Raw genomic sequence first — 72,089 nt, 5'->3', positions numbered from 1 at the left:
AATTCGGATGTGCAAATGAGATGAGAACACACGAGGTGAAAATTGGAAATGAATTGTGGCCAACGTGCGAATGCACATGCAACAAACCAAAGTTGCTTCACCTACCTTGCTCGCATGTACTTGCTGCTTGCGGGCTCATAGGTCTTGATGCAATCTCTTTTGTGTCTCCGTATTTTCTGAAAGAGGCTGTCCTCAATACTTGGACAGGTGAGTTGATAGGTTTCCGATCAATGGGTAACTTCAACACTGTTGAGCCTGCTCAAAGGCGATACATTAAACATCCTGCGCATATGCGTACAAGGAGAGGGAGGCGGCAGAGTCAGCGCATCCGGAATGACATGGATGAATCTGAGGCCGGCGGGCGCACCGTGCAATGCATTCTATGTAATGAATTTGGGCATAGGGATCCTGGTTGTCCCACCTTCGTCACTGCAAGGGGCACTAGGCGTGGACGAGGCAGCCGAGGAAGAAGAGGAGGAAGAGGGAGGGCAAGAGGAGGAGGAGGAAGAGTTTAAAATTTGTACTATCACTGTGTTTTAATTTTGGACTAGCACTATGTTTTAAGTTTGTACTATCACTATGTTTTAAGTTTGTACGAGCACTATGTTTTAAGTTTGAACTATCACTATGTTTTAAGTTTGTACTATCACTACGTTTTAATTTTATACTATGTGTTGCACTATGTTTTGTATTGTATAGCAATGGAGGGAATGTATCTTCTTAATCCGTACGTTGATAGTAAGCATCGTGCTTTGCTATTTACTGAGCAGAAGCTCGTACCACTAGTCACTCGTACTGCTAAGGTGGACTCGAGTATACATCCGTTGTGGGTTGAAAGGTAAAAATGTTTTTATTTTAAACTTTAATCATTGTATTAAATATGCATTGTAAGTAACATAGATTTTATGATTGGTGGATATGCAGACTCAAATGGGCCGGGCTTTTACCGTTCGCACGTCTAGTTGAGGCCACTGAGACGTCGCGGCACCTCAGCATTGACTCTTCTTTGCTCACTTGCTTAGTGGACCGATGGAGGCCTGAGACCCACACTTTCCACTTCAGATGGGGTGAGATGGCTCCTACTCTGGAAGATGTCTCAATGTTGCTCGGACTTCCGTTGGCGGGAAATGCAATAGGACCGTTGGCGGACCCGCCAGATTGGCAACAAACTTTCGCAGCACGTTTCTTCAATATATATGATGGGGCTCCAATACTGGCATCAGAGGCGCACAAACCTAAGTATGACTGGTTACAACATTTCAAGGTTAGTTCCTACCTCGCATATCTATCAAAGGTAAATGTTTCAAGTTGCAATATTTCTAGGTTATTCACAAGTCCCTTTGTCCTTACATGATTGCAGATCGAGAGATTTCCAGGTTATTCACAAGTCCCTTTGAGTGTTATACAGATTACTCGTAGCCTGGAGGCGTACCTATTGTGGCTTCTCGGGAAGGTGATGTTCACAGAGAACCATGTCACTACTTTGAGTGCGCGTTACGTCCCCATTGCACTGGAAATCGCGACTGCTGAGTCAGCTGAACAGATCACACTGAGGAGTTGGGGATCTGCGGTATTAGCTGCTACCTACCGAGGTATGTGCAACGGTTGCCAGCTTTCCACGGCCAAGTCGGCCATTCTTGGTTGCCCGCTGTTTTTACAACTATGGTCCTGGGAGAGGTTCTCTATTGGACGACCAAACATAGATGTGGACCACAGTTATCATGTGGGCAACATGCTTGATGGTGATGACATCGACTTGCCAACTTTCGGCTTGTGTTGGACGCGTCGCAAGGTATGTCCCCTGGTATAATGTTATCCACCTTCTTAGTTTACACTATTGTTGAAACTAACTTATGTCTTGCGCAGAGATGGTATGCTAGTGAACAGACTAGGCGAGCCTACACTGCACTAAATGAGCAGTTTGATACGTACACGGGAGTTATTTGGCAACCGTACACGGAAGCAACCAGAATTTCTAGATATCCCGGTGGTATTTCTGTGCTATGCACGAGAGGTCGGGGTTACTGGATGACAAAATCAAAGATTATCTTCGATGTCTTTGTTGAGGAGATGGCTCAACAGCGCATTATGAGACAGTTCGGTCTTCGACAGTTGACTCCCCCGCCCAACACAAAGAACCTGGTGTCAGTAGTAGTCCACAGGTATGTTATACTAACTATATATTACATTTTGTTTCTCTATGGCCTATGGTTAAACATCATCATAAATTACAGGATGACAAGGAAGGGAACCAATAGGACACGGGCTCAGTGGCTACAAAGGCTTGAAGAGTACGTTTTAGAATGGGAAACTGCCACTGAACGTAGGTGGCATCAACAACAAGCATTTGATCTCGCTGAATACAATGCATATTTGGAGGGGTACATGAGAGGAACACGATTACGCATTGTTCAACACTCCAATACAGATGAGATTCCGGACCCGCATACGTCTGATACGTGCCCGACGTATGATACTTCTGGCTCCAAGCAGTATGCGGTAATATGTATTCTCTTTACGTCATTTAAGTTGTTGTTACTTGCTTCATCATCGGTACTTATTATTCTTAATGACAATTTCAGGGTGAGTTGGCATACAGTCTTCATACTGACGTGATGAACTTTGATCGACAATTGTCATCTGCACCTCTTATGGTACCTCGGTCTCATATTCAACCATGGCTCAAGAGGCTCGAGCAGAGGATAAGAGATATCTATAAAGCTATCACGTGCACGCGCACTTCGGATGTTGTGCATCACCAGCCGCAGCCTACGCCGGTGCCGCGTCACTCCGTGCATCGACATCAGCCACGTCCATCTCTACAAGGAGTGGAACCGACACCACATCCACCCCCACCTGACTAGCCTGGCAGTTCAGCGTGGCATCAGCCAGAACACCAAGCTTCATCATCGAGCTTCATGTTTCAGCCAACTCCGCAACATCACAATCCTACTCCTGGTTTCATGTTTCATCCACATCCAACAGGTATGGTCCCTCCTACATATCATGATGTGTCGGCATCCGGATCCGGGTTAGGGAGTGAACCAGATGAGCCACCATCGTAGCAGAACATGTGGTTGGACATGTTTTCGACTCCTCCACCGTGGCCCACACAGGATACACAGTATGACCAGGGTGGATCCGAGATTCCTCCTCGTAACATTAGGCCCCCCACAGGTGGGTATGGAGTACACCCCCACACCCCCAGAGCGCCAACCGAGACGTCGTGAGTGAAGCAAACTCTTTGCCCTGCTATGTATCACTTCAGACTTATGTCTATTTTATGTAAGAAACTTATGTGTATTTTATGTATGAGACTTATGTGTATTTTATCTATGAGACTTATGTGTATTTTATCTATGAGACATATTCCTATCTATTTCTATGCTCAGTTGGTTCATCGTGGATAACACATATACTACCAATAACTTGAGATTACAAACAAACTAAGATTCCGGAGATACATAAAATAAGATACATGAAATAAGATACATAAAGTAAGATACATTAAGATCCAGAGTTCATACAAGAACTACATAAAGTCGTCGTCATCCTTCGATGATGCAGAGCTCTGGCCCTTTGACGAAGCGGTACTCTTGGCACTCGTTGATGCTGCCCTCTTGTCCTTGCTACTCGGCATGAAGATATCGTCTTCGTCCTCACTGTCGTCAATCCATAAAAAGGGATGTTTTACTCCACCTCCACCGTGTATCTGCTGGCCTTTATTCTTCCATCTTTCATTCAACCGCAGAAGTTCCTTCCGAATCTCCTCATATGTCCTTGCAGGCCACCCCTTCCTAGCTAATGCACGAGAAACCTCATTCAGTAGCGTGTCACTACTGATGAGTTCGTCCCATGAAACTATTCTATTGTCTATCTTAAAATTGCTAGCCAAGCGTAGAAGACACTCCGACATACCACTATGAAAACTATGATCGAAAGGATAATGAGACATTTTGAGCACACTCCTTACCAAACTTGTTGTGGAGAGGGTTTTATAGGTGCCGAAGAGAGGGAAATAAATGGCGGGAAAGCGAGGCGGGAACAAAATGGCGGGAAAGCAAGGCGGGAACAAAATGGCGGGAACAAAAATGCTCAGTTGGTTCTTCGTGGATAACACATATACTACCAGTAACTTGAGATTACAGACAAACTAAGATACACCTTGCCGGAATTAAAATACAATTTGCTGAAATTAAGATACAACATGCTGACACAACTTGCTGAAATTAAGATACAACTTGCTGAAATTAAGATACAACTTGCGGAAATTAAAATAAATCTATTGAGTCCAGCGTGGATATTTGCCTTTTCCATCACCGGCTTCTTCTGCTGCTTTGGCCGCACGAGCCCTTTCTCTCTTTCTCTCCCTCTCAGCTTCACGGGTCTGTTCCCGCTGTCTGTAAACCTCCTCCAACCGAAGTTTCTCTTCTTGGTTCTTCCTTATTATCTCATCAATAAAAGCCCTCTGCTCCACACAGTAATCTTCCCACTCTTTCTTCTGCTCTGCTTTCTCCTCTGCTTCAGCCTTCGTGCGGCACTCTTCCAAGTCCAAGCTAGCCCATGCACGGCGACCTCTTTCACGAATCTCGGTCACCGCCCAGTTCGGCATTTCCGTGTCAATCCAACGATAGTACATGCAGAGAGGAGGAGGAGACTACAAAAAATATATATAAATATCAAGTAAACAATAATATCAACAACATATTTACTCTGGATAACTTGAGCATACCGGAGGCCTGAGGTACGCAGAAATAGATTCAGGTGGATCAGATTCATAATTGGCGCACATGAAAAACTTCATGCCCAACCAATCAAAAAAATCCGCCACCTCCTTCACCTTGCAGAGATCACCGCACCAACATCGAACTGCTTCCACACCCCGAGGCAAACTCGCACTCTGCATTTTCTTAGGCCTGATGCTCTGATCCGAGCAAGGCAAACTCATATTCACTGGATGATGGAGGAAGGAAGGCAGTGCTAGTGTTCTCAAGTGAGGCTGGATGATGGAGGAAGGCAGTCCAATGCCTCCTTTTATAGATTTAGATGACCAGGAAGATGGCGGGAAAACGAGGAGGGAAATGAGGCGGGAAATATTTGGCGGGAAATAAGAGGGTAAATAGTTGGCGGGAAAGGTGGTGGGAAAAGAAACGGGCAAAATTTGGCGGGAAAGGTGGTGCGAAAAATTAGGCGGGAATGGAGACGTGGAAATATTTGCGGCAACGGGGGAGGGAACGAAATGGCGTGGCCGATTGGGGGAATATGGGCGGAAAATAGAGTAGGGAAAATAGCTAACGTTCAAAATACACATAAGTTTCTTACATAAAATATCATCGCAAGTGAGACGGATAGTTTGGATGCCCTCCTCCTGACACAACAAATGTATGGTTCAAAACGTGGAAATGGAATACTTTTTTTGTGGGGGGAGAAAGAAGGAGAAGAAATAGAGAAAGGAGATAAGGTAGAATGGGAGAAGGAGGGAGATAATAAATAGAGAAAGGACAAGGAAGGAGTAACAAGGAGAGGGGGAAGGGCAGGGGTGGGGCTGGCTCGTGGCCACTAGTCGGCCACGGCTAGGCCGAATGCCCTATCGACTTCCCCAAGGCCGAGTGGCAGTGGCCGGCCACTAGTCGGCTCCCACATGGCCGAGAGCCTCCTATCGGCTGCACCAAAGCCGACAGCCTCCAGTCGGCTACAGGGTGGCCGAGGCAGGTATACTTTTGGAAATTTTGAATTCGGTGCATTATTTTTCAAAAAGAATTAAAAAAATGCAATATTAAAAAAATTTAGCCCAAATACGTCCATGTTCTCGTGGAGGCCCACTAACTCGTTCACCTATGAGTGCCTTGCTCCCAAGTTTACACTCGTCAATCTAGCACTGTCGTACGGTGTTGCTCCATGATGTTGCGTGTTGGCCTATGAGAATGGCGTTTTGGCTTTTGGGAGTGCATCCTCCTCCATAAATAGTAAAGAAATGATAAATGTTATTAAAAATGGATTTTTTTAGATGTTTGTGTTTGGTGTTGCAAACATCCTTAAAAAAATTCATCCAAAATAGAGCAGCGGTGTTTCCCGCGTGAAAAAAATTAGGGCTTATTACTTCTGTGCCCCTTGTTCCTTAACCTTACTCAGTCATCCCCACGTTCTAAAATTTAGCTCAGTTTTCCTCGCTTGCTTGTTCGAAACCCTCACAAAAGCCCAAACTGATCATTTGCCGTGGAGTCAAGCTTTGACCATTAACTCTGACGAGTGGGGCCGGCCATTCACTAGTAGAAGATGGGTCTTTCGGTCGGAGCAGAAAAGACCATTAGTCCCGGTTCAAATTAAAATCGAGACCAATGCCAGACATTGGTCCCGGTTCAATTTGCCAGGGAATTTGCCCCGGTTCGGTTCATCTCATTAGTCCCGATTCGAGGCAAAAACCGGGACTAAAGATCCACCGACTGCCACGTGACATGTCGCGGAGCATTAGTCCCGGTTTGTGGTGAGAACCGGGACTAAATGGTAGGCCATTAGTCCTGGTTTTAGAAAAAACTGGAACTAAAGTGCTGCCTATATATACCCTTGCCCATGCCACCCTCTCCTCTGTTTTTTGGCTATTGAGGTGTGCATGCCATGCTCTTGCCAGCCTTCTAGTTTATGCACATGAGATGTTCGATGAAATTCCCGAGCCACACTACTTAAGCTTTCTCCTCTCCAAACTCGACCTCCAAGCTCCATTTTCCTCAATATTTTCTAGGTTTGGCCGTGCGCCAACTACACAAGTGTTCTAAAGAGTTAGCTACTTCATCCTTTCATCTCTCACTCCTAGTTTAACTCATTTCAAATGCTCTAGAAGTAGAGTGGTTTGCAGGTTTTAGTGTAGAAGTGTATGTGGGAGTTATTTTGTTTTAGATGCAAAATTTGAGCTCAAATTAACTTCTTAGAGTCTGCACATGTGTAGGGTGCCGTCCCGTGCCCGTCCTCACCGTTGTCGATTGCCCGCGCCGATCTCGTCGCGAGCACCACCGTGGTGAGCCTCTTGTTCTTGTCTTCTTTTTAAAAGAATTTTTTTCTTACTTGTATGATTTAGATAGATACTTGTATAAATTACTTACTTTCATTAATTTTTATTATTATATAGTGCGATGGTTTTGGTATCCGCCTCCGTCGGCCCTCGTCGTGTCTATGATTCGGATGTGGTATATATTATCTTGTATAACTATTTGTTTTATTTAGTGTTTATGACAATTATGATGACCAACGTGACATATACTTTTTAATCTAGGAGGTATGTGAACCGTAAATTCCAACCCACATATAAATTCTGGTCGAGAAGTTCAATTTGGTTGAAAAAGAAAACAATTACTTGAAGAAAAAATTAAAAATAATTGAGGAGAAGAATATGGAACTAGAGTTGCATGTTGCCGATGTCGTCGATGATCACAATATGAAGATGGATGCAATGCGCTTGAAGATGGATGAAATGCGCTTCAAAATTAGGAATATTAGAAAATATGCCATTGATAAAGAGGCTTGGTATCATTATGTTGTTGGGTCTATTGTTACCTTAGTTGCGATTTTGATCGCATTTGTTGTTGCATTTAAATGTTTTACATAGTTGTATGTTGTTTTATGAGAGAACTTTATGTATTTATTTTTGCAATAATAACATTTAATCACTACCGTGCTTTGGTTTTAATGTGATGATGAACTTGTATTAATTTGATCATTTCTCTATTCATGATGTTCTGCAATTGTTTTTTGATATACTTAATTTCATAATACAGATAAACCGCCAATGGATGTACGGTGACTAATGCCCGAGTCACACTTAAGTTCACACAAAATGGTATCCTCGACCGAGGTTAGCAACCTTATCCTTTTCATCTGTAATTGATACAAAAATATTGAATGTGTTAATGTACGGCGGTCATTTCACTATTAATGTATGATGCCAGATCGATGCACGGAAGCGATGGATGTACGGCGAACGACGCGGTTCCGAATTTATTGCAGGCCTGCATAAATTTATCGATGTGGCTGAGGCAAACAAAGTGGATAATTTTATGCCTTGTCCATGTGTTGGCTCTCGAAACGTGAAGGAGTACTTTAGCTCGAAAACCATTCATCTACACTTGCTTCAGAGACGTTTCATGCCCACATATTATTGTTGGACCATGCACGGAGAAAGAGGGGTTAGGATGGAAGACAATGAAGAAGAAGATGATGATGACAACTATCCTATGTTCACTTAAGAATAAGGTGATACTACAATGGAAGACAATGAAGAAGAAGGAGGTGAAGAACAACCGGCATCAAATGAGCCCTCTGATGGTCTTGGTCGGGTCATTTCTGATGCAAAGAGAGAATGCGATACAAAAAAGGAGAAGCTGAAGTTGGAGGCCATGCTAAAGGATCATAAAAAGTTGTTGTACCCAAATTGCGAAGATGACAACACAAAGCTCGATACCACACTGGAACTGTTGAAATGGAAGGTAGAAACTGGTTTATGTGACAAGGGATCTGAAAAGTTACTGAAAATATTGAAGTCGAAGCTTCCAAAGGATAACGAATTGCCCGAGACCACATACGAAGCAAAGAAGGCTATGTGCCCTCTTGATTTAGATGTGCAGAAGATACATGCATGCATTAATGACTGCATCGTGTACCGCGGTGAGAAGTACGAGAATATGGATAGATGACCGGTATGCACTACATGTCGGTACAAGATTAGACATGATGACCTTGGTGATGTTGAGGGCGATGACCAACCCCCCAGAAAGAAGGTTCCTGCTAAGGTTATCTGGTATGCTCCTATAATACCACGGTTGAAACGTGTGTTCAGAAACAGTGAGCATGCCAAGTTGATGTGATGGCACAAAGACAAGCGTAAGAAAGATGGGAAAAGTTGAGACACCTCGCAGATGGGTCGCAGTGGAGGAAAATCGAGAGGGAGTGGCCGGACTTTGCAGATGACCCAAGGAACTTATGGCTTGGTCTAAGTACAGACGACATGAATCCTTTTGGGGAGCAGACCTGCAGTCACAACACCTGGCCCGTGACTCTATGTATCTACAACCTTCGTCCTTGGTTGTGCATGAAGCGGAACTTCATTATGATGCCAGTGCTCATCCAAGGACTGAAGCAACCCGACAACGACATTGATGTGTACCTAAGGCCATTAGTTGATGAACTTTTGCAGTTGTGGGCCAAACCAGGTGTACGTGTGCGGGTTGAGCACAAACAACAGGAATTTGACCTACGAGCATTGTTGTTCGTAACCATCAATGATTGGCCTGCTCTTAGTAACATTTCAGGACAGTCAAACAAGGGATACAATGCATGCACACACTGTTTAGATAAGACAAAAGGTACATATTTGGAAAAATCTAAGAAGGTTGTCTACCTGGGGTGTCGCCAATTTCTTTCGACCAATCATCCCGTAAGAAAGAAAGGCAAGCATTTCAACGGTGAGGCAGATCATTGGAAGAAGCCTAACCACCCTACTGGTGATGCGTTATTGGCTATGGTCAAGGATTTGGATCAAATAGTAATCTTTGGAAAGGGTCCTGGCGGTCAATCTGTTCCAAAAGACGACGTTACCGGACATGTGCCCATGTGGAAAAAGAAATCTTTATTTTGGGAGCTACCCTATTGGAAACACCTAGAGGTCCGGTCTTCAATTGACGTGCTGCACGTGACGAAGAATCTTTGCGTGAATCTGCTAGGCTTCCTGGGTGTGTATGGGAATACAAAAGATACAACAGACGCATGAGAGGAGCAGCAACGTATGAACGACCCATACGACAAGAAGACTGATAAAAGGCATCAATACTTAAACAGATATGCTCTTACCAAAGCAGAGAAGGAAATCTTTTTTGAATGCCTGAGCAGTATGAAGGTCCCCGCTGGCTTCTCGTCTAATATAAAAGGAATAATAAATATGGCAGAGAAAAATTCCAGAACCTGAAGTCTCATGATTGCCACGTTATTATGACGAGTTGCTTCCGGTTGCATTGAGGGGGCTTCTACCGGAAAATGTTCGATTACCCATTGTGAAGCTATGTGCATTTCTCAATGCAATATCTCAGAAGGTAATCGATCGAGAACGTGTGGAAAGGCTACAGAAGGATGTGGTCCAATGTCTTGTCAGTTTTGAGTTGGTGTCCCCCCCTGTCCTTTTTCAATATTATGACGCATCTCCTGGTTCACCTTGTCGACGAGATTTCCATTGTCGGTCCTGTATTTTTACACAATATGTTCCCCTTCGAGAGGTTCATGGGAGTCTTGAAGAAATATGTTCATAACCGTGCTAGGCCAAAAGGAAGCATCTCCAAGGGCTATGGAAGAGAGGAGGTCATTGGTTTCGATGTAGACTTTCTTCCTGACCTTAAGACGATTGGTGTTCCTGAATCGCGACATGAGGGGAGACTGAGTAGAAAAGGCACACTAGGAAAGAAAGCAGTGATATGTAGGGACGGGCATTCTTTCACTCAAGCACACTACAGAGTTCTAAAAAGTTCCACCTTCGTGGCTTCGTATATCGAGGAGCACAAGAATTTTGTATGCTCTGAGTTCCCAGGGAAGGCTATCTCCTGGATTGAAGAAAAACACATGGATACTTTCGGCAGTTGGTTGCGAGCATGTCTCATGAATGACAACACTGTTGGAGATCAACTCTACTTGTTGGCCGCGTCACCTTCTTCGACTGTATTACATTTGCAAGAGTACGAGATAAACGGGAATACATTTTACACGACCGCCCAAGATAAAAAGGGCACCAACCAAAACAGTGGTGTCCGCTATGATGCGACAGACGAGAATGGGAAAAAGGACACATAATATGGTTACATAGAGGAGATATGGAAACTTGACTACGGACCTACTTTTAAGGTCCCTTTGTTTCGGTGTAGTTGGGTGAACATGAATGGAGAAGGGGTAAAGATAGACCAGTTGTACAGAATGACAAAAGTTGATCTCAAAAATCTTGGTTACAAAGACGAGCCATTCGTCCTAGCCAATGATGTGGCTCAGGTTTTCTACGTGAAAGACATGTCCTCCATACCGAAAAAAAGCAAATGAATTCATCGGACGATGAGCCAAAGCATCACATAGTTCTTTCATGGAAAAGAAACATCGTGGGGATCGAGGACAAGACACAAATGTGAGCAGATTACTATAAGTTTGATGAAATTCCGCCCTTCATAGTGAGAATTGACCCAAGCATCCCGTTAGATAATGAAGATGCTCCATGGTTACGGCCAAAGCGATCATAGGCAAGGGATCCAAATATAAATCTATGTAAGGTATAAAACTTTATGTGATGTGTACTAATGTATTAAACTTTATATGATGTGTACTAATGATACTTCGAAAGAGATTGTCCATTTTGTACACGAAGTGCATCCAGTTTTTGTCGTAACCCTATCAACTTATTAGCACATGCTATGTTGGTGAAATGATGATACCATGGCAACTTTTAACATTTTCAGAGTTTATTTGTAGTGCTTTTCAATTTCAGGGTCAATTAGCTCAAAAAAATACGTAAATCAACCAAAAATACCAAATGAAGTCAGAAATTGTTGAAAATTTGTGATGTGCCTTTGAATGGTGCATTTTGAAAATTCAAAAAGTATGGAGTTCAAATAAGTTGAAAAAAATGAAATCCCTTTGTAACAGATGAGTTCTCGTTCGAAACCCTCATACTTCGAGAGAGATTGTCCATTTTGTACACGAATTGCATTCAGTTTTTGTCGTAACCCTCTCAACTTTTTAGCACATGCTATGTGGGTGAAATGATGATGCCATGCCAACTTTCAACATTTTCACAGTTCATTTGTAGTGCTTTTCAATTTCAGGGTCAATTAGCTCAAAAAAATACGTAAATCAACCAAAAATACCAAATGAAGTCAGAAATTGTTGAAAATTTGTTATGTGCCTTTGAATGGTGCACTTTGAAAATTCAAAAAGTATGGAGTTCAAATAAGTTGAAAAAAATGAAATCCCTTTGTAACAGATGAGTTCTCGTTCGAAACCCTCATACTTCGAGAGAGATTGTCCGTTTTGTACACGAATTGCATTCAGTTTTTGTCGTAACCCTCTCAACTTTTTAGCACATGCTATGTGGGTGAAATGATGATGCCATGCCAACTTTCAACATTTTCACACTTCATTTGTAGTGCTTTTCAATTTCAGGGTCAATTAGCTAAAAAAAAGTAAATGCACGAAAAATACCAAATGAAATCAGAAATTGTTGAAAAATTGTGATGTGCCTTTGAATAGTGCATTTTGAACACACAAAAAGTATGGAGTTCAAATAAGTTCAAAAAATGAAATCCCTTTGTAACACATGAGTTCTCGTTCGAAACCCTGATACTTCGAGAGAGATTGTCTGTTTTGTACACGAAGTGCATCCAATTTTTGTCGTAACCCTCTCAACCTTTTAGCACATGCTATGTGGGTGAAATGATGATACCATACCAACTTTCAACATTTCCAGAGTTCATTTGTAGTGCTTTTCAATTTCAGGGTCAATTAGCTCAAAAAATAAGTAAATGCACGAAAAGTACCAAATGAAGTCAGAAATTGTTGAAAATTTGTGATGTGCCTTTGAATGGTGCATTTTGAACACACAAAAAGTATGGAGTTCAAATAAGTTTAAAAAATGAAATCCCTTTGTAACAGATGAGTTCTTGTTCGAAACCCTGATACTTCGAAAGAGATTGTTCGTTTTGTAAATGAAGTGCATCCAGTTTTTGTCGTAACACTCTCAACTTGTTATCACATCCTATGTGGGTGAAATGATGATACCATGCCAACTTTCAACATTTTCTGAGTTTATTTGTAGTGCTTTTCAATTTCAGGGTCAATTAGCTCAAAACAAATAAGTAAATGCAAGAAATATACCAAATGAAGTCAGAAATTGTTGAAAATTTGTGACGTGCCTTTTAATGGTGCATTTGGAGCACACAAAAAGTATAGAGTTCAAATAAGTTCAAAAAAATGAAATCCCTTTGTAACAAATGAGTTCTCGTTCAAAACCCTGATACTTCGAGAGAGATTGTCCATTTTGTACACGAAGTGCATCCAGTTTTTGTCGTAACCCTCTCACCTTTAGCACATGCTATGTGGGTGAAATAATTATACCATGCCAACTTTCAACATTTTCAGAGTTCATTTGTAGTGCTTTCCAATTTCAGGGTCAGTTAGCTCAAAAAAATAAATAAGTAAATGCACGAAAAATACCAAATGAAGTCAGAAATTGTTGAAAATTTGTGATGTGCATTTGAATGGTGGATTTTGAACACACAAAAAGTATAGAGTTCAATTTTTTTTAAATGAAATCCCTGTTGTAACAGATGATTTCTCATTCGAAACCCTGATACATCGAAAGAGATTGTCCGTTTTGTACACGAAGTGCATCCAGGTTTTGTCGTAACCCTCTCAACTTTTTAGCACATGCTATGTGGGTGAAATAATGATACCATGTCAACATTCAACATTTTCACAGTTCATTTGTAGTGATTTTCAATTTCAAGGTCAATTAGCTAAAAAAGGAGGATGTACGAAAATTATCAAATGAAGTCATAAATTATTGAAAATTTGTGATGTGCCTTTGAATGGTTCATTTTGATCACACAAAAAGTATGGAGTTCAAATAAGTTTTGAAAAATGAAATCCCTTTGTAACAGATGAGTTCTCGTTCGAAACCCTCATACTTCGAGATAGGTTGTCCGTTTTGTACACGAAGTGCATCTACTTTTTGTCGTAACCCTCTCAAATTTTTAGCAAATGCTATGTGGGTGAAATGATGATACCATGCCAACTTTTAACATTTTCAGAGTTCATTTGTTGTGAGTTTCAATTTCACGATCAATTAGCTAAAAAAAGTAAATTCGCGAAAAATACCAAATGAAGTGAGAAATTGTTGAATATTTATGATGTCAACTAAAAAGAATAAACTAAAACATTAACTAAAAATAATGAACTAAAATTATCAAAGTGTTTTATTTGTTTCAAAGAATCAAGGAAAACATTAACTAAAAAGAAACAAAAAAATATCAACTCAAACGAATCTTCATAAAGTTTTTTTTGCTAAAATATTAAATAGAAAACTAAAATAAAAGGGAAAAAAATATTTAACAGCATAGAATTAAAATATAAACTCGGACTAAAAATTATTAAAGTAAAAAAATGCCACCTATTGGGCCATCACGACCTCCTTATGAATAGAAACCCTACCCGACAACTGGGCCAGGATGCAGGCCCGGAGGCCTAGTAGGCCCAACAGGAAACGAGAGGAGAGTTAGGCCCATATGTCTGCAATAGAGAGGAGCTAAAACGAGCTAGAGCGACAATACTTATAAAGCACTGCCAGCGCTCCTCGCTCGGCGAGGTGGGACTAAAGATTGCCCTGCGTCGCGCCGGAGCCAGCCCAGGCCTTTATTCCCGGGTTGGGGCTAGAACCGGATCTAAAGACCCCCTTTAGTCTCGGGTCTATCCCCAACCCGGGACTAAAGGCCCGTGCTTCCCACCTTTTGGGCTGCCAAAAAAGGGTCTTTAGTCCCGGGTCGTGGCTCCACCCGGGACTAAAGGGGGGCTTTAGTCCCGGTTCGAGCCTCGATCCGGAACTAAAGCTCCACCTGTATAAGCGGGAGTTGGAAATTTCCAACCCAAATCGCCGTAGTTCGATCTTTCTTCGTCCCCGCGAGGGACGTACGCCTCGACGCTGCCAGACTGCACAACAAACGAACGCCCCAACGCCGTCGGCGCGCTCCTCCTTGTCGGCGCCCTCCTCCCCGTCGCCGGTGCCACGTTCCCCGCGCGCGCCCTCCTCCGTGTCACCGGTGTCGCGCGCTCCTCTGCCTCGTGCGCCCTCCTCCTCGTCGATCGCCGGTGTCGCGCTCCTCCCCGCCTCCGACTTCCTCCTCCCTGCCGCTGGTGAGCCTCTCTCCTCTCCTCTCGATGGATCGGTAAATATGCATGTTTAAGTGATATTTGTAGATTGTAGATTGTAGAATATTTGTAGTGTATATGCTTTAGTGATATTTACAAATATGCAGATGATTTAAAAAAATATTTGGGGAATTTTAAAAAGATGAAACAATGTAATAAAATGTTCACGGAATTTGGAAAACGAAACCTAACGAATAAAAAAGTTGAATATTTAAAAAACATAATAAAATGTTAAAAAAGTGCATAATTAAAAGTAAAGTTTAGTTACATTCATGTGATTTCTCAAAAAACTTTATACAATGTCATAATATGTCTACGTATATTTATACATCTTCAAAAATTTCAGCATGAACCAAAAAATGTTCCTTATATCTCCAAAAAAGTTACCATGTATATGACCTAAATAGACATGTATTTGAAAAGAAAAAAAGGAAAAAAGGAAAACTGAAAAAGGCCAATCCGGTCATAAACATTTTCATGAAAATCGCTTTTGCATATGCTTAAGTGTTATTCGTAGAATATTTGGTGAATTTTCTTTCAGATGTAGGTTAAACTAGAGGAAATAACATTGTTAGTGTTAATAATGGATTTATCAAGCATGACACATTATGTATGTGCATAAGTTGATTCAATTTTTTTTGGTCTCATCTATGTAACCTAGCTAGCTAGATTCTATATGTCACGTTGTTGTGTGTCAAAGTATTGAAAAAAATCCATGGCTTGGTCATTACCTGGTAGTAACAGACGCATGACGCTATCAAGCTCTCGAAAGTTGTTCTGGAACGGAGTTCCTGATTGAATAATTCGTTTTTTTGGTACGAAGTTCAGCAAAGTCCTTCCAAATAGCAATATTCGGATTGCTCTTTTTCAACTGCGTACCAAAAAGATAATTATCCTATTTGGGATTCCGTTATAAAACAACTTTGTAAAGCTTCATAGCATCATGTGCCTATTACTAATAGGTAATGATAAAGTCACGGTTTTCCTGAATCCTTTGACAGTAGACAATGTGACATATAGAAGGGTAGATGAGATCGGGAAAAATATGGATCATTTTATACACATCTAGAATGTCGTCATTTTGTTAAATTCCTTAAAGGTTAATAGAATCCCGATAGAGAGAACGACGAGCTCACGCGCGCCCTTGGGAATGATGAACACAAAGGGCGAGCACGAGGCTTACCAAGCTCTCCGTCGTGGATGCTTGCGTTTTCCGAGGGAAGGAAGAGATTTCCCGATAGGAGCCATCAGAGGAGAAAGGAAAAGGAGGCACGTGATAAAGAGGCTGAGGCAGACTGGCTGCATAATCTAGAAGAAGCTGTAAAGCGGCTGCAGAAGGATCAAATCGATAGACAGCAAGGTAGTGGCCAATTTCAGCGGCTCATGATAGAAGCTGCATCGAATCGGAAAAGCAGTGTCGCTTCCACGCAGCTCCAGGATGATGGTGATGATAAACTGACGACGAATCCTCCTCGTCGCTACCAAGTGGATGATATCACAGAGAGCACACCTTGTGAGCTAAAGGTGAAAGTTGCTAACTTAAGGTTGACGGTGGCGGTCGGCATGGCGATACCAATTGGACATAATCCAACTTGGCATTGCTCTCCGGTTCCAGAAGGGTACACTATCACCGCGGTGGATGTAAGTGATGAAAGATTATGAGGAGCTGAAGCTCGACCACCCTGCAGGTGAAGATAGGGATTTGACTCAACTTGGAGAAGTCAAGAAACAAACCGTTGTATGGCCAAAGGAGGACATCTTGCTTCCAAATTGGACGCCAAGGTCACCGAATCCTCATAGCAGCAATCCTTCTTCGCATCCACCTCACCAGTATCCAGCGCAACCGTCATCTTCGCCGCCTCACCAGTCTCCAGTGCAGCCTTCTCCACCGCCGCATCAGTCATCTCCACCGCCCCGTCAGCCGTCTCCGTCCATTGAGGATCAGAGGAAAAAGAGGAAACGTATCACCGCTAATAGTGGCGGCAGAAAGGGGTTCTGATCACCGAAACGGAAGTTGTCGTCCCTCCCAAAAGTACCCGATAAGGATATGGAGAAGAGACATTGGGACTATACTGGAGAGGACAATATTAAGAGGGCAAACGCCCATCATCAAAAGTGGAAGATTGACACGACTAACAAGAAGAAGCCGAAAGAGCTAGAGTTCCCGGTCACCCGAGAAGATCACGTCGCGTGCGTGAAAATGTTGAAAACAATTGCAGATCCCCTGCCATCATTGCCAGCAGACTATGAACGCTCTATTCTCAAGTCGGCTCAGGAAAAAAGCGGTGGTTGAAGAGTAGTACATCCAGCATGAAATTAGTTGCCCAGCAAGGACAACAGAAAAAACAATCGTGCCCCCCGCTCAAAGTGTATTCCGATACAAAGGTGTGCTCGAGCGGAGCTGCGGTCGAGCAGAGGAATGATGAAACAGCCGGTATCGATCCGGAGTTTGTTGCAATATACGGAGAAGCGTCCAAGGCTCAAGAGAAGTTTTCGTCGCGTTTTTGATACGGAGGCGCCACCACCACCTGTTCTTCATCCGGAGGGCAGATCCGGAGTCCGTCTTGGGCTCCGGAGAGGGGAAATCGTCGCCATCATCATCATCAACCTTCTTCCCTCTCCAATTCCATGAAGCTCTTCGTCGTTCGTGAGTAATCTATTCGTAGGCTCGTTGGGCGGTGATGAGTAGGATGAGATCTATCATGTAATCGAGTTATTTTTGATGGGGATTGATCCCTAGTATCCACTATGTTCTGAGATTTGATGTTGATACTACTTTGACATGCTTAATGCTTGTCCCTAGGGCCCGAGTGCCATGATTTCAGATCTGAAATTATTATGTTGTCACCAATATATGTGTGTTTTAGATCCGATCTTGCAAGTTGTAGTTACCTACTATGTGTTATGATCCGGCAACCCCGGAGTGACAATAACCGGAACCACTCCCGGTGATGATCATAGTTTGAGGAGTTCATGTGTTCACCAAGTGCTAATGCGTTGGTCCGGTTCTTTATTAAAAGGAGAACCTTAATATCCCGTAGTTTCCTTTTGGACCCCGCTGCAACGGGAGGGATGGACAATAGATGTCATGCAAGTTCTTTTCCCTAAGCACGTTTGATGACACACGGAATGCATGCCTACATCACATTGACGAACGGGAGCTAGCCACTTATCTCTCCGTGTTATAGCTGTCGCATGATGAATATCATCCAAACAAATCACCGACCCATTGCCTACGAGTTTGTCCTACTGCTGTTACTTGTCTTGCTTTGCTGCTGCTACTACTGTTGCTACTGCTGTTACTTGTCTTTCTCTGCTGCTGCTACTACTGTTTCTACTGCTGTTACTTGTCTTGTTCTGCTGCTGCTGCTACTACTGTTGCTACTACTGTCGCTTGCTACTGTTGCTCCTTGCTACTGCTGTCACTACTGTTGTTCCTTGCCACTGTTATTGCTCGTTACACTGTCGTTACTCGTTACTTTGTTGTTACTACTGTGCTTGCAGATACTAATCTTTCAGGTGTGGTTGAATCTGACACATTCAGCTGCTAATACTTGAGAGTATTCCCTTACCTCGTGTCGTGCGAATCAACAAATTTGGGTCGAATACTCTACCCTCGAAAACTGCTCCGAACCCACGCGCTGGTGGGCCATCAACAACATTCTTCCAGTTTCATTACCGGGGAGTGCTATCAGCATTCTTCTGGCGCCGTTACAGGAGAAGGTTCGTTGTCATAAGCATTCGTCTAGATAACACTAGAGCTTGCAGGATCATCACTTTTCTGGCACTATTGCTGGGGAAGCACAGCTGACGTCATGTATGTACCATCCAATTTAGTGCAAAAGAAGAATTAAAAAGTGCCAAAACAAATAAATGGGAAAATAGGGGGCAGCAAAATAGCCCAATCCAATTTAGTGCAAAACCCTAAACCCTAAAAGTGCTAAAAAAGGAGCGAAGAAATAGCCCTAGTTCGTAATACGAACCGGGACTAATACCCCTCCCCCTCGCTCCCAGCCCCGCCACGTGGAAGGTCATTAGCCTCGGTTTGGGGCCGAACCGGGGCTAGCATTAGTCCCGGTTCGTGAACCGGACTAATGGCCCAATCGAACCGGGGCTATAGGCCCCTTTTCTACTAGTGATTGGACCTGACACGTGTGGTCGCGTTGAAGGGTGCTTCTTTGACCGTTGGCTGGACGTTGAAACTGACAGGTGGGGTCGCGTCGATGGGTACTTCTTTGACCGTTGCTTTTTTTACTGTTGCTCGTGGCCCGTGTATCGTCGAGTGCCCATGAAGCCATGTCCTGAATGCACACGCACCACGCCATTATGACGGTGGACCTCGAAGGAGATCAAGAATGGCAACTATGGACATGGCTTCGTGAAATGTGAAATCAAGCGAGAGGGAAAGGTTAGATCTAATGATTTTGCTCTGATTTCCTTCATTCTAGATCTATATTGTTTTTGTTTTCCGTCTAATTTCGTTTCAGATCACGGAGAAATGCAATCATTTTGAATCGATAGATGAATACGTTATGAGGCTTCAACAGGAGGGCTTGCTTGATTTGAAGGGGGCGCAATAAGGAAGCTCAATCTACCGTCAACCGTGGACAATTTGGTCTCTCATAGTGTTGCTCCGATAGTGGTGGAGGCAGATCTGAAGGGGGAATTAAAGAACATGAACAATAATTTGAAGCAAATGATTGAATTGAAGAAGCAAGCCAATCTGATATCTTTAGGATTTTATTTTTTTCTAGTTGTTGTAGGACTTGCTTACTTGCTGGTCTTCTCTCGTTAAGAGATGTTATTACTGTGGTGATCTCTTGCTTAAATGCTTAATGGTGGTGTAAGCTTAAAATCTCTGAATCTCTGAATCTCTGTTGGGCTGATACCTAAACCAATATTTTGTTGGGCCATGGCAAGGGGACTGTGAAACCCCCAAACCCCCAAAGATAAAAGAGACCCACAACAAATAGTATACGTGATGGCTTAGTTTTTTTCCTGCTTCATTTATTTGAAATTTAATCTCCAATACAATGTTTCAAACATTAGGCACCAACATTTATTTGATTGCTCTTTCATGCATTATGGTGACCAAAATTTCAAAAATTAGGCACCAACATTTATTTGATTGCTCTTTCATGCATTATGGCGACCAACAATTCAAAAATTAGGCACCAACATATTTTTTTGACAGATTTGATTTTTTTTCTCTTTTTGCTATAGAATTTGTATCCTTTTTTGTAATATTTGGTTATGTTGTTTCTAATAAAATTCAAATATAACACAACATGAATAAAAGCTTCATCTTTTTTATTTTTGTTCTAGCTTTTGTATCCTTTTTTTGATAGATTTGATTATGTTGTTTTTAATAAAATCCACATATAACACAACATGAATAAAAGCTTCAAACATTTTATTTGCAAGGCATGCTCAACTTCTCGACAAGGGTTGGAATGGGTAAACAATAGACTAGACACTAGAAAATGTTCTAAGATGGGCTAGGAACTAATAGCAAATTTTGACACACACATATATCATAATATAACACAAGCATATAGCATAATATAACACGACATAAACAACAATAAAGATAAGTGCAGCTTAAAGATAAGGGATAAAGGGTACGTGATACGTCTCAAACGTATCTATAATTTTTAATGGTTTCACGTTGTTATCTTGTCTTCTTTGGTTGTTTTATGTACCTTTTATATCTTTTTTGGGACTAACTTATTAATTCAGTGCCAAGTGTCAGTTCCTGTTTTTTCCGTGTTTTTGACTCTTTGCAGATCTGATTTTGGAACGGAGTCCAAACGGAAGAAAAACCCCGAAATGATTTTTTCCCGAACGGAAGAAGACCAGGGGGCTATTGGACCTAGCCAGGTGGGCTCCAGGGATCCCACAAGCCCCCACTCCGCCACCCTAGCTGCCCCCTGACCTAGGTCTTTGGCCTATAAATTCCCAAATATTCCGCAAAAAATCAGGGGAGCCTCGAAAATACTTTTCCGCCGCCGCAATCTTCCGTTTCCGCGAGATCTCATCTGGAAACCCTTCTCGGCACCCTGCCGGAGGGGACTTTGGAGTTGGAGAGCTTCTTCATCATCATCATCGCCCCTCCAATGACTCGTGAGTAGTTCACTTCAGACCTACGGGTCCGTAGTTAGTAGCTAGATGGCTTCTTCTTTCTCTTGTATCTTCAATACAAAGTTCTCCATGATCTTCATGGAGATCTATCCGATGTAATCTTCTTTGGTGGTGTGTTTGTGGAGATCCGATGAATTGTGGATTTGTGATCAGATTATCTATGATATATATATTTGAGTCTTTGCTGATTTCTTATATGCATGATTTGATATCCTTGTAGGTCTCTTCGAGTCTTGGGTTTTGTGTGGCCAACTAGATCTATGATTCTTCCAATGGGAGAAGTGCTTGGTTTTGGGTTCTACCATGTGGTGACCTTTCCCAGTGACAGTAGGGGAAGCAAGGCACACATCAAGTAGTTGCCATCAAGGGTAAAAAGATGGGGTTTTTATCATTGGTTTTAGATTATCCCTCTACATCATGTCATCTTGCTTAAGGCGTTACTATGTTCTTATGGACTTAATACACTAGATGCATGCTGGATAGCGGTCGACGTGTGGAGTAATAGTAGTAGATGCATAAAGTATCGGTCTACTTGTTTCAGACGTGATGCCTATAGAAACAATCATTGCATAGATATCGTCACGACTTTGCGCGGTTCTATCAATTGCTCGACAGTAATTTGTTCACCCACCGTCTACTTGCTTTCATGAGAGAAGCCACTAGTAAACACTACGGCCCCCGGGTCTATTCACATCCATCGTTTACACCTCCGCTTTTACTTTGCTTTGTTACTTTGTTGCTTTCAGTTCTCACTTGGCAAACAATCTATAAGGGATTGACAACCCCTTCATAGCGTTGGGAGCAAGCTTTTGTGTTTGTGCAGGATCTTGAGATACTCCTCCACTGGATTGATACCTTGGTTCTCGAACTGAGGTAAATACTTACCACCGCTACGCTACATCACCCTTTCCCCTTCGAGGGAACACCAACGCAAGGATCCAAGGCCACGGGGGAAATCCTTTGCATACTTGCCTCGGAAGTCCCTTAAGGCGTAGCCGCAGTAGAAGGATCAAGCCAAGTATTCTCTCGTCGACGTGCCTATTTCTAGCGCCATTGGAAGGTCTTTTGTTGCAGTAGCAGAAGTATTTCTGGCGCCGTTGTTGGGGATACACAACAAACATCAGTACGTAAAGTTCATGGTCGAACATTAAAATGATACAATAATAGAAATTAAAATCCCTAACAAACTAGGGCAACATAAGAGCAACACCATCTCCATGACAAACTGGTCTGCCTTCAACGCCATCTTCAGTAGTCCTCCTCCATTCCGTTCTCGCTGATGTAGTAGGGGAGGCTATGCATAGCGTTGATGGTGGGGAAGATGCTCTCAACGTCGGTGAAGATGTTGTAGGTTGTGAATGCGATGAACTCGCAGCCACACCAAAACACCTTCCCGAGAAGATAGAAAGCGTAGAAGCGGTTGGTGAAGTTCGCAAGCAGTGAGGTCGGCATAGAGGATGCATTCAGACACATCTCTTCCAGGTGGAACATGACCGGCGAGCCCGCCGGGAGGTGGCCAAAGCCCGTACGGAGGAACGCTTGGGCCAACTCCCTAGAATCCCTCCACCATGAGATCACCCACACACGCAGCATGGTCTCCACGATGACACCGACGGGATACCTCCTCTTCGGCACGGTGGGTGGGAAGTGGAAGGTGTTGGAGATATGCCCTAGAGGCAATAATTAATTAGTTATTATTATATTTATTTGTTCATGATAATCGTTTATTATGCATGCTATAATTGTATTGAATGAAAACATATATACATGTGTGGATACATAGACAAAACAATGTCCCTAGCAAGCCTCTAGTGGGCTAGCGAGTTGATCAAGGATAGTCAAGGTTTCTGGCTATGTGCAAGTGTTGTCACTTGATAACTGGATCACATCATTAGGAGAATCATGTGATGGACTAGACACAAACTATGAACTTAGCATATTGATCGTGCCATTTTATTACTATTGTTTTCTGCTTGTCAAGTATTTATTCCTATGACCATGAGATCATATAACTCACTGGCATCGGAGGAATACCTTGTGTGTATCAAACATTGCAACGTAACTATGTGACTATAAAGGTACTCTACAGGTATCTCCGAAGGTGTCCGTTGAGTTAGTATGGATCAAGACTGCGATTTGTCACTCCGTGTGACGGAGAGGTATCTCGGGGCCCACTCGGTAATACAACATCACACACAAGACTTGCAAGCAATGTGACTAAGTGTAAGTCCCGGGATCTTGTATTACAAAACTAGTAAAGAGACTTGCTGGTAATGAGATTGAAATAGGTATGCATATACCGACGATCGAATCTCGGGCAAGTAATATGCCGAAGGACAAAGGGAGCCACTCCTATCCCAGTGATCCAGGAGGTCGGGCAGTCATTGGGCATAGCCCCTGAGAAGCTCATGGTGGATCGACTTATGGAAGATCCTGCTGACTCTGCGCCCACATCTTCTGATGTTTAATCCGTCCATGTTAAGCTCTTACTATACTGGTTCTCTGTACTGTCGAACTTCTGTTTTCTCTGACTTTTGGTGTTTGGAACTCTTGTTGCAATGGCTATTACATAGCCTTGCTTTTGCTATATCTATAACCTGCAATGGATAGTCGTTCAACGAGGAGCTGGCGTGTGCTGTGCTGGAATGTGCGTGGCCTCAATTCGGATAATAGGCAAGGGAAGTCCGCAACAAAATTGATGAGAGCCTTGCTGCGGTGGTCTGCTTGAAGTGAACAAAGATGCAGTCTATCGAGTTTCGGGCAGTTAAAGGTTTCTGCCCCAAACGTTTTGACCAATTTGCTTACTCCCCTTCCAGGGGTGCATTAGGAGGGCTCATCACCCTTTGGAACTCATCCATTCTCACCGGTCATTTAGTAGAATGCACCCCATATGGCTTGATCACCTCCTTTACCTCAAATCACACGGGTGAATCATGGACTTTAGTTAATGTCTATGGGCCATGTCAAGGGGAGGCCCGTGATCTTTTTGTGAGCTGGCTTCACAATCTTGCTATCCCCACTGGGGCTAATTGGCTGCTCCTTGGGGACTTTAATTTCATTACATCTCCTGAAAATAGAAACCTCCCTGGGGCTAATGTCAATGACATGTTCATCTTCAATGAAATTATTGGGCACCTGGGATTGTTGGAGCTTCCCATCAAAGGCAGATCCTACACTTGGTCCAATATGCAAGACACCCCTCTTCTGGAGCAGCTGGACTGGTTCTTTACATCCACCAGCTGGATCTCCTCTTATCCTCTTACCCAAGTGCTCCCTCTGGCTAAGACTGTATCTGATCATGTGCCTTGTGTGGTCACTGTTAACACCTCCATCCCCAAATGCACCTTATTTCGTTTTGAGAACTATTGGGTTGAAATGGAGGGCTTCATCGAATGTGTGCAACAATCCTGGCTCGTTCCTTCAAGAAAGACACACATCTCTGCTATTATCGTGGATAAGATGAAGCATCTTAGGCAGGCTCTGAAGAAATGGCAGACGTCTCTGTCTCAGTTAAAACTTCTTATTTCCAGATGTAATCAAGTGGTGCTCTGCTTGGATGAGCTTGAAGAGCTGAGATCCCTTTTCAGACTAGAAGCTAACTTCAGGAAAATTGTTAAACTACATTTGGAACATCTCCTACACCTTCAGTGTCTATACTGGAAGAAGAGGGCCACTATCCGCTTTGTTAAGGTTGGTGAGGAAAACACTAAGTTTTTTCATGCTATGGCCACTGAACGGTATAGGAAGAATTCCATTGCCTCTCTCAAGTTAAATGATGGTTCTATCATCTCTGATCATGATCAAATTGTTGCATGCTTCTGGGCATCTTTCAAGGATCGAATGGGAACTTCTCTTGGCATTAATATGGCTTTTGACTTACACTCCCTACTGGATGACGTTCAGGGCCTTGACATTCTCACAGAACCTTTTTCCAAGTTTGAAATGGATAAAACTGTGCAAGATATGCCTATTGACAAAGCTCCAGGGCCTGATGGTTTCAATGGGCTTTTTTTCAAGAAATGCTGGCACATTATCTCCCCTGAGTTTTATCAGCTCGCTGCTGAATTTCATGCTGGACAAGCCCAGCTGGTAAACATGAACTCCTCCTATATTACACTCATTCCCAAAAAGAGATCACCTGAACATGTGGGAGACTATAGACCAATATCTCTTACTGGAATGGGTCTCAAATTTTTGTCAAAAATGCTTGCCAATAGGCTACAGTTGCAGATTGTTAAATGTCTTCACAAGAATCAATACGGTTTTATCAAATCTAGGACCATTCAAGATTGTGTGGGCTGGACTCTGGAGTATCTGCATCAATGTCATCAATCCAAGAAGCCTATAGTTATCCTTAAGCTGGATTTTGAAAAGGCATTTGATTCTGTGGAGCATGAATTAATCTTCGAGATTCTTAAGTCCAAGGGCTTCAATGATAGATGGATCCTTTGGGTTAGGCAGCTTCTAGCCTCTGGATCTTCTTCAGTACTAATCAATGGTGTGCCTGGAAAGAAGTTCATGTGTAAAAAAGGTGTCAGGCAGGGAGATCCTTTGTCCCCACTGCTGTTTGCTATTGCTGCTGACTTTTTACAAACTCTGGTTAATCAACTGCTGGTGGATGGGCTGCTACAGCTGCCTATACCTTGTCATGATAAGGATTACCCTATAGTGCAATATGCTGATGATACTCTTATCATCCTACCAGCTGACAAATCCCAATTGTTGCAGCTTAAGAAAATGCTTTTGCTTTTCTCCCAGTCCAGTGGATTATAGGTGAATTATCACAAATCTGCACTCCTACCTGCCAACACTTCTTCTCAGCATCTGCAGGATCTGGCAGACTCCATTGGTTGTAAAGTGGGATCTCTACCCTTCACATATCTGGGACTGCCTGTTGGAACAACTAAACCTCGAATCATTGATCTCATGGCTCTGGTGGATAACATGGAAAGCAGGCTCAGTGCTAGTTCCTCTTTTCTTGCTTAGGGGGGAAGACTGCAATATGTAAACTCAGCACTGTCTGCTGTTCCCATTTTCTTCTTATGCAGCCTGGATATACCACCAGGTATACTTAAGCAATTGGAGAGGATTCAGAGGCAATGTCTATGGAGAAGAAATGGGAATGATCATGCACCCTCTCTTGCTGCTTGGCCCTTGGTGTGCAGGCCTAAAAATAAAGGGGGATTAGGGATTATGAATTTAGCAGTTCAGAATGAAGCACTCCTGCTCAAACATGCTGATAAATTCCTCAATCATGCTGATATCCCTTGGGTTCATCTGATTTGGAACACTTACTATCATAACACTGCACCTCAGGGTACTGCACTTTGTGGTTCCTATTGGTGGAAAGACATCTGCAAACGTCTTGACAAATTCAGAGCTATTACCTATGTTCTGCCTAATAAGGGTGACTCCTTCTTGTTTTGGTCTGATTCCTGGTTACTTGGAAATTCCACTATGCCATTGGCAGCCAGATTCCAAAGATTGTTCTCCTTTGTGGCTAACCCTTTCTGCACAGCTCAAGAAGTCTTTGCTGCTTTTTCTGATGACAGTATGCTCTCCATGTTTCACCTTCCACTGTCTGCTCAAGCTTATCAGGAACTGACTGCGGTCCAATCTTTACTTCTGGACCTGGACCTTGATCATCAGGCCTCTGACCGATGGGTAGGGCGTAAGGATGCTAAGGTCTACACACCCAAGGCATACTATGCTCATGTTCATAACAGTATTGTACCTAACCCTTTGCTTAACTGGATCTGGAAAAGCTGTTGTACCATGAAGGTTAAGATGTTTGCCTGGATGCTCATCATGGATAGGCTGAACACTCAGGACATGCTGGAGAGGCGTCACTGGAAGGTCTCTGATTCTAATCTCTGTGTTTTATGCCATGCTCGAGTCAAGGAAGACAGAGATCATTTATTCTTCACATGCCTATTCAGCACCAGGGTTTGGAACTACCTGCAGATCACTTGGCAGGGGTCATCTATGTGGACTGCTACTGCTGCAGCTAGAAAGGACTTCCCTCATCCTTTCTTTGCTGAGGTTGTTTTCACTGCCTGTTGGAATATCTGGACTACCAGAAATGCAAAGGTCTTCAACCAGGAGCAGCCAAGGTTCAGGAAATGGAGAGCTGGATTTCTTCTTGACATTTCTTTGTTAGCTCATAGAATTAAGGCTAGTTTCACGGATGATCTCCTTAAGTGGATTTTCTTTTTGCCTCCTTGAGGTTTGTATCCCTCTGCTCCTCCCCCCTTTGTACATTCTACAACCCCTATTGTACATACAGTTTCCATAGTTGAAATACAGAAAATGGCTGTGGGGGGTTTTCCCTACAGTAGCCGGTCAAAAAGGGAATGACATACGAGATTATATGAATCCTTGGCACTAAGGTTCAACCGATAAGATCTTCAGAGATTACAAAGGATTCAATATGGGCACTTAGGTCCCGCTATTGGATATTGACCGTGGAGTGTTGATGTCCGTTATGCTACTGCACAGAAGACCTTCCAGTGGCGCCACAAATGGGCACGTTGACGACACCAGGAATCCTTGTGCGTTGGTGTTCCCTCGAAGCGGAGAGGATGATGTAGCACAGCGGAGGTAAGTAATTCCCTCAGTTTGAGAACCAAGGTATCAATCCGGCGGAGCAATATCTCAAGATCCTACACAAACACAAAAGCTTGCACCCAACGCTATGAACGGGTTGTCAATCCCTTATAGATTGTTTGCCAAGTGAGAACTGAAAACAACAAAGTAACAAAGCAAAGTAAAAGCGGAGTTGTAAACGATGGATGTGAATAGACCCGGGGGCCGTAGTGTTTACTAGTGGCTTCTCTCATGAAAGCAAGTAGACGATGGGTGAACAAATTACTGTCGAGCAATTGATAGAACTGTGCAGAGTCGTGACGATATCTATGCAATGATTATTTCTATAGGCATCACGTCCGAAACAAGTAGACCGATACTTTCTACATCTACTACTATTACTCCACACGTCGACCGCTATCCAGCATGCATCTAGTGTATTAAGTCCATAAGAAAAGAGTAACGCCTTAAGCAAGATGACATGATGTAGAGGGATAATCTCAAACCAATGATAAAAACCCCATCTTTTTAGCCTTGATGGCAACTGCTTGATGTGTGCCTTGCTGCCCCTATTGTCACTGGTAAAGGTCGCCACATGGCAGAACCCAAAACCAAGCACTTCTCCCATTGCAAGAATCATAGATCTAGTTGGCCAAACAAAACCCAAGACTCAGAGAGACTTACAAGGATATCAAATCATGCATATAAGAAATCAGCAAAGACTCAAATATATATCATAGATACTCTGATCACAAGTCCACAATTCATCGGATCTCGACAAACACACCGCCAAAGAAGATTACATCGGATAGATCTCCATGAAGATCATGGAGAACTTTGTATTGAAGATCCAAGAGAGAGAAGAAGCCATCTAGCTACTAACTACAGACCCGTAGGTCTGAAGTGAACTACTCACGAGTCATTGGAGGGGCGATGATGATGATGAAGAAGCCCTCCAACTCCAAAGTCCCTTCCGGCAGGGCACCGGGAAGGGTCTCCAGATGAGATGTCGCGAAAACGGAAGCTTGCGGCGGCGGAAAAGTATTTTCGAGGCTCCCCTGATTTTTTGCAGAATATTTGGGAATTTATAGGCCAAAGACCTAGGTTAGGGGGTGTCCAGGGAGGCCACAAGCCTGCCCACCGCCGCCTCCCCCTGGTGGCGGAGTGGGGGCTTGTGGGCTCCCTGGAGCCCACCTGGCTTGGCCCAAAAGCCCCCTGGACTTCTTCCGTTCGGAAAAAAATCATTTCGGGGTTTTTCTTCCGTTTGGACTCCGTTCCAAAATCAGATCTGAAAAGAGTCAAAAACACGGAAAAAACAGGAACTGGCACTTGGCACTGAATTAATAAGTTAGTCCCAAAAAGATATTAAAAGGTACATAAAACATACAAAGAAGGCAAGATAACAATGTGAAATCATCAAAAATTATAGATACGTTTGTGACGTATCAAGTGTCTCGGGTCATGTCTAGATAGTTCTCGAACCCGCACGGTCTGCACACTTAAGGTTCGATGATGTTTTAGTATAGTTGAGTTATATGTGTGGTTACTGAATTTTGTTCGGAGTCCCGGATGAGATCAAGGACGTCACGAGGGTTTCCGGTATGGTCCGGAAACGAAGATTGGTATATAGGATGGTTTCATTTGGTCACCAGAAAGTTTCACGCATTACCGGCAGTGTACCAGGAGTGACGAATGCGTTCCCGGTGTTTACCGGGAGGGGCCCACCAACCCGGGAGTGAGCCCAATGCCCTAGGGTGGTGCACCAAGTCCTTAGTGGGCTGGTGGAGTCATACCATCAAGGCTATGGCGCCACACGCAAAAATACCAAAGGAAAGAAGAAAAAAAAGGAGAGGGAGGTGGGAAGGAAGGAGTGGACTCCTTCCCCACCAAACCGAATTGGGGTTGGAGTCCAACTCCTCCCCCTTGGTCGGCGCACCCTTGAGGGCCTTGAGCCCCAAGGCTAGCCCCTCCCCTCCTCCTATATATATATTGGTGGTTTAGGGCTTTTTGAGACACAACTTTGCCACGTGCAACTCTAGCCTATTCCACATTTCTTTTACCTCTAGATCGGTTTCCTGCGGAGCCTTGCAGGAGTAGATCATCACCACCACCGGAGCGCCGTCACACTGCCGGAGAACTCATCTACTTCTCTGTCTTGCTTGATCGATCAAGAAGGCCGAGATCATCGTCGAGTTGTACGTTTGCTGAACGCGGAGGTGCCGTCCGTTCGGCGCTAGACCGGGATGGATCATGGGAGGATCGCGAGACGGTTCATGGGACGGATTGTGGGATGGTTCAAGGGACAGATCGTGAAGACGTTCCACTACATCAACCGCGTTTCTTAACGCTTCCTGCTGAGCGATCTACAAGGGTACATAGATCTAATCTCCTCTCATAGATGGACATCACCATGATAGGTCTTCGCGTGCGTAGGAATTTTTTTGTTTCCCATGCAACATTCCCCTAAAGTGGCATCATGAGCTAGGTTCATGCGTAGATGTTATCTCGAGTAGAACACAAAAGGTTTTGTGGATGGTGATGTTCAATTTGCTGCCCTCCTTAGTCTTTTCTCGATTCAGCGGTATTGTTGGATTGAAGCGGCCCACACCGACATAACTCGTACGCTTATGAGAGACTGGTTTCATCGATTGACATGCAACATCGTTGCATAAAGATAACTGGCGGGTGCCTGTTTCTTCCACTTTAGTTGAATTGGTTTTGACCGAGGCGGTTCTTGGAGAGAGGTTAAATAGCAATTTGCACATCTTCGTTGTGGTTTTTGCGTAAGTAAGATGCGATCATACTAGATACCCATAGCAGCCACGTAAAACATGCAACAACAAATTAGAGGACGTCTAACTTGCTTTTGCAGGGTATGCTTGTGATATGATATGGCCAATGATGTGATGTGACATATTGGATGTATGAGATGATCATATTGTAATAGTTAATATCGACTTGCACGTCGATGCTATGGCAACCGGCAGGAGCCATAGGGCTGTCTTTAAACTAACGTTTGTGTTTGCAGATGCGTTTACTATATTGCTAGGTCATAGCTTTAGTAGTAATAGCATAGATAGCACGACAACCTCGATGGCGACACGTTGATGGAGATCATGGTGTGGCGCCGGTGACAAGAAGATCATGCCGGTGCTTAAGTGATGGAGATCAAGAAGCACAAGATGATGGCCATATCATGTCACTTATGAACTGAGTGTGGTGTTAATCCTTTTATGCGCCTTATTTTTCTTAGAACGACGGTATCATTATAAGGTGATCTCTCACTAAAATTTCAAGATGAAATTGTGTTCTCCCCGACTATGCACCGTTGCAACAGTTCGTCGTTTCAAGACACCACGTGATGATCGGGTGTGATAGACTCAACGTTCACATACAATGGGTGCAAAACAGTTGGACACGCGGAACACTCGGGTTAAACTTGACGAGCCTAGCATGTGCAGACCTGGCCTCGGAACACAAGAGACCGAAAGGTCGAGCATGAGTCATATAGTTGATATGATTAGCATAGAGATGCTTACCACTGAAACTATACTCAACTCACGTGATGATCGGACTTGAGTTAGTGGATTTGGATCATGTACCACTCAAATGACCAGACAGATGTAGTTTTTGAGTGGGAGTTTATTATGTAATTTGATTAGTTAAACTCTAATTATCATGAACATAGTCAAAAGGTCTTTGCGAATTGTGATGTATCTTGCGCTATAGCTCTACTATTTTTATATGTTCCTAGAGAAAATTTAGTTGAAAGATGATAGTACAAACTTTGCGGACCGAGTCCGTAAAACTGAGGATTGTCCTCATTGCTGCGCAGAAGGCTTATGTCCTTAATGCACCACTCGGTGTGCTGCACCTCGAGCGTCATGTGTGGATGTTGCGAACATCTGACATACACGTTTTTGATGACTACATGATAGTTCAGTGCGTAATACTTAATGCCTTAGAAGCAAGGCGCCGAAGACGTTTTGAAACTTCACGGAACATAAGAGATGTTCTAAGAGATGAAATTGATATTTCATGCTCGTGCCCTTGTTGAGAGGTATGAGACCTCCGACAAGATTCCTTGTCTACAAAGTAAAGGAGAAAAGCTCAATCGTTGAGCATGTTCTCAGATTGTCTCAGTACAACAATCGCTTGAATCAAGTGGGAGTTAATCTTCCAGATGAGATAGTGATGGTTCTCCAAAGTCACTGCCACTAAGCTGCTAGAGCTTCGTGATGAACTATAACATATCAAGGATAGATATGATGATCCTGGAGCGATTCACTATGTTTGACACTGTGAAAGTAGAAATCAAGAAGGAGCATCAATTGTTGATGGTTAGTAAAACCACTAGTTTCAAGAAGGTCAAGGGATAGAAGGGATACTTCATGAAATGGCAAACAAATTGCTGTTCTAATGAAGAAACCCAAGATTGAACCCAAACCCGAGACTAAGTGCTTCTGCTATGAGGGGAACTGTCACTGAGGCGGAGCTACCCTAGATACTTGGTAGATGAGAAGGCTGGCGAAGTTGACAGAAGTATATTTGATATACATGATATTGATGTGTATTTTACTAGTACTCCTCGTAGCACGAGGGTATTAGATACCGGCTCGGTTGCTAAGTGATTAGTAACTCAAAATAAAAGCTACAGAATAAACAGAGACTAGCTAAAGGCGAGGTGGCGATACGTGTTGGAAGTGTTTCCAAGGTTGATGTGATCAAAACATTGCACGCTCCCTCTACCATCGGGATTGGTGTTAAACCTAAATAATTGTTATTTTCTATTTGCGTTGAGCATGAACATGATTGGATCATGTTTATTGCAATACGATTATTCATTTAAAGAGAATAATAGTTATTCTATTTGCTTGAATAATTAGCCTCAATGGTTTATTGAATCTCGATCGTAGTGTTACAAATGTTCATAATATTGGTGCCAAAAGATGCAAAGTAATAATGATAGTACCACTTACTTGTGGCACCACCACTTGAGTCATGTTGGTGTAAAATGCATGAAGAACCTCTATGCTGATGGATCTTTGTACTCACTCATTTTGAAACGTTTGAGACATGCAAACCATACATGTTGGTCTAAACGCATGAAGAAACTCCATGCGGATGGAACGGTTGGATTCACTTGATTTTGAATCACTTGAGACATGCAAGATCATACCACATGGAACAAGAAAGTAACTTGTTGGAAGCAATGTATTTTTGATGTGTGCAGTCCAATGAGTGCTGAGGCACGAAGTGGATATCGTTATGTTCTTACTTCACTGACGATTTGAGTAGATACATGAGTATTTACTTGATGAATCACAAGTCTGAGATATTGAAAAGTTCAAATCTATTTCAGAGTGAAGATCGTCGTGACAAGAGGATAAACTGTCTATGATATGATCATTGAGATGCATATCTGAGTTTCGTGTTTTTGGCACACAGTTAAGACAATGTGTAAATTGTTTCTCAGTTGATGCCACCTAGAACACCATAGTGTGATGGTGTGTCCGAACGTCATAGCCGCGCCCTATTTGATATGGTGCATACTATGATGTCTCTTATCAAATTACCACTATCGTTTATGGGTTATGCATTAGAGACAACAACATTCACTTTAAATAGGGCACCACATATTTCCGTTGAGATGACACAATATGAACTATAGTTTGGAGAAACCTGAGCTGTCGTTTCTTAAAAGTTTGGGGTTGCGATGCTTATGTGAAAAGTTTTAGTCTGATAAGCTCGAACCCAAAGTGGATAAATGCATCTTCATAGGATATCCAAAACAGTTGGGTACATCTCCTATCTCAGATCCGGAAGCGAAGTGTTTGTTTCTAGAAATGGGTCCTTTCTCGAGGAAAGGTTTCTCTCGAAAGAATTTAGTGGGAGGGTGGTGGAACTTGATGAGGTTAGTGAACCGTCACTTCAACTAGTGTGTAGCAGGGCGCAGGAAGTTGTTCCTGTGGCGCCTACACCAATTGAAGTGGAAACTGAAGATGGTGACCATTGAGCTTCCTATCAAGTTACTACAAACCTCGTAGGTCGACAAGGTCGCGTACTACTACAGCATGGTAGAGTAACCTTGTCTTGGAGGTCATGTTGTTGAACAACAATTAACCTACGAGCTATGGAGAAGCAATGGAGGGCCCGGATTCCGACAAATGGCTGGAGGCCATGAAATCCGAGAGAGGATCCATGTATGAAAACAAAGTGTAGACTTTGGAAGAACTACTTGATGGTCGTAGGACTGTTAAGTAAAGATTGATCTTTAAAGGGAAGACAGACGATGATGGTGAAAAGTCACCATTTAGAAAAGCTCGACTTATCGCAAAGATGTTTCCGACAAGTTCAAAGAGTTGACTATGATGATACTTTCTCACTCGTAGAGATGCTAAAAATCTGTTGGAATTATGTAAGCAATTTCTGCATTGTTTGTGAAATATTGCACATAAGATGTCAAAACTTTGTTTCCTCGACGGTTTCCTTGAGGAAAGGTTGTATGTGATACAACCAGAAGGTTTTGTCAATCCTAAGGATGCTAACAAGTATGCAAACTCCAGCGAATCTTCTATGGACTGGTGCAAGCATCTCGGAGTTGGAATATACGCTTTGATGAGATGATCAAAGATTTTGTGTTTATACAAGGTTTATGAGAAACTTGTATTTCCAAAGAAGTGAGTGGGAGCACTATAGAATTTCTGATAAGTATATGTGGTTGACATATTGTAGATCGGAAGTAATGTAGAAATTCTATGAATCATAAAAGGTTGTTTGAAAGGAGTTTTTCAAAGGAAAACCTGGATAGAGCTACTTGAACATTGAGCATCAAAATCTATAGAGATACATCAAAACGCTTAATAGAACTTTCAATGAAATGCATGCCTTGACAAGTTTTTGTAGGAGTTCAAAATAGATCATCAAAGAAGGAGTTCTTGGTTGTCCTGTAAGGTGTGAATTAGAGTAAGACTCAAAGCCCGACCACGGCAGAAAAAGAGAAAGGACGAAGGTCGTCCCCTATGCCTTAGCCGTAGACTCTAAAGTATGCCAATCTGTGTACCGCACCTGATGTGTGCCTTACCATGAGTTTGTCAAGGGGTACAAAAGGTGATCCAGGATTGAATCACTAAAACAACGGACAAAGTTATCCTTAGTAACTAGTGGACTAAGGATTTTTTTTCTCGATTATGGAGGTGATTAAAGAGTTCGTCGTAAAGGATTATGTTGATGCAAGCTTTGACACTAATCTGAATGACTCTGAGTAGTAAAACGGATTCGTATAGTAGAGTAGACATTTGGAGTATTTCCGAATAGCACATAGTACCAACATCTATAAGATGACATACAGATTTGTAAAGCACACATAGATCTGAAACATTCAGAACCGTTGACTAAAACCTCTCTCACAAGGAGACGTGATCAAACCCCAGAACTATATGGGTGTTGGATTCGTTAAAATCACATAGTGATGTGAACTACATTATTGACTCTAGTGCAAGTGGGAGACTGTTGGAAATATGCCCTAGATGCAATAATAAATTAGTTATTATTATATTTCTTTGTTTATGATAATCGTTTATTATCCATGCTATCATTGTATTGAATGAAAACATAGATACATGTGTGGATACATAGACAAAACAACGTCCCTATCAAGCCTGTTGGCTAGCGAGTTGATCAAGGATAGTCAATATTTCTGGTATGTGCAAGTGTTGTCACTTGATAACTGGATCACATCATTAGGAGAATCATGTGCTGGACTAGACGCAAACTATGAACGTAGCATATTGATCGTGTAATTTTATTGCTATTGTTTTCTGCGTGTCAAGTATTTATTCTATGACCATGAGATCATATAACTCATTGGCACCGGAGGAATACCTTGTGTGTATCAAACGTCGCAACGTAACTAGGTGACTATAAAGGTAATCTCCAGGTATCTCCGAAGGTGTCCGCTGAGTTAGTATGGATCAAGACTAGGATTTGTCACTCCGTGTGACGGAGAGGTATCTCAGGGCCCACTTGGTAATACAACATCACACACAAGCCTTGTAAGAAATGTGACTAAGTGTAAGTCACGAGATCTTGTATTACAGAACGAGTAGAGAGACTTGCCGGTAACGAGATTGAAATAGGTATGCCGATACCGACGATCGAATCTCGGGCAAGTAACATGTCGAATGACAAAGGGAATGACATACGGGATTATATGAATCCTTGGCACTAAGGTTCAACCGATAAGATCTTAGGAGAATACGTAGGATCCAATATGGGCATCCAGGTCCCGCTATTGGATATTGACCGAGGAGTGTCTCGGGTCATGTCTACATAGTTCTCGAACCCGCAGGGTCTGCACACTTAAGGTTCGATGATGTTTTAGTATAGTTGAGTTATATGTGTGGTTACCGAATGTTGTTCGGAGTCCTGGATGAGATAACGGACGTCACGAGGGTTTACGGAATGGTCCAGAAACGAAGATTGGTATATAGGATGGTTTCATTTGGTCATTGGAAAGTTTCGGGCATTACCGGCAGTGACGAATGGGTTCCGGGTGTTTACCAGGAGGGGCCCACCCACCCGGGAGTGAGCCCAAGGCCCTAGGGTGGCGCACCAAAGCCTTAGTGGGCTGGTGGAGTCAGCCCATAAAGTCTATGGCACCACAAGCAAAAATACCAAAGGAAAGAAGAAGAAAAAAAAGAGAGGGAGGTGGGAAGGAAGGAGTGGACTCCTTCCCCACCAAACCGAATTGGGGTTGGAGTCCAACTCCTCCCCCTTGGACGGCACACCCTTGAGGGCCTTGAGCCCCAAGGCTAGCCCCTCCCATCGTCCTATACATATTGGTGGTTTAGGGCTTTTTGAGACACAACTTTGCCATGTGCAACTCTAGCCTATTCCACATAGTTTTACCTCTAGATCGGTTTCCCGCGGAGCTCGGGCGGAGCCCTGTAGGAATAGATCATCACCACCACCGGAGCGCCATCACACTGCCGGAGAACTCATCTACTTCTCTGTCTTGCTTGCTGGATCAAGAAGGCCAAGATCATCGTCGAGCTGTACGTGTGCTGAACGCGGAGGTGCCGTCCGTTCGGCACTAGATCGGGACGGATCGTGGGACGGATCGCGAGACGGTTCGCGGGACGGATTGTGGGATGGTTCGAGGGACGGATCGTGAAGATATTCCACTAAATCAACTGCGTTTCTTAACGCTTCCTGCTGAGAAATCTACAAGGGTACGTAGATCTAATCTCCTCTCATAGATGGACATCACCATGATAGGTCTTCGTGTGCGTAGGAAAATTTTTGTTTCCCATGCAACGTTCCCCAACGGAATGTGGGGCTGTTGTAGTTCATCTTCTCTACTCGCCTCGCTTCAAAATTGCTTTGGGGATGAAGAGAAGGAGCGGCGGACATGGAAGTTGAGGAGAAGAGACGGAGGGGTGGGTGGTTTAAATAGAGGGTGGTTGGGCTCAGTATGGCATGGTATTTAATTGGCACTGACTCGATGCGAGCCATTTAATCAACGCCAGGCATTGAACCAAGACGCCATCCATTTTACTCGACACGAGCGGACCAAGAAAGCTAAAATGGCGGCAGCGTCCCTCTGCGACTCTAGCATGGCTAAAACGTGTGCTCCCTAGCGAGAAGAGCGAGGCGAGGGGATGGCAGATGCGTGCGCTCTGTGTTGCCGCTCTCAAACAACGACGCTCTGAATCCACAAGACGCGACATGCGTGTGCATGCCGGACCGTGGCTGCATGTCAGTTCGTGGCTAGGAAATGCTGGTTCGTGGCTGCATGTCAGTTCGTGGCTACATGTCAATCCAGGAGACGCGAGGCGATGAAGAAGATAAGGTGGAGCCTGCACCCTCACATTGCACACGTGATACAGGTAGGCTACATCCCTGGCGCCGGGCGAGACGTGAGGCAAGGAGACGTGAGCGATGCGAGTATACGCAAGTGAGCCGAGGCAAGGCTACGTCCATGGAGGCGCGCACATGCATGCAGAAAAAGCTATGGTTGCACGCATGCATAACAGACCTAGGCTGCATCAGCGACATACCATAGGCTGCACGGTTGCACGCATGCAGAACAGGCCATGCTGCATCAGCGGCATATCACAGGCTCCATGCAATTACGATCGGCCCAACACTCATGAGAAGCCCAACGATCCAACCAGCACCACGACCCCACCACCTGTCAGGTTCAACGGCCTAACACAGTCCATTGCCAACCGGGCTCCACTCGTCAAAGTTAACGGTCCAATCTTGACTCGATGGCAATCGCCCAGTTTGGGCTTTTGTGAGGGCTTCGGACAATTGAGTGGGGAAAGCTAAGCTAAATTTTAGAGCGTCAGGTTCAGTGAGTAAGACTAAGTAACAAGGAGCACACATATAAATAACCCAAAAAATTAAGGTGACATTTTAAGGTATCATTTGGTGTATATATTATTTTTTTCTACATGCCACATTGTTTAACATTTTTGCCTATATATTCGTATGTAGCATTTGGATGTGACAAAGAATGCATAGTGTTTTTGTTGGAATTCTTTTTACAGGAAAGTTTGGATTATTTTGACATTTCAAAAAATATTTTTCACGTGCACAAGTGCGCGCTCCCAGGAGCACCAACGAATTTCCGGTTGTGCAATGGAATATATATATATATATATATATATATATATATATATATATATATATATATATATATTGTTGTAGCATGTAGCTAGCTAGCATCCGTAATTTAATGATGCTCTAAGTGCATCTAGTGCTCCTTAGTGATTTTGGTGTATTAAAGAGTTATACGTTAAGAGACTAATACGTTTGTGAGTGTACACATGCTCTATAAGTCATCGAGGAGTTTGAGCTATTCGAAAAATATCGAGACCTAAAAATGAATGTCTTTGTGTGAAGACTTTGTTAATTCCTCGAAGACTTTGAAATGAGAAAATTGATGTGCCCTTGAAGATATTGAAGCGTGGACTTTAAAGCGTGAAGACTTTTTTTTTCGTAGTTTCATTTCCTTTCTTTTGAGTCATGGGAACACCTTACTGTTAAAGGGGGTCGAGGTAAAACTAAGGAAAAGTTTCCAAGTGATGCTCATCTCAAAGCCTACACATACCCAATCCTTCGAGTGAAGCCTTTGGGTATCTTTTACAGTTTATCCATTTCTTCAGTGATAGAAACGAAGATCTTCTGGTCTTTGACGAAATTGCTCTAGCTGAGGAGTTAGGATTTCGTGAGTGCGAATTACCTACAAGTGAGGAATATGAGAGACATGAAGACTTTCACAACTAGAAAGTTCTGACTGTTGTTGCACCATGCGCCAGGTGTCCCCAAACCTTATCCACATAATGGTAATATCATTGAGGCACTTATGTCAAATCATGTAGAGATTTTTCCCCGGCTATAAATAGCCGCCCCCATAACCACTAGCTGGTTGGCTGCTCCGAGAGAGAAACTAACACTTGTCATTTGAGAGCAACCCATCCTATGAAAACCTTGTGAGAAAATCATCAGTGAGGAAAAACCCCAAACACCTTAACCAAAACCTAAAGGGATTGAGCATCACTGAATAGACTATTCCTGTGTAGAACCGATGCTTGTTACCCTTGAAGACTGTGCATCTTCGAGATGGTTAGGCGTCACTGGTCTAGAGCATCCATCAGTAAATTGTGGATTGTTGGGTGAACGAGTTTGTGAGGGTTTGGAAGTCTGCCCTGAAGACTCACCACGAGTGTTGGGCGATGACTGTGCGTCCTTAGCTCATGGAGAATATGGTAAGGACTTAGTTTCATGGGAGTGTGTGTCCTTTGGTTTAAATTCCAAGACGCTCCAAACCATACATATGACTGTCATAGTTATTCGAACCGGGTCATCAAATCACTCACTTCACCGAGTACCTGGTTCTATTTCCTAAGACCTTCTATTTCCTCATTTAAGTTTTGATGAAATGGATCGTTACTGTTTGAAGAATTTGATTGAAGTCTTTCTCAGTTTCCTCATCTCAAATTCTTCACATCACTTGTTCTTCACCTCCTTATCCCGATCACACTACTCGCGCTAAGTGTCTGTTTCATTTCATCATGATCATCATGATTTTGCCATGTCAAGCTTACGCCTGAGTACTTATTGTAACAGCCCAGATGTATTCCTTTCCATATTTGGATCCTTTCCTATTTTGTGGAACCATGTTTTGGACGTTATATAAAGTTTATTATTTCATGTGGCTTCATTTCATGTCATCATCTTGCATCATCGCATCCTCATCAATTGCATTGCTTTCCTTATGTGTTGCTAGGAGTTGATCCATCATGATAGTGATAGCTTGCTTTGATTGGTTTGATGATGTTGTGGTGTGTTCAAACAATGTTTCAAACAATGCTTTCAAACTATGGGGCTTTCAAAACAATGCAAGCCCTTCCCCTTTGTTATTTTTAACTTGTATGTCAAAATTTGTTTGAACCTGTTTTATAAATGTTAAACATTTAGAGTATTTAATTGTGATTGAGGGGGCAACTCTCATTGCAATATTAGACCTTAGGTCCATGGGGTTTTCAATAAAAACAACATTATAATTCCTGTTTGGCGTATAATTTAATTGCTCTAAAAATCTGGTTTGTATTTTATTTAAATAGGGCATAAATCCCTCATGCCCTATTTGTTTTTATCTTCCTGTTCAAAACCCTGTGTGGCTCTAAGGATTTAGTTTGTGTTTATTGATGTCCCACAAGCGTATGGGATCGCAGCAGTTTTCGAGGGTAGAGTATTCAACCCAAATTTATTGATTCGACTCAAGGGGAAGCGAAAGAATATTCTCACGTATTAGCAGCTGAGTTGTCAATTCAACCACACGTGAAAGATTAGTGTGTGCAAGCAAAGTATCACTAGCAAGGTAGTATGATAGCAACGGTGCCAGAAAAAAGCCTTGGTTGACGGGATGTTAGTACCGCTTACCTAGCCTCGGCAACGGCGCCAACAAAGTCTTGCAAGAAGTAACAGCGGAGTAGTAAGGAACAGTAGTAGCAGTAGCAGCAAAGTAACAGCAGTAGCAACAGTAGCAACAAAGTAGTAGCAGTAGTGACAGCAGCAGCAAAGTGGCCCAATCCCTTTTGTAGCAAGGGACAAGCCTAGACAAAGTAACGTGGCGAGAACCAGTAATAAAAGACTCGTAGGCAGTGGATCGGTGATGGATGAGTGTGACGGATGTGATTCATCATGTAACAGCTATAACATGGAGAGATATGTGGCTAGCTCCCATTCGTCAATCTAATGTAGGCATGTATTCTGTATGTAGTCATACGTGCTTAGGGAAAAGAACTTGCATGACATTTGTTGTCCATCCCTTGTGTGGCAGCGGGGTCCTAATGGAAACTACGTGATATTAAGGTTCTCCTTTTAATAAAGAACTGGACCAACGCATTAACACGCGGTGAATACATGAACTCCTCATACTATGGTCATCTACGGGAGTGGTTCCGGTTATTGTCACTCCTGGGTTTGCCGGGTCATAACACATAGTAGGTGACTACAACTTGCAAGATAGGATCTAAAACACACATATATTGGCGACAACATAATAGGTTCAGATCTGAAATCATGGCACTCGGGCCCTAGTGACAAGCGTTAAGCATAGCCAAGTACTAACAACATCAATCTAGAACACAGTGGATATTAGGGATCAATCCCCCTCAAGAACTAACTCGATTACATGATAGATCTCATCCAACTCATCACCGTCCAGCAAGCCTACGATGAGATTACTCACGAACGATGAAGAGCATCATGGAATTGTCGATGGAGAAAGGTTGATGATGACGATGGCGACGATTTCCCCTCTCCGGAGCCCGAAATGCGATGAAACCTTCTCTCTGATTTGGCGGCGCCTCCGTATCACAAAACGTGATGAAACCTTCTCTCTGATTTTTTTCCCAAGCGAAACGGAAGATATAGAGCTGAGATTGGGGGCGGTGGTGCCACGTGGGCCTCACAAGCCTGCATGGCGCGACCATAGGGGGTGGTCGCGGCCTATGGGCTTGTGGCCCACTAGCACGCCCCCTCCGGTGGATCTTTGCGCAGGTATTTTTCTTTTATTCCAGAAAAAATCTCCGTAAATTTTCAGGACGTTCCGAGAACTTTCATTTCTGCACAAAAACAACACCATGGCAATTGTGCTGAAAACAGCGTCAGTCCGGGTTAGTTCCATTCAAATCTTGCAAGTTAGAGTCCAAAACAAGGGCAAAAGAGTTCGTAAAAGTAGATACGACGGAGACGTATCAACTCCCCCAAGCTTAAAGCCTTGCTCGTCCTCAAGCAACTCAGTTGACAAACTGAGAGAGACAAAAGAAAAACTTTGACGAACTATGTTTGATCTTGTTGTTGCAACTATGTCTAACTCACAACCAGAATTTCAGCAACATCACAAGCAAACCACAAAAGCAAATGACATCTAGGTCTCACGGTAAACTCATATCAATGGCATAATCAACTAGCGAGCAAATAATAATAAGCCTCAAGTGTCAACACTTCAATCAAAACAACATGAAGCAGTACGAATAGATGGTATCTCGCTAGCTCTTTCCGAGACCGCAAAATATAAATGCAGAGCACCTTAAAAGACCAAGGGCTGACTAAACATTGTAATTCATGGCAATGAAGATCCAATCATAGTCATACCCAACACAGTTAAAAGCAAAGCATAAAAATGACAGAGGTGCTCTCTAATTGGCGCTTTTGTAAGAGGAGGATGACTCAACAGGAACATAAATAGACAGGCCCTTCGCAGAGGGAAGCATTGATTTGCAGAGGTGCTAGAGCTCAAGCTTTTAAGACAGAGATAATAATTTTGGGTGACATGCTTTCATTGTCAACGCAATGACTAAGAGTTCTCAACATCTTCCATGCTACACATGCTATAGGCGGTTCCCAAACAGAAAAGTAAAGTTTTGACTCCCCCACCACCAATCAATCACACTCCATGGCTAGCCGAATCCTCGGGTACCATCCAAACCAACATCAATCCTGGGGGAGTTTTGTTTGCAATTATCTTTTTGATTTGAGCATGGAACTGGGAATTCCAATTACCGGCCCCTTTCTCGTGAATGATAGTGAATAAACACATATCGAGGATAACACGCCTAGCATGGAAGATACCAATAGCCCCCTGTCATCACATGAGCGGTTCGGGCATGCAAAACAGATTATTTCTTGAAGGTTTAGAGAGTGGCACATGCAAATTTACTTGGAACGGCAGGTAGATACCGCACATAGGTAGGTATGGTGGACTCATATGGCACAACTTTGGGTTTATGGAAGTGGATGCACAAGCAGTATTCCCGCTTAGTACAAGTGAAGGCTAGCAAAAGACTGGGAAGCGACCAACTAGAGAGCGACAACAGTCATCAAAATGCATTGAGATTAACTAACATTGAGTGCAAGCATGAGTAGGACATAAATCACCATGAACATGAACATCATATAGGCTATGTTGATTTTGTTTCAACTACATGCGTGAACATGAGCCAAGTCAAGCCACTTGAAACATTCAAAGGAGGATACCATCCTATCATATTACATCATAGTCATCTCAACATTCATGTTGGCATCCAAGACAAACCATTATAAGCTCCTAGCTAAATAAGCATGGCATTAGCAACTATGGTCTCTAGGTTGTCATTGCAAACATGTTTCTCTCACAACAAAGCTGAATCAGGCATGATGAGCTAGTCATATTTGCAAAAACAAAATAGATCGAGTTCATACCAGCTTTTCCAGGCTCAGTCACTTCATCATATATCGTCATTATTGCCTTTCACTTGCACGACCGAACGATGTGAACAATAATAAGCGTGCTCGTGCATTGGACTATGCTAGAATCTGTAGGCAAACACAAAGGAGAAGACAGAGTAATATGGCTCTTTGAAAGCTAAACAGGTATGCATGCAAGATCCACTAAACATTGTAACCAATATCTTCTACCTTGACCCAAAGAAAAAGAAAACTATTTACACGGGAAAACAACCAACAAGCAAAAGAAGAAAAAGAAAATATTTTTGGGTTTTCTCAAACTAGACAGACACACGAAAAGAAAACGAGAAAAAGAAAATAAACTAGCATGCATGATACAGTGGCAAAGTGTGAACACCGGCTAACAAAGTGAAAGCATAAGCAAGAATGTAAAGTCGGTGAGAACACATACTCCCCCAAGCTTAGGCTTTTGGCCTAACTTGGTCTACTCCCAAGGACGGTCCTGGCGAAACCCAAAATCATAATCGGGGTTATATGGGAGTGCTGCAGCCACTACCTGAATATCTGCCTCACGAAGACGGGCAACCGTCGCCTCCCTCTCATACTCCTCTGCCTCTCCTCTAGTTATGTAATATCTCCGTTTTACCTGAAAGTCAAAGAAAGCAGGAGCGGGAAGGGTAATATGGAAAACACGCTGCCGGTTAAGTATCAATCGGTATAGGAGGGATTCATCATCCCTCTCAAGAAACTGGTAGCGTGTCATGGCGACGCGGTCAAGGAAAGTTGTATGGAGCGGGGGATGTCCTTCGCGGATGGGTACTCCAAGAAAATTTGCTATGTGAGTGGCATAGATCCCACCAAAGAATTCCCTTCAATAGCATTCTTATTCAGCCTCCTTGCTATTATAGCTCCCATGTTGAAGCTTTTGTCACCCGTCACTTCGTTCTTAAGGATACTAAGGTCGGGTGCGCAGAGGTGACAATGCTCAATCTTGCCATTAATGCATCTGCCTATGAAGAGGGCAAAGTAATGCAAGGCAGGAAAATGCATACTCCACATGGTAGCTTGCGTAACGACTCTAGTTTCTCCAACAGTAATACCAGAGCAAAAATTTCTAACCGAAGATTTAGGAGGATCATTGAGGCTACGCCAAATAGGTATTTTGCAAATTCTACTGAAATCCTCTAAATCCATGGTATAAGATTTATCATAGAGATCAAACAGTATCGATGTCTCACGGCCAACTAAAAATTTGAACCTACGAACAAAAGAGGCAGTGAGAGCAACATACTGTTCACATTTATCGGAGATGAATTCTTCGAGTCCGAAGTTGCGAACAAGTGTATCAAACTCATCTTTGAAACTTGCCTCAATCATAAATTCATCATAAGGCCATTCACATGGTTGTACCTGCGCATCCCTTGGTTGGTAAGGATCAGGCTCACGAATCGCAAGACGGGGACCTCTCTTGCTTAAGGTACCACCATGAAAGTTTCTCCTGAACATCTTCCTTTTCTGAATATTTCAGTGATTCTAAGGAAAGGTGAACAAGGATCAATGAAACTCGTAGCAACTACTCCCACAAGTGCCTAGAGACCATATTACGCATCAAAACTACTTGGGACCAGCTAGAATCAGCATGCAAAGCTCAAGAACATGGTCACCAAGGCAGCAAAAATACGCGGAGTATAAGGCACTAGAGCAAAAACTAATTGGACCAATAGAGGAGTCACTTATCAAGGAGCAATTTCCCCAAAACAGTTCGGAGAACGGTGATTTGAGGAAAGAGATCGAAAATCCCAGCAAGAGGAGCAAGAACACGGGTTTGAGCTGCGAAACGATTTTTTCTGGAGGAAGGAGAAGCTGATGGGAGCAAGAATGAGTGGAGGGGGTTCCTGTGGGCCCCACAAGCCTGGGTGGCGTGGCAGGGGGGTGCCCGTGCCCCTAGGGCTTGTGGCCCACTGGTGTGGCCCCCAGACAAACTCTTTGTCCTAGTATTTTTCAAATATTCCAGAAAAAATCATACTAGATTTTCACAGCGTTCGAAGAACTTTTATTTTCGGGGTATTTTTCCACCGGACGCTAAGACAGAAAACAGGGAAAACTAAACTAAATCTATCATTTTTCTTCTAAGCAACCTAAAGTGAAAACTTAAGACATAGGTTTGTGACTCCTCGATTCATCCATCTCATGGTCATCGAAAGAAATCCGTCAATGGGGTTGATCAAATCCCCTTGACAAAACTTTCTCGAATCGCAAAAGTGAACGGAGAATTTTTGAATAGTCACTAGGTCACCTCAATGGGGATATGTATCTCCCCAACAAGCAAATCATACTTAATCTTGACACGAGGAATAGGGCATTCAAAGCTCCCAATAAGAATCGATGAAGTTTTTTCGATAGCATTGATGCAATGTACTCGATATTGTTTCTTCGGAAGGTGCACCGTATGCTCATTACCGTTGACATGGAAAGTGACATTGCCTTTGTTGCAATCTATAACAGCCCCTGCAGTGTTTAAAAAGGGTCTTCCGAGGATGACCGCCATGGCATCGTCCTCGGGAATATCCAAGATAACAAAGTCTGTTAAGATAGTGGTGTTAGCAACCACAACACGCACATCCTTTCAAATGCCGATAGGGAAAGCAGTTGATTTGTTGGCCATTTGCAGAGAGATTTCAGTGGGTGTGAACTTATCCAGCTCAAGTCTACGATAAAGAGAGAGAGGCATAACACTAACACCTGCTCCAAGGTCGCATAAAGCAGTTCTCACGTAGTTACCTTTAATGGAGCAAGGTATAGTGGGCACACCAGGATCACCTAGTTTCTTAGGAGTTCCACCCTTGAAGGTATAGTTAGCAAGCATGGTGGAGATCTCAAGATCAGGTATACTCCTCTTATTAGTCACAATATCTTTCATGTACTTAGCATACGGAGACATTTTGAGCATATCAGTCAAACGCATCTGCAGAAAGACAGGTCTGATCATTTCAACGAAGCGCTCAAAATCCTCATCGTCCTTTTTCTTGGATGGTTTGGGAGGAAAGGGCATAGGTTTCTGAACCCATGGCTCCCTTTCTTTACCGTGCTTCCTAGCAGTGAAGTCATTCTTAACGTATCTCTTAGTCTTAGGCCGTGGGTCATCAAGATCAACACTAGGTTCAATCTCCACATCCTTTTCATTGTTGGGTTGAGCATCTTCATGAACATCACTATTGATATTATCATTAGGCTCATGTTCATCACTAGATTGTGTTTCAGTATCAGAAACAGAGGCATCGTTTGGACTCTCAGGGGTAGCAGCAATAGGGTTGCTAGCGTGTAGGTTCCTATCATCTTACCTCTTCTTTCTAGGATGACTAGGTGCATCAGTGCTAACTCCTTGAGACTCTTGTTCAACTCTCTTCGGATGACCTTGAGGATACAGAGGTTCCTGGGTCATTCTAGCGCCTCTAGTAACGACTCTAACGGAATTGTCATTCAACTCATTGAGAAAGTCATTTTGAGCTTTAAGTACTTGCCCTACCTAAGTAGTAACCATAGAGGCATGCTTACTCACAAGCTTAAGATCATTGACATTTCTGTCCACACAAGCACTTAAATGACTAAGCATACGAGCATTCTTTTCCAACTGTCTGCTAACATAATCGTTGAAACTCTGTTGTTTGGCAACAAAGTTATCAAATTCATCCATGCATAAGCTAGCAGGTTTATCAAAAGGAATATCACTCTCATCAAACCTACACAGAGAATTTACTTCTACTACCTGTATCTGGTTATTGAGACCATGGATCTCTTCGATAGGTGGTAGATTTTTGACATCTTCAGATTTAATGCCTTTCTCTCGCATAGATTTCTTGGCTTCTTGCATATCTTCAGGACTGAGGAATAGAATACCTCTTTTCTTCGGAGTTGGCTTAGGAGGTGGTTCGGGAATAGTCCAAGCATTCTCATTGCACAAGATATTATTCAGTAGAATCTCAGCTTGTTCTACAATGCGTTCCCTAAAAACACTACCGGCACAACTATCTAGGTGGTCTTTAGAAGCATCGGTAAGTCCATTATAGAAGATATCAAGTATTTCATTCTTCTCAAGAGGGTGATCAGGCAAAGCATTCAGTAGCTGGATAAGCCTCCCCAAGCTTGTGGGAGACTCTCTTCTTCAGCTTGAGCAAAGTTGTATATTTCCTGCAAGGTAGCTTGCTTCTTATGGGCAGGGAAATATTTTTCACAGAAGTAGTAGACCATATCCTGGGGGCTACGCACACAACCAGGAGCAAGAGAAGTGAACCAGGTCTTAGCATCATCCATTAGCGAGAAAGGAAACAACTTGAGCATATAGTAGTGGTGGATCTTTTCCTCACTAGTGAATAGGGTGGCTATATCATGCAGTTTGGTAAGATGGGCTACAACCATTTCAGATTCATAACCGTGAAAAGGATCAGATTCGACCAGAGTGATTAACTCAGGGTCGACAAAGAATTCATTATCCTTATCGGTCACAAAGATAGGTGAAGTAGCAAACTTCGGGTCGTATTTCATCCTAGTGTTCAGAGATTTTTTTTTCCACTTGCGCAGAAGTTTCTCAACATCATAGTTATCCTTACACGCAAGAAAGTCCTCAGCTATATATCCCTCCATAACATAGCGCGTATCAGGCATGACAGGCAATTCAGGCACAGTGGCAGGTTCTACTTCAATAGTATCAGCAGTTTCAGAAGTATCATCACATCTAGCAGCAGCTCTAGCAATATGTGCGTCAAGGAATGCACCCAATGGCAAAGCAGTATCAGGCATAGCAGGCATAGTATCAAGCATAGCATCATCATGCATAGTATCAAGCATAGCATCATCAGGCATAGTATCAAGCATAGCATCATAAGCATCATGGGCAGCAGAAGTAGCATCATCAAACACAGGCGACATATCAAGATTTCTAGCAGGAGGCGAAGTCGCAAACTTACTCAAAACTGAAGGTGAATCAAGTGCAGAGCTAGATGGAAATTCCTTACCTCTCCTTGTAGTGGAAGGCAGGATTTCAGTTCTTGGATCTTTCGGATTCCTCATAGTGATCAGCAGACGTCAATCCCAAGTGACTCAGAGAATATAGTTGTGCCTCCCCGCCAACGGCGCCAGAAAAAGCCTTGATGTCCCACAAGTGTTTGGGATCGCAGCAGTTTTCGAGGGTAGAGTATTCAACCCAAATTTATTGATTCGACTCAAGGGGAAGCAAAACAATATTCTCAAGTATTAGCAGCTGAGTTGTCAATTCAACCACACCTGAAAGATTAGTGTCTGCAAGCAAAGTATCAGTAGCAAGGTAGTATGATAGCAACGGTGCCAGAAAAAAGCCTTGGTTGATGGGATGTTAGTACCGCTTACCTAGCCTCGGCAACGGCGCCAACAAAGTCTTGCAACAAGTAACAGCGGAGTAGTAAGGAACAGTAGTAGCAGCAGCAGCAAAGTAACAGAAGTAGCAACAGTAGCAGCAAAGTAACAGCAGTTGTGACACCAGCAGCAAAGTGGCCCAATCCCTTTTGTAGCAAGGGACAAGCCTAGACAAAGTAATGTAGCGAGAACCAGTAGTAAAAGACTCGTAGGCAGTGGATCGGTGATGGATGAGTGTGACGGATGTGATTCATCATGTAAATGCTATAACACGCAGACATATGTGGCTAGCTCCCGTTCATCAATCTAATGTAGGCATGTATTCTGTATGTAGTCATACATGCTTAGGGAAAAGAACTTGCATAACATCTCTTGTCCATCCCTCCCGTGGCAGCGAGGTCCTAATGGAAACTACGGGATATTAAGGTTCTCCTTTTAATAAAGAACTGGACCAACGCATTAACATGTGGTGAATACATGAACTCCTCATACTATGGTCATCTCCACGAGTGGTTCCGGCTATTGTTACTCCAGGGTTGCCGGGTCATAACACATAGTAGGTGACTACAACTTGCAAGATAGGATCTAAAACACACATATATTGGCGACAACATAATAGGTTCAGATCTGAAATCATGGCACTCGGGCCCTAGTGACAAGCATTAAGCATAGCCAAGTAGTAGCAACATCAATCTAGAACGTAGTGGATACTAGGGATCAATCTCCGTCAAGAACTAACTCGATTACATGATAGATCTCATCCAACTCATCACCGTCCAGCAAGCCTACGATGAGATTACTCATGAACGATGAAGAGTATCATGGAATTGTCGATGGAGAAAGGTTGATGATGACGATGGCGACGATATCCCCTCTCCGGAGCCCGAAACGGACTCCAGATCTGCCCTCCACATGAAGAACAGGATGTGGCGGCGCCTCCGTATCGCAAAACGTGATGAAACCTTCTCTTTGATTTTTCTTCCAGGCGAAACGGAAGATATAGAGCTGAGATTGGGGGTGGTGGTGCCACGTGGGCCCCACAAGCCTGCATGGCACGCCCCCTCCGGTGGATCTTTGCGCATGTAGTTTTCTTTTATTCCATAAAAAATCTCCGTAAATTTTCAGGACGTTCCGTGAACTTTCATTTCTGCACAAAAACAACACCATGGCAATTCTGCTGAAAACAACGTTAGTCCGGGTTAGTTCCATTCAAATCATGCAAGTTAGAGTCCAAAACAAGGGCAAAAGAGTTCGGAAAAGTAGATACGACGGAGACGTATCATTTATTTATTTATTTTAAAGGAAAACCCTTTTGTTTTTTTCCTATTTGTAACCAGGCGTAAGAGCAAGCCCAGGTGGTCCGGCTCCCTCCCTCTCCACCTGGGCCTCGCCTCTTTTCCTCGCTAGCGCGGCCTCTTCCCCGTCCCTTCTTCCTACCGACGCCGTTCGCCCCTTTTCCCCTTCTTTCCGTCAGAGAGCATCGGGCGTGTGAGAGTAGGCTTGCCACCGCGGCATCACGGACATCGAGGCCGTCAGCCCCGTCGCCTATTTAGCCCCCTCGACCTGTGTGCCCCCCTAGGGTTCCCTCTTCTCGCCGCCACCTCCTTCTCCCTCCTTCTTCCCCCTCTGCAGGTAAGATTTCAGAGAGAGATTCAGAGAGAGAGAGGAGTTCAGAGAGAGCGCCGCTGCCTCGCCGTCGTCCCTCCCCTCGTCGTTGGTGCTTCCCCGTTATGTCCAAGCATGCAGGGAGGATGCGGGGTCCTCCCTCGATCCATTCCCGGCGCTAGGAGGGTGGATCCCTTCCTCTGTCGGCCCCTCCTCGCAGTCGTCGTCTCGGGCGGAGTGGGGCAGAGCCATCACCGTCGCCTCGCCTCTTCTTCCTCTTCGTCAGTCCGATCCTCCTCCACGTCACGTTAGGTTGAGCGCCAACAACTCCTCCTTCTTCTTCCCCTCGTCGTAGAGCCTCCTGTTGCGCTTAGCCTCGCCGTAGGCCTCTGCCGTCGCTGCCGTTGCAGTAGGATAGCCGCGCCGTCGAGCCGTCGCAGTGGGGCTCCTCCCAGGGAGCTACCCTCGAGAATGGAACCCCTGGGGTTCCCTCTCCCCCCGCGTGGTAGCCGCCGTACGAATTAGACGCCGGAGAGCCGCCAGTGTTCTCCCCTGTTTCGGCCGCGTAGAAGGTAGTAGAGCAGAGGGGGTAGCTCAAAAGAGCACCACCCCCTCTCTGTTAAGTTCAGCGAGCGTATAGCAGTTGCAACAGAGTCGGGCGCCTGCGCGTGCGTCGCGGGTTCGATCCCCCGGGCGCCCTTTTTCTTTTAATTTTCGCCTAGTTGCAGGGCAGCGCCAGAGAGAGCTTACCTAGCCTAAAGCCCTCTCTATGGTAAGCGCCGATGCCTAGCCCAGTGTTGTGGGTGTGTTGTTGCACCAGGGAGATTGTGGGTTTGATCCCCACATCCTTCCCATTTTTTATATTTTATATTTTTTTTTCTTTTGCTGTCACTTTTTTGTGTTCTTCTTTTACTACCAGGGGGTGTTTGATGTTTTCTTTATTTTTCCCATGTGGCACTAGGGTGTAGAGTATGTGTGTGTAGATTAGAGTGTGTTGTGTGTGTGTGCATGAGTGTGCACATACACTTGTGCAAGAGGGCTTAATACCTCATGTTTGCAAATAGAAATGTGGTGTTGTGTGAGCTAGCCCTAGTGTGTGTGCATGTGTATTTGAAGCCAAATAGGATAGCTGCTACATGTGATGATAGTCACTTGTAGCTTTAGGATTTCTTGGTGATATTTTCGAGCTAGATTTGTGCTTTGTTGTTACATGCAAGTACCCATGTATGATATATGGATTTGGGGTAGAATCATCCCAGCAATCCATTTTTGCAGTCCGATTTCACTTTAGAGCAACTTCATAAAACTCTTATTTTCTGATGTGATGCCATGTTTAGACCCTTACATAATGTAGGTGATTATGTCTTGCTATATAACTCTCGTTTAAGATTATTTGCAGGCAAGCTTCTCTCTAAATGGGAAGGTCCCTATGTTGTTGAGGAAGTATATCGTTCCAGTGCTATCAAGATCAACAACACCAAAGGTAATTGTCCGAAAATTGTAAATGGGCAGAGAATCAAGCATTATATCTCAGGTACTCCCATAAATGTTGAAAGCAATATTATCAATACCATAACTCCGAAAGAATACCTAAGGGACATTTATCAGCCTGTTTCAGACTCCGAAAACGAAGAGGTATGTGATTCGTTAAGAAAACAGAGTCCAAAACTTTTCCAGTAGGAAATTTTCAACGTTTTGGAATATTTGAAAAAATACAAAAATTGGAAGTAGTCCAAAAAGTGCGCGACGAGGCGACAAGCCTGCCCGACGCAGGCCCACCCCCCTGCCGCCTCCCGAACTCCATTTTCGTGCAGGGTACCCCTTCTGGACTGGAAAAATTCATTATATATACTCTCGTTTGGTCTGACCCCTGCATCACACAGATTTCCTCTGTTTTCCATTTCGAGCCTGTTTTCTGCCGCAGATTTAGAGCAAGATGTCGTCTCAGGAATCTGTGGGGGAGAACAATCTCCCTCAAGTTTATGGAGAAGTAAATGCTGATCTGAAAAGGATGGAGGTCATGGAGGCTAAGGAAAGGCTACCAAAAGAAACCAAGGGCAAAACCAAGGAGAGGAATCAGACGTGGGACGAAGTGCAATCTGTGCTCAATAGGGAAGAAGTTGAGGAAGTGGATTTCCTCCAACCCTACCTCCACCTACTATCTCCATCCTTGATTGAATTCTTGAGGTTTTGTGAAACAACTCGTGCTTGCAATACTTCTCTCACTCATGAAGTTGTTTTGCTGGAAAAACATATCGCAGATCTCCAAGGTATAAATCAAAGATTAATGGCCCTCTTGGAGTCAAAGATTGCAACAACTCCACCACCATCACCACCAAAGTAAAACAACTGAGGATTGGTATGGGCAATCCCCTTGGCTTGTGCCAAGCTTGGGGGAGTTGAGCCGGTATCGTATCACCATCACATCTTTTGCCTTTACCTTTGTTTTAGTTTTCCTTTTCAGTTTTCTCTTTTTCTAGTAGTTTAAAAGTCTTAGTGTTTTAGTCTTGAGTTTTGCTTTGTGTCACCCCTGATGTATTCGAGCTCGTGAGCCATATAATAAAGAGTGTCTTAGTTGAAGGTCTTTGCCTCTTGCCATGATAAAAAGAGTGAGAATAGAACAAAAGCATGAAAGATGATGTAATGATCTTATGGGAAGTGATGGCTTCACATACAAAAAGAATGATGATTAAAACTTGTTGAGGGTAGACAAACGTATACCTTGGTCACGGTTGCAATTAATAGGAAGTGATAAAGAAGGAGATGTTCACATATAAATATATCATCTCTGACACCATCTATGATTGTGAACACTCACTAAACTATTGCATACCTAGAAGTAGATGTTGGACAAGGAAGACAACATAATGAATTGTGTTTGCTTGGCTGCGAACAATGTTATATGATTAGAGATCCCTTAGCATGTGATGATTGCTTCCACCTCACAATTAGCCAAACCTTCCGCACTAAGTAGAGATACTACTTGTGCATCCATAAACCATCAACCCAGTTTTGCCATGTGAGTCCACCATACCTACCTATGGATTGAATAAGATCCCTCAAGTAAGTTGTCATCGGTGCAAGCAATAAAAATTGCTCTCTAATATCTATGATCTATTAGTGTGTGCAAAGTAAGCTTTGTACGAACATGTGATGAGGAAGACATAAAAGCGACAGACTGCATAATAAAGTTCTTTGTCACAGGAGGCAATATAAAGTGACGTTCCTCCGCACTAAGAGGACACGCATCCAAACCTCAAAAGCGCATGAAAACCTCTGCTTCTCTCTGCGAAGGGCCTATCTTGTACCTTTACATTTTGCCCTTCAAAGAGTAATGGTGATCTTCACCAATTCCTTATTTCACCTTTATCTTGGCTAACGTCATATGCTTGGGGAAGATCTATATTCATATGTCAACTTGGAGGTAAGTACTATTGTTGACATTGCCCTTGAGGTAAGCAGTTGGGAGGCAAAACTATAAGCCCCTATCTTTCTCTGTGTCCACTGAAACTTTAATCTCATGAGTACCACGTGAGTTGTAGCAATTGTAGAGAACGAAAGAATGATTGAGTATGTGGATTTGCTTTACAAGCTCTTATTTGACTCTTTCTGATGTTGTGATAAATTGCAATTGCTTCAATGACTAAAGGTTGTCGGTTGTTACTTCTCGGTAATGTTCTTGATCCATGCTTTTAGGAATTATCACTTTAGCATGAGAGATTATATGTTGGTATTGTTGTTCTGATCATGATCATGATGCATGCATGTTCGTATCTTGTTTGTCGACACCTCTCTCCCTAAACATGTGGACATATTTCTTGAGTTAGGCTTTCACTTGAGGACAAGCGAGGTCTAAGCTTGGGGAGTTGATATGTCCATTTTGCATCATGTTTTCATGTTGATATTTATCGTTTCTTGGGCTGTTATTTCACTTCACTGTACAATTCTTATGCCTTTTCTCTCTTATTTTGCAAGGTTTACATGAAGAGGGAGAATGCCGGTAGCTGGAATTCTGGCCTGAAAGTGGAGCAAAGTTGAGATATCTATTCTGCGCAACTCCAAACGCCGTAAAAATCAATGAGGATTTTTTCCGGATTTATAAAAAATACTGGGCCGAAGAAGCGCCAGAGGGGCGCCAACAGGTGGCCACAAGCCTGCTTGGCGTGGCCACCCCCTGGTCGCGCCAAGGGGGCTTGTGGGCAGCCTGCTGGCCCACTGGCCCCCCTCTTCTGTTATATGAAGGGTTTCGTCCAGGAAAAAAAATCAGAGAGGAGCTTTTTCATGGATTCGCCGCCACCACGAGGCGGAACTTGAGCATAACCAATATAGAGCTCCGGCAGGACGATCCTGCCGGGGAAACTTCCCACCCGGAAGGGAAATCGTCGCCATCGTCATCACCAACACTCCTCTCATCGGAGGGGACTCGTCACCATCAACATCTTCATCAGCACCATCTCATCTCCAAACCCTAGTTCATCACTTGTAACCAATCTCCATCTCGCGACTCCGATTGGTACTTGTAAGGTTGCTAGTAGTGTTGATTACTCTTTGTAGTTGATGCTAGTTGGATTACTTGGTGGAAGAGTTTATGTTCAGATCCTTGATGCTACTCATTACCTCTCTGGTCATGAATATGATTATGCTTTGTGAGTAGTTACTTTTGTTCCTGAGGACATGAGATAAGTCATGCTAACAATGGTCATGTGAATTTGGTATTCGTTCGGTATTTTGATGTGTTGCATGTTGTTTTTCCTCTAGTGGTGTTATGTGAACGTCGACTACATAACACTTCACCATTATTTGGGCCTAGAGGAAGGCATTGGGAAGTAGTAAGTAGATGATGGGTTGCTAGAGTGACAGAAGCTTAAACCCTAGTTTATGCGTTGCTTCGTAAGGGGCTGATTTGGATCCACTAGTTTAATGCTATGATTAGACTTTGCCTTAATTCTTCTTTCGTAGTTGCGGATGCTTGCGACAGGGGTTAATCATAAGTGGGATGCTTGTCCAAGTAAGGGCAGTACCCAAGCATTGGTCCACCCACATATCAAACTATCAAAGTAACGAACCCGAATCATATGAACATGATGAAAAATAGCATGACAGAAATTCCCGTGTGTCCTTGGGAGCGTTTTTCCTCCTATAAGACTTTGTCCAGGCTTGTCCCTTGCTACAAAAGGGTTTGGGCCACTTTGCTGCTCCATTGCTACTTTTGTTACTTGTTGCTTGCTACGAATCATCTCACCACACAATCACTTGTTACAGACAATTTCAGTGCCTGCAGATTTTGCCTTGTTGAAAACCACTTGTGAGATCCTTCTACTCCTCGTTGGCTTAGACACTCTTACTTATCGGAAGGACTACGATTGATCCCTATACTTGTGGGTCATCAGGGATCCCTTCCCACCTATCGGGGAAAACCAACACCTATGGGAAACTTGAGGAGTCCGTTGATCGTTTGGCGGGGAGAGAGAGGTATGGCATCGAGAGCAGAACTAGCAATCAACACGAGCAAGGTCCTTTTTACCCAGGTTCGGGCCGCTTGACGCGTAAAACCCTACTCCTACTTTGTTTGTATTGTGTGCTTACTATAGGGTGGTTTTGCTACAGTAACTTAGTAGGTGATTAGAGAGTCTCTGATCCCCAAAAAGTTCAACCCCTTAGAATGAGCTTTGAGCCTCCTTTTATAGGCAAAGGGGTCACCAACAGTGTGCTAACGGGATGTACAGTGAACAGTGTTCACCGCTCTACTTCGTCGGTGGTGTCAGGGGCAGTAAATGCCTTGTGTGACACATGACCTGCCGCAAGATTATTGCGACACGTACCTAGGTGAATCGACACCTGGGCCTTGTGATGGCACAAGAGGGATGTACTAGAGCGGTCGGATTGTGGTAGAAACTGGTGGGGACACCTGGCGAGCGAACAGGGCCTTGCTGGCCTAGAGCCTCCATCGGGTGACTTGGTCACCTCCCCGGCAAGGAGGGTTTGCCGGTAGCCTTGAACACTTTCCTGACAAGGAGGTCTTGTCCGAGGGGGCTCGCCAGTCTGTGCGAGCCTTCTCGACAAGGGAAACTTGCCGGGGTCTTGCTATTCTTCGGGTAGTCTTCCCGGCGACGCAGACTTGCCGGGGCCTTGGAAACCTTCCCCGCAAGGAGGGCTTGCCAGAGCCATAGGTCTGGAGCCCTTGTACTCCACGCCCCTCGCAGTGAGGGGAGGACGTGGCCTCGGCGGGTCTTGGACTGCCTTTCTGCTACTCTTCCCGATACACTGCCATCTGGGGCGTCGCTGAAGCCCTTGCACAAGTCTGGGGCACACGGGACCCCAGTCTCTAGTGTACTGATAGGAGGCCCCGGGCCTGAGCCACGCACGCGCGCGGGGCATTGCTGGGCTAGGCCCAAAGTAGTGCATGGCCTTCCTCAGCAGGGGACTCTATAGCTTTGGAGTCGTTGCGGGCGGCCCTTCCCCACGTCATGCATAAAACGCGCCAGGTGGAGAAGTGTGCGCACAGTAGCCTCCCCACCTCCCGACGCGTTAATACCACACGTGAAGCATGCGCAGTAAAGGTGAGGCAAGTGGCGTTCATGGTCATAATGGTCGTAGTCATGGCAGGGCCCGCCCCCGCATGCATTGGTGCAGCAGGGCGGTTCCTTGTTCGCCTGTGATCATGGGTGATTGGGCGAGAGGGGCGGCGGTTTCTGGAGTGAGGGTAGCTCACCCCCCGCGCCTCGCCGTATAAATTAGGGAGTTTGCGAGGGAGTTTTGCTCATCCATCAGCTCCTGGAACATCCACCACCCCTAGCTTGCATCTGTAGAATCTTTTCTAGCTCCAGGTGGCGCTCGCCCCTAACCATGGCTAGGGGACGAGGGAGGCCACCAAGGGCGCTAGGGCGGTAAGTGGAACCCACTCGGAACATGCCACAGCTTTAGGGGGTGCAGCTGTGGAGGGCGGCACAAGCGTCCGTGGTGGCGGAGGGGCGAGGAGTCGCGGTTGCGGCGGAGGCCGTGGCCGGGGAGGCGGAGTGCTACTCCAGCACCTCCGTCTTCTCCCGTGCTTGGTGGGCACTCGGACGAGACGGCGCTGGAGTTCCTCGTGGAGCTGCACGGCGTCCCGCGGGGCCATTTGCATCTCCCTCACCCTTTTTCTAGGGAGATGGAGGCCGCCAAGCCCCCTGTCTTGTGGTTGCAGGCATACGGTTGCTCCCACGGCGCTATGCAAGTGCACGCGGAGTACCCGAAGCGCCGCTCCATGTTGCTCGGACGGGGCTGGAAAGCCTTCGCCCGCGCCCGAAGCCTCGAGGATGGGCATATCCTTCGCTTCAAGCTAGCGGAGGATAATATGCTATTTGTCAAGTTTTACGGGCGCTCAGGTGTGCGTCTCGGCTGCTGCAAAGAGAGCTCGAGCGGCGCCGAATGTCCCTCCTCGAGCGATAGCGACGAGGAGAACAGCGGCGGCAGTGGCGCTCTTGGCACGTCAGGATCTCAGGGGGCCAGGTCAGAGTACGACTCCCCGAGCTCCGACTGACTGTCGGCCCTGTCGTCGAGGGTCGCTCATGCCTCTCCCCCGCCCGGTGGGGTTACTCTGCAGGAGCCCGCATCAATGCCTCGTCTTTGAGGAGGTGCAATCGCGAGCTCTGGCTTCTTCATGCCCTCGGGTTGCCCTGTCTTTAGCCCTCATTCTCCTCCGTGTAGTGCTAGTTGATACGTCTCCAACGTATCTATAATTTTTTATGGTTCCATGCTATTTTCTTGTCAACTTTGGATGTTTTGTATGCATTATATATATTTTTTGGGCTAACCTATTAACTCAGTGCCAAGTGCCAGTTCCAGTTTTTTCCGTGTTTTTGACCCTTTTTAGAGAAGAATATCAAACGGAGTCCAAACGGAATAAAACCTCCGGAAAGATTTTTTCCGTAACACAATACACAAGAAACTTGAGAACCAAGGCAAAGGGTCCCGGGGGAGGCCACAAGCCCCCTAGCCGCGGCCTGGGGGGTCGCGCCTAGCAGGCTTGTGGCCCCCCCGTGGCTCCTTTACCCTACCTCTTCCGCCTATAAATTCCCTAAAAATCTAAAACCACGAGAGAGAGCCACGAAAAATACTTTTCCGCCGCCGCAAGCTTCTGTCTCCGCAAGATCTCATTTGGGGACCGTTCTGGTGCCCTGCCGGAGGGGGGATTCGGACACGGAGGGGTTCTTCATCAACACCATTGCCTCTTCGATGATGCGTGAGTAGTTCACCACAGACCTTCGGGTCCATAGCTAGTAGCTAGATGGCTTCTTCTCTCTCTTGGATCTTCAATACAAAGTTCTCCATGATCTTCATGGAGATCTATCCGATGTAATCCTGTTTTGCGGTGTGCTTGTCGAGATCCGATGAATTGTGGATTTATGGTCAGATTATCTATGAATGTTATTTGAGTTTCCTCTGATCTTTTATATGCATGATTTCATATCCTTGTAATTCTCTTCGAGTTGTGGGTTTCGTTTGGCCAACTTGATCTATAATTCTTGCAATGGGAGAAGTGCTTGGTTTTGGGTTCATACCGTGCGATGACCTCACCCATTGATAGAAGGGGTAGCGAGGCACACATCGTGTTGTTGCCATCAAGGGTAAAAAGATGGGGTTTGTATCTATTGCATGAATTTATCCCTCTACATCATATCATTTTGTTTAAGGCGTTACTCTGTTTGTCATGAACTCAATACACTAGATGCATGCTGGATAGCGGTCGATGTGTGGAGTAATAGTAGTAGATGCAAAAAGTATCGGTCTATTTGTCTCGGACGTGATGCCTATATATATGATCATTGCCTTAGATATCGTCATGACTTTGCGCGGTTCTATCAATTGCTCGACAGTAATTTGTTCACCCACCGTAATATTTGCTATCTTGAGAGAAGCCTCTAGTGAACACTATGGCCCCCGGGTCTACGTCACATCATATTTTCAGCTCTACACTATCACTTTGTTGCACTTTCCACCTTCGGATCTCACCTTGCAATCAATCGTGAAGGGATTGACAACCCCTTTGTAGCGTTGGGTGCAAGTTTGTTGTTTTTGCGCAGGTACTTTGGAGGCTTGCCTTGATACTCCTACTGGATTGATACCTTGGTTCTCAAAGTGAGGGAAATACTTACTGCTACTGTGTTGCATCACCCTTTCCTCTTAAAGGGGAAAACCAACGCAAGCTCAAGAGGTAACTGTTGGAAATATGCCCTAGAGGCAATAATAAATTAGTTATTATTATATTTCTTAGTTCATGATAATCGTTTATTATCCATGCTATAGTTGTATTGATTGGAAACACAGTGCATGTGTGGATACATAGACAAAACACTGTCCCTAGTAAGCCTCTAGTTGACTAGCTCGTTGATCAAAGATGGTCAAGGTTCCCTGACCATAGGCAAGTGTTGTCACTTGATAACGGGATCACATCATTAGGAGAATCATGTGATGGACTAGACCCAAACTAATAGACGTAGCGTGTTGATCGTGTCATTTTGTTGCTACTGTTTTCTGCGTGTCAAGTATTTGTTCCTATGACCATGAGATCGTATAACTCACTGACACCGGAGGAATGCTTTGTGTGTATCAAATGTCGCAACGTAACTGGGTGACTATAAAGATGATCTACAGGTATCTCCGAAGGTGTTCGTTGAGTTAGTATGGATCGAGACTGGGATTTGTCACTCCGTGTGACGGAGAGGTATCTCGGGGCCCACTCGGTAATACAACATCACACACAAGCCTTGCAAGCAATGTAACTTAGTGTAAGTTGCCAGATCTTGTATTACGAAACGAGTAAAGAGACTTGTCGGTACACGAGATTGAAATAGGTATGCGGATACTGACGATCGAATCTCACGCAAGTAACATACCGAAGGACAAAGGGAATGACATACGGGATTATATGAATCCCTGGCACTGAGGTTCAAACGATAAGATCTTCGTAGAATATGTGGGATCCAATATGGGCATCCAGGTCCCACTATTGGATATTGACCGAGGAGTCACTCGGGTCATGTCTACATAGTTCTCGAACCCGCAGGGTCTGCACACTTAAGGTTCGACGTTGTTTTATGCGTATTTGAGTTATATGGTTGGTTATGGAATGTTGTTAGGAGTCTTGGATGAGATAACGGACGTCACGAGGGTTTCCGGAATGGTCCGAAAGCGAAGATTGATATATAGGATGACCTCATTTGATTACCGGAAGGTTTTCGGAGTTACCGGGAATGTACCGGGAATGACGAATGGGTTCCGGGTGTTCACCAGGGGGGGCAGCCCACCCCGGGGAAGCCCATAGGCCTTAGGGGTGGCGCACCAGCCCTTGGTGGGCTGGTGGGACAGCCCAAGAAGGCCCTATGCACCATATAAAGAAAATCGAAGAGAAAAGAAAAAAAAAGAGGTGGGAAAGGAGAGAAAGACTCCATCTTCCAATCCTAGTTGGACTAGGATTGGAGGAGGACTCCTCCTCCCTTGGTGGCGCAGCCCTTGGGGCTCCTTGAGCCTCAAGTCAAGCCTCCCCTCCCCTCCTCCTATATATATGGAGCTATTAGGGCTGATTTGAGACGACTTTTGCCACGGCAGCCCGACCACATACCTCCACGCTTTTACCTCTAGATCGCGTTTCTGCGGAGCTCGGGCGGAGCCCTGCTGAGATTAGATCACGACCACCTCTGGAGCGCCGTCACGCTGCCGGAGAACTCATCTACCTCTCCGTCTCTCTTGCTGTATCAAGAAGGCCGAGATCATCGTCGAGCTGTATGTGTGCTGAACACGGAGGTGTCGTCCGTTCGGCACTGGATCGGAGCGGATCATGGGACGGATCGCGGGACGGTTCGTGGGACGGTTCGCGGGGCGGATCGAGGGACATGAGGACGTTCCACTACATCAACCGCGTTTCTTAACGCTTCTGCTTTGCGATCTACAAGGGTACGTAGATCGTAAATCCCCTCTCGTAGATGGACATCACCATGATAGGTCTTCGTGCGCGTAGGAAATTTTTTGTTTCCCATGCGACGTTCCCCAACAGTGGCATCATGAGCTAGGTTCATGCGTAAATGTCTTCTCGAGTAGAACACAAAAGTTTTTGTGGGCGGTGATGTGCGTTTTGCTGCCCTCCTTAGTCTTTTCTTGATTACGCGGTATTGTTGGATCGAAGCGGCTTGGACCGACATTACTCGTACGCTTACGAGAGACTGGTTTCATCGCTACGAGTAACTCCGTTGCTCAAAGATGACTGGCGAGTGTCGGTTTCTCCAACTTTAGTTGAATCGGATTTGACCGAGGAGGTCCTTGGATGAGGTTAAATAGAAATTCATACATCTTCGTTGTGGTGTTTGCATAAGTAAGATGCGATCCTACTAGATACCCATGGTCAGCACGTAAAACATGCAACAACAATTAGAGGACGTCTAACTTGTTTTTGCAGGGTATGCTTGTGATGTGATATGGCCAACGATGTGATGTGATATATTGGATGTATGAGATGATCAAGTTGTAATAGTTAATATTGACTTGCATGTCGATGGTACGGCAACCGGCAGGAGCCATAGGGTTGTCTTTAAACTAACATTTGTGCTTGCAGATGCGTTTACTATATTGCTAGGACGTAGCTTTAGTAGTAATAGCATGAGTAGCACGACAACCCGAATGGCGACACGTTGATGGAGATCATGATGATGGAAATCATGGTGTGACGCCGGTGACAAGAAGATCGTGTCGGTGCTTTGGTGATGGAGATCAAGAAGCACATGATGATGGCCATATAATGTCACTTATGAATTGCATGTGATGTTAATCCTTTATGCACCTTATCTTGCTTAGAACGACGGTAACATTATGAGGTGATCTCTCACTAAAATTTCAGGACGAAATTGTGTTCTCCCCGACTATGCACCGTTGCGATAGTTCTTCGTTTCAAGACACCACGTGATGATCGGGTGTGAGAGACTCAACGTTCACATACAACGGGTGCAAAACAGTTGCACAAGCGGAACACTCGGGTTAAGCTTGACGAGCCTAGCATGTGCAGACATGGCCTCGGAACACATGAGACCGAAAGGTCGAGCATGAATCGTATAGTTGATATGATTAGCATAGAGATGCTTACCACTGAAACTATTCTCGACTCACGTGATGATCGGACTTGAGTTAGTGGATTTGGATCATGTACAACTCAAATGACTAGAGAGATGTACTTTTTGAGTGGGAGTTCTTAAGTAATATGATTAATTGAACTAATTTTCATGAACATAGTCTAATGGTCTTTGCGAATTACGATGTAGCTTGCGCTATAGCTCTACTGTTTTTATATGTTCCTAGAGAAAATTTAGTTGAAAGTTGATAGTAGCAAACTTTGCAGAGGATTGTCCTCGTTGCTGCACAGAAGGCTTATGTCCTTAATGCACCACTCGGTGTGCTGCACCTCGAGCGTCATCTGTGGATGCTGTGAACATCCGACATGCACATTTTATGATGACTACACGATAGTTCAGTGCAAAATACTTAATGGCTTAGAAGCAAGGCGCCGAAGACGTCTTGAAACGTCACGGAACATAAGTGATGTTCTAAAGAGATGAAATTGTGATTTCATGCTTGTGCCCTTGTTAAGAGTTACGAGACCTCCGACAAGATTCTTTGTCCACAAAGTAAAGGAGAAAGAGATAGTGATGGTTCTCCAAAGTCACTGCCACCAAGCTGTGAGAGCTTCGTGATGAACTATAACATATCAAGGATAGATACAATGATCCTTGAGCGATTCGCGATGTTTGACACTGCGAAAGTAGAAATCAAGAAGGAGCATCAATAGTTGATGGTTAGTAAAACCACTAAGTTTCAAGAAAGGCAAGGGCTAGAAGGGATACTTCGTGAAACGGCAAAACAGTTGCTGCACTAATGAAGAGACCCAAGATTAAACCCAAACCCGAGACTAAGTGCTTCCGTAATGAGGGGAACAGTCACTAAGGCGGAGCAACTCTAGATACTTGGTAGATAAGAAGGCTGGCAAAAGTCGAAAGAAGTATATTTGATATACATGATGTTGATGTGTACTTTACTAGTACTCCTAGTAGCACGAGGGTATTGGATACCGGTTTGGTTACTAAGTGATTAGTAACACGAAATGATAGCTACGGCATAAACGGAGACTAGCTAAAGGCGAGGTGACGATACGTGTTGGAAGTGTTTCCAAGGTTGATATGATCAAAACGTCGCACGCTCCCTCTACCATCGGGATTGGTGTTAAACCAAAATAATTGTTATTTGGTGCTTGCGTTAAGCATGAACATGATTGGATCGTGTTTATTGCAATACGATTATTCATTTAAAAGAATAATGGTTACTCAATTTGCTTGAATAATCACCTTCAATGGTTTATTGAATCTCGATCGTAGTGTTACACATGTTCATGATATTGGTGCCAAAAGATACGAGGTAATGATGATAGTACCACTTACTTGTGGCACTGCCGCTTGAGTCATGTTGGTATAAATTGCATGAAGAGGCTCCATGATGATGGATCTTTATACTCACCTGATTTTGAATCACTAGTGACATGCAAATCATACCACATGAGCAAGGCCTTGTTTTCATTGTGATGAAACAAGATAGTAACTTGTTGGAAGTGATACATTTTGATGTATGCAGTCCAATGGGTGCTGAGCCACGCAGTGGATATTATTATGTTCTTACTTCAATGATGATTTGAGTGGATACAAGAGTATTTACTTAATGAATCACAAGTCTGAAATATTGAAAAGTTCAATTCTGTTTCGGAGTGAAGTTCGTCGTAACAAGAGGATAAACTGTCTACGATATGATCATAGAAATGAATATCTGAGTTACGAGTTTGGTACGCAGTTAAGACAATGTGGAAATTGTTTCGCAATCCATGCCACCTGGAACTCCATAGTGTGATGATGTGTCTGAACGTCATAGCCACACACTATTTGGTATGGTGCATGCTATGATGTCTCTTATCGAATTACCACTATCGTTTATGGGTTATGCATTAGAGACAACCGCATTCACTTCAAATAGGGCACCGCGTATTTCCGTTGAGATGACACAATATAGACTGAGGTTTAGAGAAATCTAAACTGTCGTTTCTTGAAAGTTTGGGGCTACGACACTTGTGTGAAAAAGGTTTCAGTCGAATAAGCTCAAACCCAAAGCGGATAAATGCATCTTCATAGGATATCCAAAACAGTTTGGTACATCTCCTATCTCAGATCTGAAAGCAAAGTGTTTGTTTCTAGAAATGGATCCTTTCTCGAGGAAAGGTTTCTCTCGAAACAATTGAGTGGGAGGATGGTAGAACTTAATGAGGTTATTGAACCATCACTTCAACCAGTGTGTAGCAGGGCGCAGGAAGTTGTTCCTGTGGCGCCTACACCAATTGAAGTGAAAGCTGATGATGGTGATCATCGAGCATCGGATCAAGTTACTACAAGCCTCGTAGGTTGACAAGGTCGCGTACTACTGCAGAGTGGTATGGTAACCCTGTCTTGAAGGTCATGTTGTTGAGCAACAGTGAACCTACGAGTTATGGAGAAAGCAATGGTGGGCCCGAATTCCGTCAAATGGCTGGAAGCCATGAAATCCGAGAGAAGATCCATGTATGAAAACAAAGTGTAGACTTTGGAAGAACTACTTGATGGTCAGAGGACTATTGAGTAAAGATGGATCTTTAAAAGGAAGACAGACGATGATGGTGATAAGTCACTATTAAGAAAAGCTCGACTTGTCGCAAAGATGTTTCCGACAAGATCAACTAGTTGACTATGATGAGACTTTCTCACTCGTAGCGATGCTGAAAGTCTGTTAGAATTATGTTAGTAGTTGCTGCATTATTTATGAAATATTGCACATAGGATGTCAAAACATTGTTTCCTCGACGGTTTCCTTGAGCAAACATTGTATGTGATACAACCAGGAGGTTTTGTCGATCCTAAAGATACTAGCAAGTATGCAAGCTCCAGCGATCCTTCAATGGACTGGTGCAAGCATCTCAGAGTTGGAATATACACTTTGATGAGATGATCAAAGATTTTGGGTCTGTACAAGGTTTATGAGAAACTTGTATTTCCAAAGAAGTGAGTGGGAGCACTATAGAATTTCTGATAAGTATATGTGGTTGACATATTGTGGATCAGAAGTAATGTAGAATTTCTGTAAAGCATACAAGGTTGTTTGAAAGGAGTTTTCAAAGGAGTACCTGGATTGCGCTACTTGAACATTGAGCATCAAAGATCTATGGAGATAGATCGAAAGCGCTTAATAGAAGTTTCAACAAGATGCATGCCTTGACAAGTTTTTGAAGGAGTTCAAAATAGATCAGCAAAGAAGGAGTTCTTGGTTGCGTTGTGAGGTGTGAATTTGAGTAAGACTCAAAACCCGACCCCGGCAGAATAAAGAGAATAGACGAAGGTCGTCTTCTATGCCTTGGCGGTAGAATCTGAAGTATGCCATGCTGGGTACAGCACCTGATCTGTGCCTTGACTCAAAGTCTGTTGAGAGGTACAGAGAGTGATCCATGATTGAATCACTAGCAGCGGTCAAAATTTAACCTTAGTAACTGATGGACTAAGGAATTTTTCCTCGATTATGGAGGTGGTTAAAGAGTACGTCATAAAGGGTTACGTCCATGCAAGCTTTGACACTAATCCGAATAACTATGAGTAGTGAAACGGATTCGTATAGTAGAGTAGATATTTCGAGTATTTCCGAATAGCACATAGGAGCAGCATCTATAGGATGACATAAAGATTTGTAAAGAACACACGGATCTGAAAGTTTCAGAACCGTTGACTAAAACCTCTCTCACGAGCAAGACGTGATCAGACCCCAGAACTATATGGGTGTTGGATTCGTTGAAATCACGTGGTGATGTGAACTAGATTATTGACTCTAGTGCATGTGGGAGACTGTTGGAAATATGACCTAGAGGCAATAATAAATTAATTATTATTATTATATTTCTTAGTTCATGATAATCATTTATTATCCATGCTATAATTGTATTGATTGGAAACACAGTGCATGTGTGGATACATAGACAAAACACTTTCCCTAGTAAGCCTCTAGTTGACTAGCTCGTTGATCAAAGATGGTCAAGGTTTCCTGACAATAGGCAAGTGTTGTCACTTGATAATGGGATCACATCATTAGGAGAATCATGTGATGGACTAGACCAAAACTAATAGACGTAGCATGTTGATCGTGTCATTTTGTTGCTACTGTTTTCTGCGTGTCAAATATTTGTTCCTATGCCCATGAGATCATATAACTCACTCACACCGGAGGAATTCTTTGTGTGTATCAAACGTCGCAACGTAACTGGGTGACTATAAAGATGATCTACAGGTATCTCCGAAGGTGTTCGTTGAGTTAGTATGGATCGAGACTGGGATTTGTCACTCCGTGTGACGGAGAGGTATCTCGGGGCCCACTCGGTAATACAACATTACACACAAGCCTTGCAAGCAATGTAACTTAGTGTAAGTTGCGGGATCTTGTATTACGGAACGAGTAAAGAGACTTGCCGGTAAACGAGATTGAAATAGGTATGCGGATACTGACGATCGAATCTCGGGCAAGTAACATACCAAAGGACAAAGGGAATGACATACGGAATTATATGAATCCCTGGCACTGAGGTTCAAACGATAAGATCTTCGTAGAATATGTGGGATCCAATATGGGCATCCAGGTCCCGCTATTGGATATTGACCGAGGAGTCACTCGGGTCATGTCTACATAGTTCTCGAACCCGCAGGGTCTGCACACTTAAGGTTCGACGTTGTTTTATGCGTATTTGAGTTATATGGTTGGTTATGAATGTTGTTCGAAGTCTCGGATGAGATCACGGACGTCACGAGGGTTTTCGGAATGGTCCTGAAACGAAGATTGATATATAGGATGACCTCATTTGATTACCGGAAAGTTTTCGGAGTTACCGGGAATGTACCGGGAATGACGAATGGGTTCCGGGTGTTCACCGGGGGGGCAGCCCACCCCGGGGAAGCCCATAGGCCTTAGGGGTGGCGCACCAGCCCTTGGTGGGCTGGTGGGACAGCCCAAGAAGGCCCTATGCGCCATAGATAGAAAATCAAAGAAAAAAGAAAAAAAAAGGTGGTGGGAAAGGAGAGAAGGACTCCACCTTCCAATCCTAGTTGGACTAGGATTGGAGGAGGACTCCTCCTCCCTTGGTGGCGCAGCCCTTGGGGCTCCTTGAGCCTCAAGGCAAGCCTCCCCTCCCCTCCTCCTATATATATGGAGCTATTAGGGCTGATTTGAGACGACTTTTGCCACGGCAGCCCGACCACATACCTCCACGGTTTCACCTCTAGATCGCGTTTCTGCGGAGCTCGGGCGGAGCCCTGCTGAGATTAGATCACCACCAACCTCCAGAGCGCTGTCACGCTGCCGGAGAACTCATCTACCTCTTCGTCTCTCTTGCTGGATCAAGAAGGCCGAGATCATCGTCGAGCTGTACGTGTGCTGAACGCGGAGGTGCCGTCCGTTCGGCACTGGACCGTGGGACGGATCACGGGACGGTTCGCGGGGCGGATCGAGGGACGTGAGGACGTTCCACTACATCAACCGTGTTTCTTAACACTTCTGTTGTGCGATCTACAAGGGTACGTAGATCGGAAATCCCCTCTCGTAGATGGACATCACCATGATAGGTCTTCGTGCGCATAGGAAATTTTTTGTTTCCCATGCGACGTTCCCCAACAGTAGCAAGAAGATTTTCTGGCGCCGTTGCCGACGAATATCAAGTCAAGAATAGTCTCCCTTCAACGTGTCAATTTCTGACATCGGGGATTATTATAAGTGAAGCTTATCCAAGTAACTGTCTCAAACTCATCTCTTGCATTTACTTTTTTGCCTCTCGTTTTCCTCTCCCCCACTTCTAAAAAACAAAAAACTACAAAAATATTTGCCTTTTTCGTTCACCATTTTCTTTCGCCTTCTTTTTGTTCGCTTGTGTGCTTGTCTTGCTTGCTGAAGTCAACATGACTGAAAACACCAAACTTTGTGACTTCTCAAATACTAATAATAATGATTTTATTAGTACTCCGATTGCTCCCGCCACTAGTGCGGAATCATATGAAATCAATGCTGCTTTGCTGAATCTTGTTATGAAAGAGCAATTCTCCGTCCTTCCTAGCGAAGATGTCGCATCCCATCTTAATACCTTCATTGAGTTATGCGATATGCAAAATAAGAAAGGTGTGGATAATGATGTGATTAAATTGAAGCTATTTCCGTTCTCATTGCGAGATCGAGCAAAAACTTGGTTTTCATCTTTCCCAAAAATAGTATTGATTTTTCGAACAAGTGCAAAGATGCTTATATATCCAAGTATTTTCCACCGGCCAACATTATCTCTCTCCGTAATTATATCATGAATTTTAAGCAACTAGATCATGAACATGTTCCACACTCTTGGGAGAGAATGAAATTGATGATTAGAAATTGTCCCGCTCATGGCTTGAGTCTTTGGATGATTATACAAATCTTCTATGCTGGTTTGAATTTTGCTTCTAGAAATATCTTGGATTCCACCTCCGGTGTAACTTTCATGGAAATTACATTAGGAGAAGCCACAAAACTCCTAGACAATATCATGACAAACTATTCTCAATGGCACACTGAAAGGTCACCTGCTAGTAAAAAAGTGCATGCTATAGAAGAAATTAACTCTTTGAGTGCTAAGATGGATGAGTTAATGAAATTGTTTGCTAGTAAAGGTGCTTCTTTAGATCCAAATGATATGCCCTTGTCTTCCTTGATTGAGAGTAGCAATGAGAGCTTGGATGTTAATTTTGTTGGTAGGAATAATTTTGGCAACAACAATGCTTTTAGAGGTAACTATATTCCTAGGCCTTTTCCAAGTAATCCCTATAATAACTTTGGAAATTCCTACAACAATGCTCATGGAAATTACAATAAATTACCCTCTGTTCTAGAGAGTAATATTAAATAGTTTATCAACTCGCAAAAGATTTTCAATGCGTACATAGAAGAAAAACTGCTCGAAATTGATGACTTGGCTAGGACCATTGATAGAATGTCTCTTGATATTGATGCTTTGAAATTGATATGTGCTCCTCCCAAGATCAATATGGATGAAACTTTGAAAGCTATGCGTGTTTCCACGAATGAGAGTAAAGAAAGAACTGCCCAAATTCATGCTAGACATGAATGGCTTAAAAAGGCGTGTTCTCGTGATGAGAATCACGAAGGTCTTAAAGTTCGTGGTGTGACTCCCATTGAATCCTTGTTTTCTAATGTCAAACCTAATGATGATGGGGCTGTATATGAATCCACTTTGGTTGAGGAATGCCCCAATGATTCGGAGTCTATCTATCTTGATGCTAAAAGCATTAAAAGTGGAGTAGAGGATATCAAAACTTTGAGTAGTAATGAAATTACTACTTTGTATTTCAAGGAATTCAATTATGATAGTTGCTCTTTGATTGAATGTATTTCCTTGATGCAATCCATGCTAAACTCTGCACACGCTTATAGCCAAAACAAGGCCTTTACCGATCATATCATCGATGCTATGATGAAATCTCTTGAAGAGAAACTTGAGTAGGAAGTTTATATTCCTAGAAAAATTCATGATGAGTGGGAACCTACTATCAAAATCAAGATCAAAAACTATGAATGCAATGCTTTGTGTGATTTGGCTGCTAGTGTTTCCGCTATTCCAAAGTCTTTATGTGATGTTCTAGGCTTCAATGAGATTGATGAGTGCTCTCTTAATTTGCATATTGCGGATTCTACTGTTAAGAAACCCATGGGAAGGATCAATTATGTTCATATTATTGCAAATAGGAACTATGTACCCATGGATTTCGTTGTGCTTGATATTGATTGCAATCCGACATGTCCCATCATTCTTGGTAGACCTTTCCTAAGGACTATTGGTGCTATCATCGATATGAAGGAAGGGAATATTAGATTTCAATTTCCATTAAAGAAGGGCATGGAACATTTTCCTAGAAAGAAAATAAGATTGCCTTACGAATCCATGATGAGGGCTACTTATGGTTTGAACACCAAAGACGACGATACGTGATTCTATCGCCTTGTGCCTAGCTAAGGGCGTTAAACAATAGCGCTTGTTGGGAGGCAACCCAATGAATTTATCTTTGCTTTTTTGCTTTCTGTTTGTTGTGTCCACACCATCATAATTCTGTTATGATTGTGTTTTTTGTGTTTCTTTTTGTGTTTGAGCCAAGTAAAACCTTTATGACTAGTTTTGGTGATGGTTGTTTGATCTTGCTGAAAAAGACAGAAACTTTGCGCTCACAAAATTATTTTTCATTCCTATCCAGAAAAAGATTTTGAGTTGATTATTTTTTTCTGCTGGTTGATATGCCAATTTCCCAAATTGTCATAATTGTTCAGAATTTTTGATATACCAGAAGTATACGAAGTATACAGATTGCTACACACTGATCTGTTTTTGACAGATTCTGTTTTTGTTGTGTTGATTGCTTATTTTTATGAAATTACGGATAGTATCGGGGGGTACTAGCCATGGAAAAGTGATAATACAGTAATATAACACCAATATAAATAGAAATCAAGTTTTCTACAGTACCTAAAGAGTTGGTAGTTTGTTTTATTGTGCTAATGATATCACGAGTTTATGTTTAAGTTTCGTGTTGTGAAGTTTTCAAGTTTTGTGTGATGTTCTCATGGACAATGGGATAAAGAGTGGAAAGAGCTCAAGCTTAGGGATGCCCAAGGCATCCCAAGACAAATTCAAGGTGTTGGGGAACGTCGCATGGGAAACAAAAAATTTCCTACGCGCACGAAGACCTATCATGGTGATGTCCATCTACGAGAGGGGATATTCGATCTACGTACCCTTGTAGATTGCACAGCATAAGCGTTAAGAAACGCGATTGATGTAGTGGAACGTCCTCACGTCCCTCGATCCGCCCCGCGAACCGTCCCGCGATCCGTCCCACGATCTAGTGTCGAACGGACGGCACCTCCGCGTTCAACACACGTACAGCTCGACGATGATCTCGGCCTTCTTGATCCAGCAAGAGAGATAGAGAGGTAGATGAGTTCTCTGGCAGCGTGACGGCGCTCCGGAGGTTGGTGATGATCTTATCTCGGCAGGGCTCCGCCCGAGCTCCGCAGAAACGTGATCTAGAGGTAAAACCGTGGAGATTTGTGGTCGGGCTGCCGTGGCAAAGTTGTCTCAAATCAGCCCTAAGACCTCCGTATATATAGGGGGAAGAGGGGGAGCCTTGCCTTGGGGCTCAAGGGGCCCCAAGGGGGTCGGCCGAGCCAAGGGGGGGAGTCCTCCCCTTCCAAACCGAATCCACCTAGGTTTGGAAGGAGGAGTCCTTCCCCCTTTTCCAACCTCCTCTTTTTTTTCTTTTCTCTTTGATTTTCCTCCTATGGCGCATAGGGCCTTCTTGGGATGTCCCACCAGACCACTAAGGGCTGGTGCGCCACCCCCAAGGCCTATGGGCTTCCTCGGGGTGGGTTGCCCCCCCCCCCCCCGGTGAACACCCGGAACCCATTCGTCATTCCCGGTAACTCCGAAAACCTTCCGGTAATCAAATGAGGTCATCCTATATATCAATCTTTGTTTCCGGACCATTCCGGAAACCCTCATGACGTCCGTGATCTCATCCGGGACTCCGAAC

This window comes from Hordeum vulgare, chromosome 4H, assembly GCF_904849725.1.
Source record: "Hordeum vulgare subsp. vulgare chromosome 4H, MorexV3_pseudomolecules_assembly, whole genome shotgun sequence".
NCBI lineage: Eukaryota > Viridiplantae > Streptophyta > Magnoliopsida > Poales > Poaceae > Hordeum > Hordeum vulgare.
Note: the sequence above shows the minus strand (reverse complement) of the source record.